We start from the raw sequence: 69,914 nt of genomic DNA, 5'->3' as shown, positions 1-69,914 counted from the left end.
ATCAGACACCGTGTGACATGTACTACACAGTATATTGTTTATTTAATTCTGTGCCCTTGTGGAAAAGGTTACGTGGGGAAAACGGATCGCACTCTGCGTGATAGGATGGCAGGACATAGATCCTCTATCCGAGCGGCAATCGAGACAGGGCACAGTGACCAGCCAGTGGCCCGTCACTTTGCCCTGAATCGACATAATCTTGCATCATTAAGATACATCATAATTGACCATATTGCCCCATTGAAACGAGGTGGGGATAGGTCCAAATTGCTTCTACAGCGTGAGGCCACCTGGATCCATAGATTGGGAACTTTGTCCCCAATGGGACTTAATGAACAACGTGGACTAGGGGCATTCTTGTGACAATTTGTTTATAATTGTTAGCTGTATTTAGCATATTACGATGTTTAGAATTGACCGATATCATTTGCATGAAAAACATCGGTTGAATTTTCTTGTGTGATATACATTTTCTAGCCTGTTATATAATGTTTGATATATTATGCTATTGTATCTAATCGAAATATTGTTAACCTTGTGGCCACCAGCACCATCATACAAACCTGCCTTTTGCTGGAGCGATTTTTTCTTCAATTTTTTTCTGATCTTTTTCTGATTTTTTCTTTTTTCTTTATTTATGATTAATATATTTTTTATTTTATATTTTTTTTCACTTTATTTATTTTGATTTAGGTATTTCACCTTCGGGTGTTTATTTATCTAATAGTTTACGGATGGTTTTTTGCATATGTGGGTTATCCACTGTGTTGTGAGGTTGCTGAGCAACAGGCTCCGATGTGTGTGACGTCACTAGGGGGCGCGCACTTCCGGTAGCGTCTGCGCCGGCAACTTTTCGCGGGTGTACTGGTGCTGGTGGTATATAAGGTAAGAGTGTGCTTTATGTTTTTATACCCTGATGACGAAATGAATAAAATTTCGAAACGTTGGTAACTACAGCTGAGTAACTGTACTTATTATCCGTGAGTGCCGCTGAAGTGGATCTATATATATATATATATATATATATATATATATATATATATATATATATATATATATATATATATATATATATATATATATATATATATATATATATATATATATATATATATATGGAGAGAATACCCTTTCAATGCGCTATAAGAAAAGTGCGGGCAGCAACTGAGTAGGTCCCCCCTGTTAGTGGGGGAAAAGGGGAAAATAGCAGAAAATGTACAAAGTGCGCCCTCCTAAAGTATATCCACCACCAATAGAACAAATAGTGACAATATGGTCACAATACAACAGATTTAATATATAAAATAGATAAAATACAATAATAAAACAATTTTTTTTTTGTGCATGTTGACCGTTATAGAAACCTTGACTCCATACAGATGAAAAATTTGTTTTATTATTGTATTTTATCTATTTTATATATTAAATCTGTTGTATTGTGACCATATTGTCACTATTTGTTCTATTGGTGGTGGATATACTTTAGGAGGGCGCACTTTGTACATTATATATATATATATGGGGCGCCAGTGTTTTTTTTTTCCTGTGAGGGACAAAAAGTTTTTCAGTGTAGGGGTTTGATGGTGTGGGTTGGCAATTTTAAGATCTTGTTTAGTGTGCCACAAGTAAAAAAGGTTGAAAATTACTGGTTTATATGGATTACTGTATGTTGTAAAGTATTACATGGAATTCGCTGTTTGATTTTTATTATAGTTGCACAGAATGTATTTACAAATCTTATAGAAAAAAATTCATATTATATTTGTTGATATGCTGTAAACACTACTCCAGATTCCATCTAACTGACATAATGAGAGGTAGAGCTGAAGCTGCATTAGGGGGATGTAGCATTGCAGATTTATTATTATTTACTGTATTACCAGTTATTTGTGCAGCACATACACATTCGCATTAGAGAGAATATTTGGCCATTTATATCAGTCCTTGCCCCAGGGAAGCTTACAAACTATGACCTTAGCTCCCACATCCTGAAGCCTGACCTTCGATCCCACATCCTAAACCCTGACCTTCGCTCCTACTTCCTAAACCCTGACCTTCGCTCCCACATCCTAAACCCTGACCTTCACTCCCACATCCTAAACCCTGACCTTTAATCCCACATCCTAAACCCTGACCTTTAATCCCACATCCTAAACCCTGACCTTCCCTCCCACATCCTAAACCCTGACCTTCACTCCCACATCCTAAACCCTGACCTTCCCTCCCACATCCTAAACCCTGACCTTCACTCCCACATCCTAAACCCTGACCTTCCCTCCCACATCCTAAACCCTGGCCTTCCCTCCCACAGCCTAAACCCTGACCTTCCCTCCCACATCCTAAACCCTGGCCTTCCCTCCCACATCCTAAACCCTGACCTTCCCTCCCACATCCTAAACCCTGACCTTCACTCCCACATCCTAAACCCTGACCTTCACTCCCACATCCTAAACCCTGACCTTCCCTCCCACATCCTAAACCCTGGCCTTCCCTCCCACATCCTAAACCCTGGCCTTACCTCCTACAGCCTAAACCCTGACCTTCCATCCCACATCCTAAACCCTGACCTTCCCTCCCACATCCTAAACCCTGACCTTCACTCCCACATCCTAAACCCTGACCTTCCCTCCCACATCCTAAACCCTGGCCTTCCCTCCCACAGCCTAAACCCTGATCTTCCCTTTAGCAGCCTAAATCCTGACCTTCCCTTCTGCAGCCTAAATCCTGACCTTCCATTACGCAGCCAAAGCCCTGACCTTCCCTTCCGCAGCCTAAATCCCGACCCTTCATCAAGCAGCCTAAACTCTGACCTTCGCAGTGGCTTGGGGGGGCCAACACCGCCGGGGTCTGCGTGGCACCCTGAAAGTGCCCGGAATACTGCTGCAGCAGGGAGAGTGAGAGGCGGCCTGACCGCATGCGTTATGCAGCTCATGCCACAAGGTAGCGCTCCCTTTGGATAAGGCTATACACAGCGCCTATTGGCTGCTTTGTATAGAGTGAGTGGGCAAGATGGGGGGGGGGGGCAGAGACTTTTTTTGGCTGGGGGGCGCAAAATTTCAAGTTACTCCACTGTCACAGGGACCAGGTTTGCACTTTGCTTTGATAACCTCCACAGTCCATATACAAAAGTTCTCTGTATATGGACTGCTCCAAATGTTCTCTCCTTGAAGTGGTCCATATATAGAACTTAGTCCTCTATGACCATTTCATAGATGTATTGTTTATAATTGGGAGGGAGGTCATGAAAAAGCACTTGAATTTTAATTTTCTTTACACTAATGAATTTATGGGCTGATTCAGACTCGCTCACAGCAGGACGAATTCGGCCCTGTATCCGATGGTCGGGGTTTGTGCAAGCACTTGTGCAGCCTTTTTTCTACTTTTGGATATTACTGTATCCAATTGCGGATTATTTTATAAAAGGATGCAGTGAAGGAAAATGGGATTAAAAACGATGTATGTTTTTGACTTGAAATGTACAGTATTGTAATTATGTAAAATGATAAAACTACAATCATTTTCCTTTTAGTAATTGGATTGACTTTATAGGAATACCCATAGATTTTAACATTTTTCAACAATAAAATATAAACTTAAAAAGTTTTATTGTTTATTGCACAAAGAAAGATCAAATAGTTAAAATAAGAATCTTTATTACGTTTAACAGTTTACTGCTCAATAGGGGTTGTCACGTGTGTGCTCAATGAGCTTAGTAAGGGCCAGCCAGGTCTCCTGAGCTGTTGGAATGATCTGATTGGCTGGCAAGGAGAACCCATAGCGTCCAGTGTCACGCAGCTCAAAGCCGAAAGAGTACTTGATACCCTGGTTGTACGTCCAATCAATGGTTCCACCACTCGCTTGGTCTGCAATGCAAAATGTGCAGTTGTTAATAGTAACCAAAGCCTACGCAGAGCATTTAATATTTTTTTGGAAAATATTTTTCACTATACATATCTGCAATGTATACTGTAGTTACAGAACAGTCTGATTACAATATAAAGTGCATAATACCATGACAAACAAATTTACTGTTTGCAGCAAGCTTACAGTATGCAGGCATTCTTACACCTTCCACTGTTTTTCAGTCCACAGCTGCAGCCATCATTATTAGCGCTGGCTGCAAAAGATCCATCAGAAATGATGGCAAGCAGTGTCGATAGCTCGCCGTCATAGCTCGCGGGTCAGTATTCAAGTTAACCCCCTTCACTCGCCGTTTCCACCTAACTCAGTGGTTCCCAAACTTTTTTGAATCACGGCACCCTAGATTATCAGGAATGTTTTCACGGAACCCCTAGGCCAGAAATTTCTTAATGAGAAATTTAGAATAAAATATTAAATTAAGTAAATATTGTAATTATATGTCATCCTTAGGGTCAGTTATTATGACTAGCATTCACAAGCACTGGTTTTGTCTGCTTCTTTGACCATAAATAACTTGAATTGGTCCTGGACCACCAAAACAGGGCACCCCTGCATGTGTCCCGAGGCACCCCACGGCACACAGTTTGGGAACCACTGACCTAACTGGTTCTTTTCAGCAAGGCGGAAATGGTGAGTGAATGCTATATGCAGCGAACCTTGCCGTTCCAGGGAATGAGGAATATAGAATAGGGCAAGCAGCCGGCGAGGGGGTTAGATGGTAAGAATGGCTTGTTTCAGTGACGTGCGGTGAGGTTCATGGTTGGTGAGGCTCATTTAAAAACACACTTATTTTACACAAACACACAGTACACACCTCTCTGTCACTTTACACAAATACACAGTTATACACTTCTGTCCCTTAACACAAATACACACAAGTATGTCCCTTAACACAAACCCACACAAACACCTGTGCCCCCACCCTCCACAAGTGCTAAACACACATTACGTTACAAAAAGGCACTGCTTACCCAAGAAGAACGACAGGCAGCAGTGACAGGAGCGTTCCTGGGACAGGCACCCTGAGACAGAGTGCCGGCGGGAGGCGGAAGAGGAACCCCAGATACTAAAGGGGAGCAGATAGCAGCGGGAGCTGGCAGCCCAGCCCGGCACCGCCGCTCCCCTCCCCGCCCACAGTACAAGTCAGAGAAATGCAGAGAAGCCCGCCGCCGCTTCTCCCCCCCCCCCCCCCCCCGCCCGCATTACAAGTCAGCGGAGGAGGAATGCAGAGGAGCCCAGCAGCCCAGCATGGTGCCGCCGCTTCTTCCCCCCCGCCCGCATTACAAGTCAGCAGAGGAGGAATGCAGAGGAGCCCGGCAGCCCAGCATGGCGCCGCCGCTTCTCCCCCCCCCCCCCCGCCCGCATTACAAGTCAGCGGAGGAGGAATGCAGAGGAAACGGCAAGCCAGCCAGGCACCACCGGTTCCCCCACACACACACACTCCCCGCCCACCCACATTACAGGTCAGCGGACGAGCCAGGGCTCCGCTGTATAAACAGTGTATAGGCGGCACCTATAGAAGTTCCTTGGTAGCAGTCAGGGACGTGTTTTCTGCCTATATGAAAGCACGCCCCTGTCACTGAGACAGCGCCACTGTGCCCAATCACATCTGTCTCAGTGACAGGGGTGTGCTGTCATATAGGCAGAATGCACGTCCCTGACACCGAGGCACCGATATAGGTGCCGCCTATACACCTTTTTTTCAATGAGCTTTTACAGCCCTGATCTAAGCCCTGCCCACTGCCCGCCCCTGACAGTCTAACTGACAGTCCATAACTGTAATATGGGCAGCGGGAGGCACCGCTCTTGGTGCCTCCTAAACTAATTAATAAAAAAACAAATAGAGTAAAAATTATTATAATAATACAAAGCATATACTTATGACACATAATATGTGTCATAAGTATTTTCTTTGTATTTTATTATTATTTTAATCATTAATGACAGGGGAGGCACTGCCTCCCCTGCCTCCCCTGACTGCACGTCCCTGGCTTGTTTTCAGTGATCCGAGCTGATAGTGTCCACTGCATCTTGTCTGCTCTATTACTGTGCTTTGCAATTTACTGACAGCTATACATTATATAATATGTATATATTTAATTGAACACTTGGCTTTCTTTTTGTTTTGTTTCTATGTTTTGCCTTGTTAGATCACAATATGACTTCCATGATGCAGTGTGACCGATGACATCATCACACATTGCTGAACACCACCAGTGCTACAGAGCCATGCACAGTCCAGTACGGAATTCAAGTTGTTAACTTCAAATTTAATGCATGCATTGTATTGAGTGTTATAGAATTTGGCTATCTCTATGTCCATATCTCTGATGTTTCAATTTATTCTATTGAGGACTTTCCTATAATATAGAGTGATGGAACTTGTGGGTTATGGGCCCAGGTGCATAAATATAATTGTTGCAACCCAAGTTCCCAATATGTAACATGGCAGAGTATGTCAGGGAAAAGAGTGGGTGACAGGGTAATACAGTGGGTGACAGGTACAAACACAATGTCCTGCGCAGTGCGGATAACAGGGGCATGTACCTTGGTGGAGGCAGGAACACATTGGCCCCTGCTCTGTCTTTGACAGGCCCCCCACCCCTTAGCTTTATTTAGTTTGGTACTCAGATAGACATACTCTGACAGGGCTAATTACACCGGGTGTGAGCTGCATTTAATTCACAGACAGAAATAAATCGGAAAACATTTAAAGCTATTTATTAATTAGAGGCAGTATGTGAGTGTCATCATTAGTGTTCATAGGGGGCAGGACTCTGCTATCAGTCCGGAACAAAAGATCAACCCTTCTTCTCTATGGTAAGGGCCAGGTCCCTCAGGCAGTGGGGGACACCCTGCTCTCTGCACTAGGCTATTCATCCAACATTGCTCAAAATGGTTTGTGGGAGGACCAGAGGATAACTCATTGCTGGTTTAGGCAGCAGTGGGTCCCTTAGTCCTCAGTGGTAATTATGCACTGGATAAATCAAATGACATTAGATTGTATGAACTAAAGATTATGAGAACGTAAAATACAATCTTCTCTTATGTCCCAAATTTCCATTCCCAATAACTCGAGAACCCCCCATTTACAAACTAGACTTATGCACAACTCATTTATATAACTTAATATGTTGCTCGCACGAGCAGGGCCCTCTTCCCTCATGTGCTTTTCTTTCTCTTACGTAAACCATCTTTGATGGCACCAAATCCTGCTGTTCTCTGCCACACGGATCCTTATTTCAGTGTCATCTCCCGATGCAGCTGTTTATGTATTTGTCCTGTATGGTAGTGAACTGTAAGTTACTGTTTCCTGTTTTGCTTATGTACTCTATAACTAGGTGCTGCGGTTCCCTTGTGGCAACATAAAATAAAGGTCAATAATAATACTCACAGATGGTGGTGTAGATATCTCCATATGTATATGCTGTGCCATACAGAGAACTCAATGCATTCACTGCTGTTCTTGCCAAAGTATTCTAAAAACAAATTAGGTCAAAACATTTTAAAGACAGGAAGTAAAATGGGAAATTAATAATAAGTTATGCCATGAAATATACTGTAGGACACGGGTGCCGGATGACCTGCCGACAGTCGGAATTCCGACGCTCAGTACTCGGACGTCGGAATCCTTATTGTCTAACTGCCCGACCGTCGGGATCCCGACTTACAGGGGCTATTCTCTCTCTTGGGGGTCCACAACCTAGAGTGAGAACAGAACCTGCAAGTGCAGAACCTGTGGCAGATACTGACCGCCGGAATCCCGACTGTAAGGCAGTTATACCACACCTGTATAGGACACAATATATAAAAATAAAATTTCACATAAACACTAATGTTCGGTTTTACTATATTTATGCTACTAAAAGATTGTATTGACTTCAGATGATGTAGGTAATGGTTGGTGACTGGTTCTATGTTGAATATCATGGAAAGCATCACCAAGGTGAGAGCAAGGACAGCAGAGATGGTGAATACTTATACCCTTTCACACCGCACCTCGGACCCGGGTTATTGCCAGGTTGCTGATGTGTCGACCAACCCGCAATTTGACCCAGGTTATGAGAAGGGTTAAAGCCGGGTCGCCCTATGTATAATGAGCGACCCGGTTTAACCTCTTGAGTGGTGTTTTTTTTTGGGGGGGGGGGCAGGATAAATCTACCAGGGCAGGTTTGTCTGCCAGGAAAGGGTGTCTGGCCCCATGGGTTGGAGGTGTGATATCACGGGTTGAGGGCATGGCCTTGTGGGGCGAACCACTGCTTTCATCACTGCGGGGGTCCGGGTGATGCAATCTCCCAGAGAGTGCATTGGTGGCAGTGCGGATTCAGTATTAAATCCGGCGGTCGGGATCCCAGCGGTCGGGATTCCAGCGTCGGGATTCTGAACGCCGGGATCCCGACCGCCGGGATTTACACTGCATCCCGGCAGTGCTGGTTCCTGCACAGTAACAGGAGATGGGTTCTGAACGTAATGTTCCAGTGCAGCTCCAGGAGTTGGCACTGTGGTGTCTCCCATTGGCGGGTGAGACCTGGGTGCGGCCCACACTGACACACACCCTAGTGATGTCACTGGTTAAGCTTGATTTTTGAAGCTTGAGTCACATGGAATGGCCTTAATCATTTATTTAGCAGTATAGTGATGCTACTCAAAATATTTGCAGAATTGTCTTATGAACACATAAATGTTTGCTTTTAAACTTGATTCTTATTATAAAAGCAACAATAAATAATTAAATACAATATACAAGGAACATACCAGTTCAGTTATAGTCGCGGATACGAGTAGTGGTATATCCATATGGGAAGAGGAGCATTTGGGAATAGCTGTGGATAGAAACGAAGCCTTTGATATTGCCATGGCTCTTCACATAGTCAACAATTGCCTTGACCTCCGCCTCGGAATTGGCAGCACGTCCTCTGTAGTTATCAGAGCAAGGATTTGAACTAGCTCCAGCACCTATAGACCAATTCATAATGCAACTGTCATTTTAATCCTAGTATTTCTGACATGAACGCTAGTTTAGAACCTTTGTTTATTTTAACATAAATATATTTTACCATATTACACTTTTTAATAGGTACTCTAGGGGGGGTTTCAGTTAGGTACTAGATCCACCACCTGCAGACCAATGCATAATGGAGATATACTGTAAACCCCCCCACCACCAATATTTTTTTTAAAAATGTGGGCTCATTAATTTTAGGTTTGTTTATTTTTCTGTGATGTTCTACTTACCCAAATCATGGCCAATGAATATTATGTTATATATATTAAAGACCTGGTCAACCTGTGGCTTTCCAAGTTTTGTAAAACTACAGTATGCATGCCAGCTTGCCCTGTCAGAGTTTTAGCATTCCCTAAAAGCAAAACTGTGACAGGGCATGCTGAGACTTCTGGTTTCACAACAGCTGAAAAAACACAGGCCAATTTATACAATCTGCAGATACTTGATTATACAACTATACAAATTTTTCAAAAACTATGACAAGTTAACTACTGTACACCCCTCCCCCCCCCCCCCCCCCCACACACGCAAAGAAAAAAAAAACATAGTTCCTCTGAAGCTAAATTTAAAATAGGGCATTGGCACAACCAAGAATGAATATCAACGACGTAGAGGATGGGATATTAAGCAAAGTGTCCTTCACAGATAATACTAAATTGAGCAGAGTGATTAAAATAGGCCAGGATATATTCATGCTACAGAGGGACCTAATCAAACTGTAGGAGTGGGCAGATAAATGGAAAATGCATTTCAACATTGACAAATGTAAGATTATGCATCTTGGGAGAAATCATCAGTGTGCTAGCTACAATCGTAATGGGGTAGAGTTAGGGGCATCAGAAATGGAAAAGGAACTAGGAGTGCAAATTGATTATAAACTTGAGAGCAGTACTCAATACCAAGCAGCAGCAAATAAGGCAAGTAGGATACTAGCGTGTATAAAAGGAGGTATTGAATCAAGGGATGGCACTGTTATTTAAGTAGGCCTCAGTTATTTGTTAGGCCTCATCTTGAGTTCGGAGGACAGTTCTGGGTTCCACACTACAAAAAAGAAATTATGGAACTAAAGAAGGGTCAGCAAAAGGCAATTTAGCTAATTAAAGGGATGGGGAACATATGTTACATAGACAGTTTAGCCAAACTAGGAATGTTTACACTTGAAAAAAAATATGATTAAGAGGATATGTGCTTAACAAGTATAAATGAATTAAAGGGCAATATAAGGAACTATCCAGCACTCTCTTTATCTTATGGTCAGTGACCAAGACTAGAGGGCATCCACTTAAACTAGACCAGGTTTTGTACCATTAAAAGGAAGGGGTTGTTTACGGTTAGGGCAGTAGAAGTATGGATATCACTTCCAGCTGACTTGGTGATTGCAGATACATTAAATACATTTAAGATCATATTGGGCAAGAACATGATGGACAATAATATTCAGGGCTAGTTATGGTCTAAAGGGGGGGGAATCAGAGGGTTAAATGAGGCCATATAACTCCCATTCTCTACTCTCTTCACTGGCTACCTTTACAATGGCAAATTGTTTTCAAGATTGGCTTACTCACTTTCAAGGCCCTTGTCACACCAGGGGGCTTAGTCGACGAGACTGAGACCTCTGGTGGGGACCTGGACCGGTACCTGAACCGGGAAGGTTGGAGAGGACCCTTGCGCATGGAGTGCGCGACAGTGCACCCAGAGCCAATAAGCAGTCAGAGGTAAAATACAACCTGAGTTTATTTGCAGATGGTTGTAATATAAACAGACAGTAAAGTATGCAGGAGAAATGACAGTTCATGCAGATTGCAATACTTTACAGATGTGATGATATGTGGGATCGATGGTGGAACATCGGATGTGAAGACTGTGGGTCCGGAATGACGGACGGAAGACTTGAGCTTGATTGTGGGTCCGGAATGACGGACGGAAGCTTGGTTTGGAGATCCGGAATATCGGACTATCGATGATGATGTGGGAACATCGGATTCGGGTATCGGATATGGAAGATGACTGTGGGTCCGGAATGACGGACGGGAGATGAGACTGTGGGTCCGGAATGACGGACGGAAGCAGGAGATCCGGAATATCGGACTAGCGATGAAACATCGATGGTGGATGATGCTGGAGCATCGGAAGGACCAGAGTCCCGGAGCTAGGCTTGGTCGCTGGGCTGAGAGGCAGGATCACAGGCGGTGGAATAACCTGCACTTCACAGGAGATGGAACAACCTGGAACACACTGCAGCATGGAAGACAACACCAGCAGAGAAATACACTTGCACGGAGACAAGGACAGCTGACCATACACTGGAGACAACTGAAGCACTAGCAATGGTTCTGAGAGCTCCCAGCATACTTATCCCCACTGGGTGGCCAGGATTGGCCGAGGAAGTATGACAGGGAGATCAGAACCAACAGGATTGGACAGCACAGACATGTGACTGGGAAGAACATGGCAGCCCCCATGTCTGCTATGGCGGGAAAGTGTGTTTGTGCACACCATGCTGGATACTGGGAGCAATGGCGGCGGACAGGTGGATTGCCGTGCACTGGGGACTGTCACTGGGGGACAGGAGGCCGGCAGAGATGACGTCTGGACCGCAAGCTGAACCTGCGGAGGCACTTAGCCGGTAAGAAAGTCTGTCTGACAGCTCGGAACGTGACAGCACCCCCCCTTTAAGGGTGGCCCCAGGACACCTTTTAGGCTTGCGGGGAAACTTGGAGTGGAACGCCCGGATGAGTCTGGGAGCATGGACATCGATGGCATTGGTCCATGATCGCTCTTCGGGGCCGTAGCCCTTCCAATCGATCAGATATTGCAGACGACCATATCGGATGCGAGAGTCCAAGATTTTACTGACCTCATATTCCACGCTGGGTGCAAACCTTAGGAGCCTTGGGGAGCTTGGAATGAAAGCGATTCAAAACCAGCGGCTTGAGCAGCGAAATGTGGAATGTAGCTGGCACTTTCAAATAGGGCGGCAACTTGAGCTTGTAAGCTACTGGATTGACGACTCGCTCAACTGGGAAAGGACCAATATATCGGGGAGCGAACTTCATCGATGGCACTCTCAATCGAAGATTCTTGGTTGACAACCAGACACGATCTCCTGGACGGAGGGCTGGCACAGCTCTGCGTTTCCTGTCGGCAAATTTTTTGTACCTGCTTGAAGCCTTCAGAAGTGAAGATCGAATGAGCTTCCAGGATTTGACGAATTGCCGGATGGTCGTGTCGACCGCTGGAACAGAGGACACAGGTTGCAGAGTGAAGTCAGGAACTCGAGGGTGAAACCCATAATTGGCAAGGAATGGAGTGACATTTGATGAAGAATGATATTGGTTATTATGGCAGAACTCTGCCCATGGAAGGAGTTGAGCCCAGTCATCTTGGGAAGAAGAGACATATGTGCGGAGAAATGCTTCAAGGTCCTGATTCACCCTCTCCGTTTGGCCATTGGTTTGAGGGTGGTAGGCTGTGGAAAACTTTAACTTGATTTGAAGCAGGGAGCACAGGCTTCGCCAGAACTTGGCTATGAGTTGGACTCCTCTATCGGAGATGATTTCAAGAGGCAGTCCATGAAGCTTGAATATCTCTTTGATGAAGAGCTGGGACAGCTTGGAAGCTGACGGAAGGCCGGTGAGGGGAACGAAGTGAGCCATCTTGGTGAACCGGTCAACAATCACACAGATGGTGGTGAACTTGTCAGACTCTGGAAGATCAGTTACAAAGTCCATAGAGATATGCGTCCAAGGACAATGTGGCACTGACAGTGGCATCAATTGCCCAGGAGGAGACTGACGACTGGTCTTGTGCTGAGCACATTTAGCACAAGAGGAGACAAAGTCCTGTACATCCTGTTTGAGGGACGGCCACCAGTAGGACCTGGTGATAAACTCGTAAGTTTTCTGAATGCCTGCATGGCCAGCGAATTTTGAAGAATGCGCCCAACAGAGCAACTTCTTTCTTAGAGCTGGCTTTACATATCTTTTTCCCTGTAGGTGGCGTGAGATTTGAAACTCTCGTTGCGGAGAAGGCCACTGGATCAATAATAAAATGTTGATGTGTGGACTTAGACTCACTTTCTTGCTCCCATGAGTGGGAAAGGGCATCAGCTTTTCGGTTTTGTGTCCCTGGACAGAACGACAGCTTGAAACGGAATCTGGAAAAGAAAAGTGTCCATCTGGCTTGACGGGGATTTAAACATTGAGCAGACTTGAGATACAGAAGATTCTTGTGGTCTGTGATAATTGTGATCTCATGAACAGCGCCCTCTAGAAGATATCTCCATTCTTCTAATGCCAACTTGATGGCGAGAAGCTCTTGGTCACCGATGGCATAGTTACGCTCTGCAGGCAGGAACTTACGGGAGTAGAACCCACAGGGATGAAGACGACCATCGGGCGCTTTCTGCGAGAGGACTGCCCTAACACCCACGGAGGAGGCATCAACCTCGAGAATAAAGGGCAAGGTGGTATCAGGTTGTCTTAAAACAGGAGCGGAAGTGAACCTCTGTTTCAACAGATGGAAGGCTTCGATGGCTTCTGCCGGCCACTTCGCTGGATTAGACCCCTTTTTTGTTAAGGCAGTGATGGGAGCCACAATAGACGAGAAATTACGAATGAATTTTCTGTAATAATTGGCAAAACCCAGGAAACGTTGAATACCTTTCAGCGAAGAGGGAATTGGCCAATCTTGGATGGCCTGCAGTTTTCCTGGATCCATTTGAAGACCAGAACCGGAGACAATGTACCCTAGGAAGGGTATAGACTTCACCTCGAAGACACACTTCTCCAGTTTACAGTAGAGATGATTAGCTCGCAGCCGGGACAGAACCTCTTTGACCCAATAACGATGTTCTGTGATGTTATTGGCGTAGATTAAAATGTCATCGAGATATACAACTACATGACGATACAGAATGTCCCGAAAAATCTCATTGACATAGTGCTGGAACACGGCTGGGTTATTGCTGAGCCCGAAGGGCATGACGAGGTACTCATAGTGGCCGTCTCTGGTATTAAACGCTGTCTTCCACTCGTCGCCCTCTCGTATGCGGATGAGATTGTATGCACCCCTCAGATCGAGTTTCGTAAAGATGGTTGCACCGCTGACACGGTCAAACAGCACGGTGATGAGGGGCAACGGATATCGGTTCTTTACTGTAATGTCATTGAGGCCGCGATAATCAATGCAGGGACGTAGGCCTCCATCCTTCTTCTTGACGAAGAAGAATCCTGCGCCAGCAGGAGAAGTCGAAGGACGGATGAATCCCTTTGCCAGATTTTCCTTGATGTAATTGGTCATGGCTTGAGTCTCTGGAAGAGAGAGAGGATAGGTTCTACCTCTGGGTGGTTCTTTGCCTGGGATAAGTTCGATAGGGCAATCCCATGGTCTGTGAGGAGGTAGGACATCAGCGCCAGACTTGCTGAATACATCTGAGTACTCTTGGTAGGGAAGAGGCGGAAGGTCTGCTGCATCGGCTGAAGAATGATGAGCTGGGAGTACCTTTTGGAGACAGGTACCGGAGCAGGAAGGATCCCAGGAAAGGATTTCCGATGTCTTCCAATCAAGACGAGGATTGTGAAGACGGAGCCAGGGTAAACCCAGAACCAGAGCATGAGTGGCTCGGGGTAAAACCAGGAAGGACAAAAGTTCAGTGTGCAGGACTCCCACTTTTACTGTAAGTGGCAAAGTTCTGCGGGAGACTGTCGCATCAGGAATCCTACTGCCATCCACAGCAGTAACCCCCACTTGCGGACCAGTTCTGCAGTAACGAAGTTGCCAGCGGCACCAGAATCAAGAAGTGCGGAGACAGTCTTGAAATGCTGACCAACTTGTAGGGAAACTGGAAGGACACAATCAGTTGCTGATGGAGAGGACTTAATTACTCCTAGCCTACCCTCTCCTTGACGGGCTAGGAGGAGGAGTTCTCCTTGACGCTTTGGGCATGCAGAAATTTGATGTGCAGGATCGGCACAATACAGGCAGAGCTGTGCCAACCGTCGACGTCGACGTTCTCCTGGAGACAAACGGAAACGGTTTATCTCCATCGGTTCTTCTTTGGAATGGACCGCAGGAGCAGTGGGTAAAGAAGGCGGAGGAGTTGGCACTTTAACTGGAGCGCTCTTGTGACGTTCTACAGCCCTTTCTCGGAAGCGTTGGTCTACTTTGATACACAATGAAATAAGGTCACTTAGACCTGAGGGTAAGTCTCTGGTAGCGAGTTCATCCTTAATATGATCGGATAGGCCATGCCAGAAAGCTGCGTATAAGGCCCCATCACACCAGGAGAGTTCAGACGCCAGAATCTGGAACTGGACCAGATATTGCCCGACGGAGCGGGATCCCTGTCTGAGACGGAGGAGTTCAGTGGAGGCAGATGCTGATCGCCCAGGCTCATCGAAGATACACCGGAATGTTGACACGAAGTCCTTGTAGTTGGACAGGATGGCATCAGATCTTTCCCATAAGGGAGACGCCCATTCTAACGCTGCTCCACACAGGAGGGAGATGATGTAGGCGATCTTGACCCTTTCAGTAGAGAAGTTGCTGGGTTGCAGCTCAAAGTGAATCTCACACTGATTAAGAAAACCTCGACAGGTCTTGGGGTTCCCATCATACTTGGTGGGGACAGACAGATGAAGGCGAGGTGCAGCAGCCATTACAGGAGGATGAACTGGACTTGGAAGTTCTCTGACAGGCTCAGGGTCACTGAGAGTGGTCTGTAGCTTATCCAGCCGGGAAGACAGATCTTGCAGACAATGAATCACTTGGCTCTGCGCAGCCTCTTGCTGATCCAAGCGAACAGCCAGTTGCTGTACAGGGCTGGGTGGAGAAGCTTGGTTTGCGGCTGGATCCATTTGGCTAGTGCTTACTGTCACACCAGGGGGCTTAGTCGACGAGACTGAGACCTCTGGTGGGGACCTGGACCGGTACCTGAACCGGGAAGGTTGGAGAGGACCCTTGCGCATGGAGTGCGCGACAGTGCACCCAGAGCCAATAAGCAGTCAGAGGTAAAATACAACCTGAGTTTATTTGCAGATGGTTGTAATATAAACAGACAGTAAAGTATGCAGGAGAAATGACAGTTCATGCAGATTGCAATACTTTACAGATGTGATGATATGTGGGATCGATGGTGGAACATCGGATGTGAAGACTGAGGGTCCGGAATGACGGACGGAAGACTTGAGCTTGACTGTGGGTCCGGAATGACGGACGGAAGCTTGGTTTGGAGATCCGGAATATCGGACTATCGATGATGATGTGGGAACATCGGATTCGGGTATCGGATATGGAAGATGACTGTGGGTCCGGAATGACGGACGGGAGATGAGACTGTGGGTCCGGAATGACGGACGGAAGCAGGAGATCCGGAATATCGGACTAGCGATGAAACATCGATGGTGGATGATGCTGGAGCATCGGAAGGACCAGAGTCCCGGAGCTAGGCTTGGTCGCTGGGCTGAGAGGCAGGATCACAGGCGGTGGAATAACCTGGACTTCACAGGAGATGGAACAACCTGGAACACACTGCAGCATGGAAGACAACACCAGCAGAGAAATACACTTGCACGGAGACAAGGACAGCTGACCATACACTGGACACAACTGAAGCACTAGCAATGGTTCTGAGAGCTCCCAGCATACTTATCCCCACTGGGTGGCCAGGATTGGCCGAGGAAGTATGACAGGGAGATCAGAACCAACAGGATTGGACAGCACAGACATGTGACTGGGAAGAACATGGCAGCCCCCATGTCTGCTATGGCGGGAAAGTGTGTTTGTGCACACCATGCTGGATACTGGGAGCAATGGCGGCGGACAGGTGGATTGCCGTGCACTGGGGACTGTCACTGGGGGACAGGAGGCCGGCAGAGATGACGTCTGGACCGCAAGCTGAACCTGCGGAGGCACTTAGCCGGTAAGAAAGTCTGTCTGACAGCTCGGATCGTGACAGCCCTACATGACCAGGACCCAAGGTACCTGCAGCAGTTTCTGATTCCTTACTGTCCTACTCGATTACTATGATCCGTTGAAGAAGGACTTCTAACAGTACCTAGAATCTCCCTGATTTCATCTGGTGGTCGAGCTTTCAATTTTGTTACTCCAACTCAATGGAACTTTCTTCCTCGCACAGTGTGAGAAGCCCCCACTGTAGAATCCTTTCAAATAGACTAAAGACGTACCTATTTACTCAAGCATTTTACTGATATCTACTGTTAAGCTTGTTTTATATTTTGAGCTGTAAAGACAATTTTAAAGCACTTTGGGATAAACGTGCTATATTATTATTATTATTATTATATTCAACAAACTAGTGAGGCCGATGATAGAATCAAAATGTAAAATCCTGGGGGAGGAGATCACATCTAGGATTTCATCCAATGAGTCTAGTTAAACAGGTTGAACTTGATGGACAAATGTCTTTGTTCAACCTTATCTACTATCTTACTATCCATAAAACCAGCTCTAATATTGTTACCTCCAAAGCCAGCATCCCAGTGTCTGTTGGGGTCAGTTCCGATGCAGGTGGATCCAGCATTGGGGGATCTGGTCTTACGCCACATTCGGTTCTGTAATGTATTATGTTGATTATATTGTGGCAGTGATTATATTCAACAACAAAATTCTTAGTTTAACTAGTCCTAAGAAAACAGCAAGTAAGCAAACGTATAAAATTCAACAAAATTTATATCATAAATACAAATATATACCGAGGTGTGGGTAAAAACATAGCCATCAGGGTTGGTCACAATTTCCAAGAGGATATCCAATTTGTTCAGGGTGGCAGTAAGAGAAGCGTCACGACCATAGTCTGTAACAATCTACATGTGACAAGATAAAACAAATACATTTCATTTAGTAAGGATGCTATACATTTGAGATGTTTCCTCTTTAAAAACGATTCTTTCTTACTTGACACTGATGTCAATGTAGATTATGTACATAGGGGGTTATTCTGTTTGGTATGGTGGGACCGTATACGATCGGATCGGGCTTTTTTTTCATCTGCGCCTGCGTATCTTTTGCAATGCGCATGTGCGGCGACCTCACACCGCTCACGGACGGGTCTCCCGTGCAAAAAAACCTGTCCGCAAGAGCACGGTCATTGTGGGCGGCATGTGGGCGTTTTTATGGAAGTGGCCGGAATAATGAGGAAAACTGGGCGTAAACATGGGCATACATGGGGGTGTGTACACAAAATGCACGGTGCCACAACCACCTCGATCGGCGAACGCACCGTGCATTTTGGCCCAAAAACAGATGGACGCCAAAGAGTGCTCCTGACCACCCCTAGAGATACCGCATGAGAGCGGACGCCTGGGTCTGCAAATTAACGCTGATTACTAGTCAAACACATACACCTGAATGTAATATGCAATGCTGCAGGCTATTAAGTGAAAACCATTATTTCACTACCTGCAAGCCACACACAGCCCTCAAACACATTGGAAGCTTATCTTTCTACACTTCTCAACATGTAAAGGTTGGTTTAATTTTTGGTAATATTCATTCTAATACCTGGTTATGTTTTTATTGGCGGACTTATGCTCACAGTGGGCGTACGGAAAACGCACGGTGTGACGGACCGTACGCACGTTTCACCGTACCAAACAGAATAACCCCCATAGAGTAATGAATGATCCCAAGTTTACTTAACTGTGAATTTCCTTTTAGTTTTTTTGTCCAACTATGTATTTATTAAAGTATTTATTTATTTAATCTTCCTTGAAATAAAAACATGTTTATATTTTTTTATTGTATTTATGTATAGCATTGGCCCAAGTAAGGCAAGATGTCACCAAGAAGAAAATATTAGCTTGGCTTAATAAGCTATACCTATTCATAAGTATACACTGGAATTGTAAATTGTGATGTGTACCTTTTTAGCAAACCAGACACCACTGGCCTGAGTCACCCACTCGCGGGAATGAATTCCGGTGTCAATCCAGAAAGCTGGGCGGTTGGCTCCAGTGCTGAACTAGAATACAAATATGGTCACAGGTAACATTAAAGAATACCTGAAAACTGTATTCTAGCAATTGAAATATTAGAATAGAAATCTATTGGATATGCACATATGGACACTTTCTGGAGCAACTAAGGCAATATATTCAGAAAAATTTATACAAGCAAAGCCGAAGGCTGAGAATATAGAAGGAAAGGGACCAGGGTATGTCAATATAGAGATGTATTTATCTTACCTTTAGAACATTCAATGGGCGACCTTCATAACTTCTGCCGATCTGGATTTTGCTCACAAGCCCAGGGTTCTCAGATACCAAAGTGTCAATAAAGTTGTTAATCTGTGAACATATAAGATATGAGCTATACACGGTTCTCATTAACTATACACCAGCAGTGACCTGCAGTCAGGGTAGGCAGGGATGGCAGAGCCTCATCTGTCAAATGCCAGTAAACTCCAGAGTTTGGACTATAAATCATTAGACTAATACATAGAGATATTTATAACTTATAAATATAATTTTATTATTCATATCATCGCTGCATATTTCCCAACTGTCCCGCTTTGGGGACAGTCCTATTTTCATGGGTCTATCCCAACGTCCCACCAGCAGATGCAGTGTTTTGCAGTGTTGGGGGAGGGGCAGTTGGGGGGATTGCATACTGCTGCTAAAACTAAAACATTGTCCCATTATCTAAACAATGAGGGGACAGTCTCTGGGTGCAGCCTAGCATCTCCTGGAGTGTGGTGCATATCTCACAAAACGAGGAATGCCACAACTTTCAGCATGCATATTGCCGCTTTTATGTTTGACAAGAGTTGGAAGCTATGGCTTTGTGTTATTCCAATAATTTGGCTCTAATACTGGCAAATGCATCCCCAGCCTGATTCTGGTTGACTTGGTAGCTGCAAAGAACCCCCTCCCCCTGCAACCATGCGGGCGCGTGTTATGAAGACTTATATTTGCGGGCGCTGTGACATCAGCCACTCCCCCCAGTAGACTTCGTCCCGCCCGCATTTGAATAGGAACACCCAGCATATTCTTGGGGATGCCCATGTCCCAGAGACACTACTGGCCCCAGTCCCCCCCCCCTCCTTTCCCGGTGCGAATGGGCCGACGACATTGTGTGTTGTTTCTGTGGAATGCAATTCTCTTAGGCTGGTATTAAATAAGCTAGAAGAAACATTGGGTGCGAAAATGGACATTTGTCCAACTTTTTTGGGTAGGCTATACAATTTGAATGCTCCCCCCCCCCCCCCCCAAAAAAAAATATTTGCCCGAACACACATACACAGGTTCTGTGAAACCTGTGTGGTTTCCTTAGAAACAACCCCCTTTTTGTCTGAAACAGGGATGATTTTGGGGATATTGCTTCACCTGCCAGAGGCAGGGTTGAAGAAAATCCTGATAAGACACAATTCGTGCCGGCTTATGAAAGCTAAATGAATAACGCACTGGCGACACAATAATGATCAATAATCTAGGCTACTTAAATACAGACCTCAGTTAGATGTTCTACTTTGAAAGCACCATTAGTTTAATTACCTCATCTAAAGTATGGTATGTGGCATAGTTAAAAGTGTCGGTGGAACGAGCATTTTCCATAGCACGACCAATTTTCATATCCCTCCTCTCTTCATCCAGCAAGGACTATTATGAGATAAGTAGATTGTACATATCAGTGATTATTAAAAGTGATGATAATTAGTAACATAAAACAATCCATACATTTCAGGCATAAATGTTAACGTACTGACACCTAATTGTATATTATGAATTGGGGGCAATGTTGTGTGACATCTTACCAAATTGTGTCAAGAATGTGTGGCATATTACAAAAATTTTTTAGCAACAGAATTGAAGGGTATCGCATCTGACTTTTGCAAAAGTTGGATCTGTTTTGTCGGAAATGGCTGTGCTTTGTCGAATTCACGGGCATTTTTCGACAATCTGCGGCCGTTTTCACCAATCCTCAGACATTCCAACACTTGACAGCTGGAACATTGAATACTGACTGTCGATGTGCTGTCGGACGGGATGAAACCGGCCCGAGATACCGACTGTCAGGATGATCCAACAGTCAGAATCCTGGATTGAATGCCCCATTAGTGTTTCATAAAAAAAGATTTTCTCAGCAAGTTTCTCATACCCAATGACTAGGTATTTAATTGTCTTAATATGGCACACAAAGGGTTCAGTACGATTTCCCAACATTCCAAATACTGATGGTAAAAATATCGGCAAGCATTGGCAGACAGTCAAAATACTGACATGTTCAAAATACCAACATTCATTATGCCCACACGGTCAAAATGCCAACATTTAAAATGTTGACATGTCAAAAATCGGCATTTGTTTTTTTTGTGGTCGGGTTTAGCCATGCATAGGTGGTAATTCAGACCTGATCACATGGCCTGGAATTTGCACAGTGGCAATTACTGATAAACTGTGCATGCATACAGCCTGCAATGAAAGCCTGCTACTTTTTTATCGCTGGCCATGCACAAGGTGATTGACAGGAGACCAGGGTCTGGGGGTGGTAACCGGCCATTTCATAGCAGTGCCAAGAAAAATGCTAGGCCTGCCAGTAAAAGAAATGCTAGGAGTGACAGGGAAAATGCAGGCATGCCCAAGCATTTAAGGGGAGGGTTCTTCTCCAGGCCGTATATGCCTGTTTTCATGGAAGCCACTGAGTAAGTCTCTATCTCTCTAAGCCTGCTATGAGTGGTGCCCAGTGTAAAAATCATTCCATGGTGAGCAGTTTATGAATGGTTTTGAACATATTCGCACAACTGCGATTAGATTTGCAGCTGTACACTTATATTTGCATAGCATCCAGATTAATTAGCAAGGTGGGATTTTCCTCTGGAGGGACAGCATCTACCTGAACACTGGACGCAGAGAATTCTTGGCCATGCGATCCAGTCTGAATTACCCCCATAGCGGCTAAACCAGACCAAACTAATGGGTACCCTATGAGTAGGGTAAGATTTATTGTGGATTTCAGCTTGCCATCACCAGGGGGTGCAAATTTAAATGCCATCACTGGCAGACTGATGCGCCCAAACTGAGCTACATTTGAATAGATGCATTGGACGCCATCTAATGGCTGCAAGCACAAAAACATTTCAATATGGTCCAATGCCTTACATACCACCAAGGATGCAAAATGGAAAGAATCTTCCGTACATGTAGATTTAAAAATAATTTTACAAGACAGTATAAACTGCATAAACAATCAGTGTCTAGCGTCGATTGAGAAATAGACTTTAGAATTCTTTATATAATCTACTAGTAAGCCGGCTCGAAGCAAATGCTTCCAAAGCTAGTAGATGTAGTTTTACTTGCTGCCAACAGATGGCAGTGTAAGCCCTCTTGAAGCAAATGCTTCCAAAGCTAGAAGATGTAGGTCACTTGCTGCCAATAGATGGCAATGTTTCGGAGACACACAGGCACTAGAAATATGTATTATAGATTTTTTGTAAATTCCATTCCCCTAAAATGAAAAAAGAAAAATGAAAACTAAACTATGACTTTAAATATGCCAGAGAGTATAATTCACCTGCAGATCATGGATCATGATGCTGTACTGGATGTTGTTGGACTCCAGATAGATTTTGACATCCTGAAGAGTGAAGAATGGCACTCGGATGTCAATGAATCTATTGGGTTTTGAGGGTTCCTGCCAGAAATCCAGCTGCAAAACATAAAACAAATGATAAGTCCACTAATTCTGAAGATATAACTGCAACATATGGGAACCCTACATCTTATAATTTCTTCTGCTATAAGTATTGACATAATAGGGTGACATTCTATGGGATGCGATTTTGCTTATTTTGCGGTAATTAGACCACAAAATGGCGATATCGCATTTTTCATAGAAATCGCAAATTTAATGTGATGCGCTAAGGGACTGAAATCGCATATTATGTGCGTTAAGGTATGCTGATAAAAATTGCGAGATTAATTCGCATTTTTATCGCATCCAGATGTTTTCGTATAGAAAAGTATACAAGTCGCTTATTTAATGCAATGCGCATTTGCACATCGCATTAATTAGGTGCCTAATTTTCGCACTTATTTCAGACCAGGGTCTGTTTGGCGAATTAGCCAGAACCCTGCACAGATCGCAATGTTCTGTGCAGGGTTCTGCTGTAAAAAATAAAGGGTTAAAATTATAAAAAAACGAGCGCGGGGTCCCCCGCTCGAGTATAACCAGCCCGGGGCTCACTGAGCCGGTGCTGGTGACATAAAATCAGGGTCCCCGACAAATAGGGGTCCCCTTGATTTCATGAAACAGCACCAGGCTCAAGGTCCGGCGCTGGTTCCCAAAATACGGGGGACAAAGTGACTAGGGGTCCCCCGTATTTTAAGAACCAGCACCGGACACAACCAGCCAGCAGGGTAATGCCACAGCCGGGGGAAACTTATTATATAAGCTCCCGCGGCCAAAGCATTAACCCCCTGGCTGGTCAGCATGGGCAGGGGTCCTGGGGAAGTGGGGACCCCCCCCAATGAAGGGGTCCCCCCCCTCCAGGACTTACCAGCCCATGCTGATAGTCCGGGGCTGTCCCCGATGCCCCTGGGCGGTGGGCATCGGGCTGATGGCTTGTGTAAAAAAAGAAGTCAAACTATTGTTTTATACTGGCGAACTATGAGTCCCAGCAAGCCTACCCCACATGCTGGGACTTGGAGAACCACAAGTCCCAGCATGCGGGGCATTAAAGGGCCCACTGGCACTTGTAGTTCAGCAGTACAAAAAATAGTTAACAAAATCACACTGACACACTGTAAAATAAAAGTTTAATACATACAAAACACACACACACTGATACTTACCTACCTTGAGCCCGTAGGTCGGTCCTCCGGGGCTCCAGGGCAGAAAAGTCCGGTTCCGGGGCCTTGGTCCTGGTTCCGGGGCTGGTCCTGGGGTTCCGGGGCTCCTGGGCTGCAGAATCCGGGGTCCGGGATCCGAGGTAGTCCCCAGGGGTACCTAAGGAAGCAAATCCAACTCACCTGGTCAGATGCGCTGAGATGTTACTTCCTCGTCGTCTGTATTCAGAATGATTTCTGGCCAATCAGGAGCCGACTTTCTCGGCTCCTGATTGGCCAAGAAATCATTCTGTGCAGAGACGCCGAGGAGGAAACATCTCAGCGCCTGTCAAAGTCCTGCGTGCCGGGTAGCAGATGGGACCAGCGCTGTCACCGGAGAGGATTCCGAGGTCGTCGCCGGGGACCAGGTGAGTTGGATTTGCTTCCTTAGGTACCCCTGGGGACTACCTCGGATCCCGGACCCCGGATTCTGCAGCCCAGGAGCCCCGGAACCCCAGGACCAGCCCCGGAACCAGGACCAAGGCCCCGCAACCGGACTTTTCTGCCCTGGAGCCCCGGAGGACGGACCCAGGATCCAGGGACCGACCTACGGGCTCAAGGTAGGTAAGTATCAGTGTGTGTGTGTTTTGTATGTATTAAACTTTTATTTTACAGTGTGTCAGTGTGATTTTGTTAACTATTTTTTGTACTGCTGAACTACAAGTGCCAGCGGGCCCTTTAATGCCCCGCATGCTGGGAATTGTGGTTCTCCAAGTCCCAGCATGCGGGGTAGGCTTGCTGGGACTCATAGTTCGCCAGTATAAAACAATAGTTTGACTTCTTTTTTTACACAAGCCATCAGCCCGATGCCCACCGCCCAGGGGCATCGGGGACAGCCCCGGACTATCAGCATGGGCTGGTAAGTCCTGGAGGGGGGGGATCCCTTCATTGGGGGGGTCCCCACTTCCCCAGGACCCCTGCCCATGCTGACCAGCCAGGGGGTTAATGCTTTGGCCGCGGGAGCTTATATAATAAGTTTCCCCCGGCTGTGGCATTACCCTGCTGGCTGGTTGTGTCCGGTGCTGGTTCTTAAAATACGGGGGACCCCTAGTCACTTTGTCCCCCGTATTTTGGGAACCAGCGCCGGACCTTGAGCCTGGTGCTGGTTTCATGAAATCAAGGGGACCCCTATTTGTCGGGGACCCTGATTTTATGTCACCAGCACCGGCTCAGTGAGCCCGGGGCTGGTTATACTCGGGCGGGGGACCCCGCGCTCGTTTTTTTTTTTACACTTTGCGCTGTCCTGCAAATGTGCGATTTTCAGACATGAAAATCGCACATTTTCAGGACTAAATAGAGCGCAACAACTTCGCCGCAAATCGCCCCTCTTCGCACTTTTCAGCCTCCAATGCGCATCACATTAAATATGCGCATTTTGACTGAAAAGTGCGATTTTTAAAAGTGCGATTTGCGGCGATGTGGTGCGCGAATAAAACATGCGCATTTAGCGCAAACCATAGAATCTCACCCAATAGTGTTTTTATTTTCTATTATTCTGCAAATTTATATTGTGTCTTAGTAAATTTACAATTATACAATTAAAATCAAAGGTTTATAAAAAAAAAATTGCTGTATAACAGTATTGTACCCTGTGTCAAGTTACCTGCAGGTCCTCAAAGTTTTCCAGTTCTCGCACCAAGTTCACCTGCTCCTCATTAGTCGGGAGAATTCGCAGGACCTGTTGTCTTTAGAAGCATTGAGGATTATTATACAGTAAATGACCAATTCGTAACAAGATCAGCTCTATGCAAAAAAATGTGTGAAGCTGAAAATTCTAGTAGAATTTTGTACTCAGTAATCACTATATTTAAGTATTTTTCTATTAATTTAAAAGTAAACAGAAAACTTTGACAATAAAGAGTTTGTACTTTTTAAAATAATCTTCACTTATATCTGCTTCCCCTTTTTCTGGCATGGTGATTGCAGTGACAAATTATTTTTACCATTTCCAAAATTTTGAAGACCTGACCTTTTCCTGGCATTTGAACCATGGGTTGGTTTCCAATTCCAGCCCATACACCCATTCAGACAAAAGAAGAAATTGTCAGGTCAAGCATTTGGACCTGGTTATTTGCCAAGTCAACCTGGGACTTTTTTCTGTATGAAAGAGTTAACTTTGGTTGCAATTCCCTAGACTTTGACCCAGGTCAAAACATAGGTCAAAATCCCAGAATTGTCAACCCAGGTTAACATTGTCTCATAGAAAAGCAATCAAGTTGATGCTGCAAATTACTAGGTCCATAAGAAAGACAACTGTTGTCTGATATGGGTATTACACACAAATCCTGTTCCACAACAAAGTAATCTGTACAGAAGGGGTATTCAACATGTGGCCCTTTAGCTACTCTGGAACTATACATCCCAGTATGCACTGCCACAAGTTTGCTCTTTAAGGGCATACTAGGATGTGTAGTTCCACAGCAGCTTAAGGGCCACAGGTTGAATACTTCTGCCATACAGCAATTGCATGGAAACTACTTGTACTCTAGTACTTACAATTCCTTTAACCCCTTGAGTGGTGGGTTTTGCTGGGGCAGGACAAACCTACCAGGGCAGGTTTGTCCTGCCCCAGCAAAACCCACCACAGAAAGCTGGAAGCCCCTACCCCTCGCCTCCGCGCCGGAGCTTCTGGGGGGAGGGTGTGTGTGCTCCAGAGGTGCTGTGCCAGTGGTGCACACCTGGACACCACTGGCGCACACCTACTCTATATTAGTGGTATGCCCGGAAATTTTCCGGGACAGCCCGCTGCGTCAGCGCAGCTGAGCGCGGAAAATTTCTGGGCATACCACTCAAGGGGTTAATTAATCAAGTTCTCTCTCTCTCCCTCTCTCTCATGTAAATATACCAAGCTTTAAGACTACCAGACATTGGGGCAGATGTATTAAGCTTTAACAAGAGATAAATGCAAGGGTGATAAGGAGAGATAAACATCCAGCCAATCAGCTCCTTACTGACTTTTTTCCAAACACAGCCTGTAACATGGCAGTTAGTAGGTGATTGGCTGGATGTTTATCTCTCCTTATCACCCTTGGATTTATCTCTTGTTAAAGCTTAATACATCTGCCCCATTATATTATGTTTCCTCAGATTGATTTATATGTGGTGACATAGCTTTGTACTCAGGGCCATCTTAACCTATGGGCTTGATGGGCAGCTGCCCAGGCCCCCCCACCCCTCAAATCTAGGGGCCTTTGAGCAAGGGCAGATTGGGCTGTGTTCATCTGCTTCCTGAGCTTCTTGGGAGGCAGCATTCTCTTCCTGCTACCTGCCTGCAGCCAGATAGTAAATGGCTGTCTTCATACCGATTGGTGAATGGTTGGTGCTATCCACCATTCAGAGTGCAACATTCTCTTCCTGCTCCCCAGCCTGCAGCCAAACAGTGAATGCTGGTTGCTGTATGGCTGGGGCTAATTTTTAATCAGCGTGCTGACAGCCATTTATTGTATGGAAGAAGTGGAGAGATGGTGCAGGACTGCAGGAGGGGCATGTTATGATTTGTTTTTAAAGAAATTCCGGTTAATGGGTGGGTAGGGGCCCCAGTGCATTGTTTTGCTCAGGGCCTACAATACTGTAAAGATGGCCCTGGCTAGGTCTAGATTCACAGTGGTCTGATATTAGAATATATCATTGGTATTAGTTATATGAATGGGAGGTAAAGCTAGGCATTAGCAGCATGAATGAGATTTACAGTAATGTCATCTTTGTCAATGTAGTCTAGTACGTGCTACAAGTACTAGCCTACATTGACAATCTCCTCACCGGGAAATGGCCAAAGAGAAGACGCAGGTGGGAGGCAGTGGAGGCGAGGTTGGGCTAAATGGGCCTTAAGTTCCACCCCTTCATTGGGAAATTGCTTCAAATGGGCCATATTTGCATAGGAGCAGGGCTTAGCATAGAATAATGTCATTAGGTACCACCCCCTCCACAAAACAGTCGACCCATTGAATTTTGATCCTATGGAGTTGCTAGAATGTTGGAGGTATGCTCACTCTTCTGGGAGACTACCTGAAAAATCAGATGTCTCCCACAGGAACCAGGAAAGTAGGCAATTATAGCATAGCAACACATCAGACAGTGTGTAGAGAGGAAGATGGGGTTGCCTTTTCATTAAGGATTTTTTTTGTGTTAAGTGTGTTGGCTCAATTTTCAGATGATGATGGTCACCTAGTAATAATAGCTTTATGGAGAATACTTTAATTCATTTATTCTGATGCTGTACTTACCCTGTGAAATTCTCCAGACTGGTGACAGCTGCCACCATGGCAAGCACTGCCAATACACCCTTCATTTTGGAATTGTTAGAATTGTTAGAGTCTTGAACATACAAGAGAGTGTATATATAGTGCTCTGTGTACAAAGAGTGCAGAATGCAACACAGTGATTGGGCAGTGCCTCGGGTACACCTGTCTTTCTTCTCATATACAGTATACCTGTATAACATGGCGAGAACATCACAGCTGCTAGCCGGTGTTACTATATTTAACGTTTGATCTTTATCAGCAGAAATCTTTCCTTACTATTGTAACTCCATGCAATACTGGTAGCAGTATTATGAAATATGATGATGCTGTAATTTCATGTGATTCAATGTAGCAAATTACCCCTTGTCCTAATCCCAGTGGCAATCCTTAAACAATTCACTTTAAATGCAATAAAATATAGATGGGTTTTTCAATCTTGATTCCGACTGTCGGAGCGTTTCCGAAAGTTATAAGGGGTTATTCTGGTTGATTCGCAAGGCTGCGAATTCGCAGCCTTGCAAATCCACCAAACCCCACCTGGCGAATGAACGCCCCCCGCTTCCCCTCGCAGCGCGGTTTTGCCTGCACAGGCTGCGAATGGATGTTTAGCATAAACATCCATTCGTATGCCTGCAGGTAACCTCCCACATCTTTCGATGGTCGGCGACCATCGAAAGATGTGGAAGGTACACGCATATATAAGAGACTTTTAAGTTACTTACATACTGTATGCATGCACGCTGGCACAGATACGCCCCCCACATGCCGTCATGGGTGCGTACACCCAGCGAACCGAAAGTTCACCATGGGTGCACGCACCATACGTCTGCACATGCGCTGAAACCCACCTGCGCATGCGCAGACGTGCAACATCGGTCCTGTGTGCGAATGCAGGCAGGACCGAACAAACTTGAATAACCCCCATAATATCGTCAGTTTCCGACGTCAATTTCGCAATTGTAATTCAATCTCCTGACTGTGAACAATCCATGAAACTGTCGAAGTGACCGTGCATTGTTGAAACCGTCGGCAGACAATCCATATTTAATTTTTTTAAAAGTCAAATCTGCATGCCTTCAATGCAGTTGGAAACAACCGCATTGAATAGATGTGTGCAGATATTTCCGACTGTTGGAAATTTTGACACACATTGAATACGCCCCATAGGGAATATCAATATTCACAATATGAGTGTGTTGGCAAATAAAATAAATTTCTGAAGCTCTATTTAATTACAGTTATAGTGTGATTTAGCACAGACTGTAATTCAAATAATATACCATAATAAAAATAAAGATAATCATATTGTAAATATTACGTATTGTGACATAGAGGGTTATTCTGCTTGGTACGGTGGGACCGTACGCGGTCGGTTCGGGGTTTTTTTTCAACTGCGCATGCTTAGCTTTTGCTATGCGCATGTGCGGCGACCTCACACCGCTCACGGACGGGTCTCTCCGTGCAAAAAAAACTGTCCGCAAGAGCACGGTCATTGTGGGCGGCATGGGAGCGTTTTTAGGGGAGCGGCCGGAATAATGAGGAAAACTGGGCGTAAACATGGGCGTACACGGGGCTGTGCACCAAAAATGTATGGTGCTACAACCGCCTCGATCGGCGAACACACCATGCATTTTGGCCCAAAAACAGGCGGACGCCAAAGATAGCTCCAGACCACCCCTAGAGATACAGCATGAGAGCAGACGCCTGGGTCTGCTAATTAACGCTGATTACTACACAATCATATACACCTGAATGTAATAAGCAATGCTGCAGTCTATTAAGTGAAAACCATGATTTCACTACCTGCAAGCCACACACAGCCCTCAAACACATTGGAAGCTTATCTTTCTACACTTCTCAAAATGTAAAGGTTGGTTTAATTTTAGGTAAGATTCATTCAAAGACCTGCTTACATATGTCAAGGTATGTAATTTATAACCATCTACACCCATTCAGAAAGTGTTTTGGTATACTTTTAAAAGCAGGACACTCAATTCACAGAAGTCGACATGTGTCAATTTTTCACTGTAGCACAAACATACCAGTTTTTTATATGGAAAAAGACATATAAACCACTTCTAAGAGCAACAATGATGTTTTTGGACTCAATTTCTACTTGCACTGTGGCGTATGCTCAGATATACGCAAGGTGTCGGTGTGAAAACGGACGAGACCCGTCCATATACGGTGGCGTACGCTCTGTTGTACGCCAGTTAACGGTGGCTAAGAGGAGATCCGTCCGTGCACGGGGGCGTACGCTCAAGTATACGCCACTCCCCATTGTCGGTGTTTGTGACCGTCCGTGTGCGGCTGTTCTGTGGGCGGACTTTCGCTCACCGTCTGTGTACGGGAAACGTACGGTGAAACGGACCGTACATACGTTTCACCGACTTAACCAGAATAAGGCCCAAAGTCAGTATTGTTTTACATGAAGGTAATGTTAAACAACAGGTTCAAGCTGTTAACCTGGTATGCTATCTACCTGCTATAAATAGAGAACCAGGCTTTATATCCATCCAGTGTATTGGATTCCTCTTCTCAGTATGTAAAGATAGAGGAATAGATTTGATTGATGGTGTCAAAAGGCAATAATGCTCATATTTACTAAATATCGAGTGTGATAACGATCGCATAGACTAGGTCAGGGGTCCTCAAACTATTTTGCTCTTGGACCCCATCAGACAATAAAAATAACTACGGGACCCCAGAAAGTTACTGCAGAAGATCACATAACATGTGTAGTCATCAGAGAGCACCTGCATGGCAGCATAAAATGATGGGAGGAGTCTAAAATAAACAATTCAACAGATTTTTGAATAGTTGCAACCCCATACTGAGAAGGTCGGGACCCACTTGGGTTTGGATACAGATAGAGTACTCAATTAAAATACGGGCTCTTTACAAGGTGAGAAAGAAGGGACTTGTACTCCCCTGTTATAGTGGTGGATCCTGATGTCCTTCTTCTCTCCTATTTCTCGATCACGGATGGTATATGAAATGATAAGAGAGAAAAGAGGGCAATTGTCCTCGTGTAATACTGTTTGGTTAAGGTGTCGGTTAGGGTATTCAATATTAATGCCCCCCAGTATCACAATGGATCTATTATTTCGGAGATTGTCCCCCTTTACAAAACACTCACAATGTGTCAAGAATATAAAAGCATATCACACTATAACCAGTGTAACCCAATGTAAATAGTGGAAGATGATATAGCGGGGTTAATTTCCCCCTAATCCATTTACTCACTCCGATAGGATTTATAATCGCCTGTCAGGTGGGTCTTTTATTCCGCCGTCTCCTCCTCCGTTCCCCCTGATTGGCTGGTAGGTAAACCAAGTCCTTCCTTTTGTGTGCTCAGTCTCTATCAGTGCTGTGCCTGGGTTTTTTTTTACACAGTTTTTCCAAACATCAGATGAACATCATTAGCACAAGCAGGTACAGAGCACAGTTAAACAATCCAGAGCAGACCTTTGAACACTGAGGTCCAGGTCCCCTAACAGTAGCCACCCTGGCCTATCACTTGGCTGACTAGTTTGTTTCACTTGTATTAAATAAAGACAGACACTGGGCCAGATTCTCTAAGCTTCAAAAGTGATAAAATGGAAAGTGATAAACAGCCAGCCAATCAGCTCCTACCTGCCATGTCACAGACTGTGTTTGAAACATGTCAGACAGGAGCTGATTGGCTGGCTGTTTATCACTTTCCATTTTATCACTTTTGAAGCTTAGAGAATCTGGCCCACTGTATGCTTGTTCCAAATAACCATGTTGTACAAGAACAGTTGTATCCAAGGAACCACACCCTCAACTCCAATGGCACCACTAGGTGTGGCCAATTATATAAGATTAACATTATGAAAAAATCTCCCTTTTTTAAAATATTCTTCAGGTATAGCATAACTATCAATGCTAACAATGTCCTCCATTAGATTTTTAACTATAAATCAAGTCTGTCAGGTGGACATAACTGACGTCCACTACAGGACTTAAGCCGGAGCTGATTTTCATTGGGCCGGAGTCCTTAGAAATGTAGTGGGTGATGATGATGGACTGCCATCTGGTAATGTTTGCATTGTCATCATATTCTGGTAGAATGACCTGTGGCATTTCAAATTCTTGATTTGCCATTGGCTACATTTAAATGTAGAATTGGCTTCTCAGCTAATAGCAAATACACACGATTTTGTATCTGTACAAATGACCTTCCACATCCACAAGATATGAGCATGGTGAAACCTTGTGCACACAGCTATCAAGTCTCCAGTAGCCTGTGCAATCCCCAGGAAGTGGCTTCATATGAATTGGCACACCAATACCAAATTCAGGCAAATCCTTATCAAATTTATCATACCCCAACTTAGAAACCTGCTTACTCCGCTGTAGCATTTTCTCGAATGCGTCAGAATAAGGCCCTTGGTCCCTTGTACAAAATGCCATTTTGTATGCTGATCTCTCCTCTAAATGACCAATAGGCACTCAGTGGTGTCTCTTCCTTTGAATCTCCCTTTGAATCTGGCCATCCAGTCAGTTCAATAGACTTCAAAATCTGCAGGCTCTTATCAGTCATGGGGCCCGATATTGACCTGCCTAGCTAGGAGTTTAACACCACCCTGCCGAACACATGCCTTTTGACCATGTTGACCTTTTTCATGTCGACATTTTGACTCTCAACCTTTTGACCCTTTCACCCTGTCAATCTTTTCACTGTTGACCTTTTCACCCTGTCAACCTTTTGACATGGTCGACCTTTTGACTGCTAACCTAGAGTCAATCTATAATTTTTCTGGATACCGCTCCGGAACTCCCACCCACAGGTACTGCTCTACTAAGAGTGTCACTGATATACATTTCAGGGCCTGACTTGTAATTTACACAGAGATGATAATGCTGTAATGTTAACATCATACTCTGAAGTCTTTAAGGGGCACAAAGAAGAGACTTTAAAGATTGGTCTCCACTGTAATCTAATCCCAAAAACAGGAACATGCAAACAATACGTAAACACTCCTTTTCACTTTGTGCATAATTCTGCTCAGTTGGAGTCAATGCCCTTGAAGTAAATGCAACTGGTTGTCCTTATTGCATCAGGTAACATCCCAGTCTTTGTATAGTGACTGGCTTGGTAACATCATAATATTTTAGGGGTGCCGGATGACTTACCGACAGTCGGGATTACGACAGTTGTTTCTCCAACATCTGAATGACGACTGTCAGGATCCTAACAGCCGGATTCCTGATTTACAGAGGCTATTTCACTGTCATAGAGGGGGAATAGAATAGCTGGCGAGCCACTGAGCTGCAGGAGGCTTCAATGCGCGTGCCCCCCTGTTGGGCTCCTGACAGTCAGGATTCCGGTGTCAGAGAAACAACCGTCGGAATCCCAACTGCCAGTCAATTATACCATACCTATATTTTAGCGCCAATATAATTGTGACCAAATACATTATTTCCTTCACTGCCTTATCATGCATTGGAAGTCAGTGCCATAATGTGTATCAGTCCAGAAGTCTGTGCAGTGGTTGACATACCTCCGAGAGATGAGTCATAAATTTGGCCAAATATGTCACATACCCAATGAAACGTTGCATGGACTTTACATCAGTGGGCATTGGCGTTTCCAAGACTGCTCTAACTTTTTCCAGTGTCAACTTTCAAACCTTCAGAAGACAGAATATGTCCATAAAAATCTACTATCCAGCATACAGCTTCAGTTTAGCATCACTTAACATTTATGGAAATTAATCCTATCTGGGGTACACTGGTTGGGGGTAGTTGAAAATAATATCGGCGGAAGAGGAAAAAAGTCTCCCAATGGCAGAAGAAATCACTGGTTGTCATGGAAATGATCCATGTTGCATCACTCCCGGTTCCGTCTTTAGCATCATTAGCATCTCCTCATGCTTTTGCCTGACCAGCAATTCAGTGGAAACTACCCACAGTCATCAGCGTTCATCTGCCCTGTGCTGACATGGGTGGAGGAAATAGCAGAATTAATCCTACAGGCATTAGCAGGAACCCCAGACACAGTACACAGCCAGTGGCCAGACAAAGAGGGACCAGATTTCTGAATGCACACTACTCCTTCACTATTCTTTAATATGACATGCATACTACTCACTTTCATTCCACTCATAAGCATAGGCATGCGCAGCCCACTTTATTAGTGGGTGCACACTTGTATGGGTGTGTCTATTGCTGCCTGCTGGGCGTGTCTATCACCACCTATTGGGCGTCAATGTAAACTAAAAAATATTAAATAGATCACATTGCACCTAGTACAAAGCGTATGCTGTTGTAGAATATCACGTGTTTTAAATTAGATGCGTTGTAACCTAGTTTAAAAAACAAGGAATACATTACCCCGTGTATGAGCACATTACAGCCATCAAGGAAATTATATAACTAGAAACATGCATATAACTTTAATGATCACATTTCTATGCATTATTAAAGCCCCATACACACTAGGCAATATTGGTCACAATATCGCTCAGAAAGGGCTTTCTGTACATTGCTAATGACCTCCCACGATGTTCGTGCTGCAGCTGAAAACTGTTTTCAGCTGCAGCATGACCATCGCTCCCGCCTGCCATCGCCTCCCCCCCTCGCATCTGGTATCTAGTGTGTGTGCACTTGACGATGCTGCCCCTTACCAATATCGGTGGCGGGGATCGGCAAATGTGAATCGGGCTTGGCTTTACAGTACCAACCAACAATGAAGCCTTTAATGCATCAAGCAATAGGCATCAAGCTCTCTCCCCTAACAGGCTGCCAGGAGCAGACATTAAGGGGTAGATATATTAAAATACATTTAACATTTTGTAGTTATCGAGTCCCACTTATCCTGCATAACGTGGCACACTTTTCCTCCTAATGTATTATCCCTCTGCAGCCGATAAGAAAAGTCATTATGTTCTCAGTCCACAGCACTTATCGGCACCTCTGCAAGGACTGCATATGTGTCTTTTAAAAAAACTCTCTCCCCCCAGCCGTCTCAGTGGGCATGCGTAAGATCTTGCTATTATTGATTGCTAGATCTTGAGCGCATTCTGGAGCTAGCAGCAGGGCTAGCATTGTCCCTTCAGTGGGAATAGGACAACACTAGCCCTGGGCTGGCGAAGCGGCCAGGGCGGCTTAAAGGGCGATGTAAGCCAAGGAGGCATGCCACTAGTAAATGGGGATTGAAGGAGACAGCCGTGCCGAGCATTAATCACGGGCTGTCCCTCGCACATATCTAGTGCCCTAGTAATATATTAAAAAAAATATTAAGCCCTCCAGATATCACCTATACATCTATCCCTCAGTGATTGCTGCAGCAGATCCTGACCACCACAGTAAAATCTGATTTATGACATGTACTGTATTTACTTTACTAATTTATTACTTTTTCCCCCACTTTTTTCTTACCAATTCAGCCTTCATTCCTCCTAGGAGGAACACTGGCTGTAGGTGGCTGGCTACCGCTCGATGTGAGTGGGAGCAGTTCACTTAGGTCAGGGTGCTGCATGCTGCTGACTAACTCCTCAGAGCTCCTCGTTGTGAGCGGCCAGCGGCGGGCGGCTTGGAGTGCGCTTGGTCACAGTGCGCGGTGATGTCTGTAGAAGAGGTGGGGGCTGGGCAATGTAGTCAGCAGCGTCGGTACGCTGCATTAACCTGAACCCGGCCACGACGGCCGGTTCTGTCCTTCGCTTCACGTGTGAGGCAGGTGAGGCAGGCAGTGCAGTCCTGACCGCTGCCGGCCAGTAACAGGCGCTGCTGCGGGAATTGGGGGATGGACATTTGGCTTGCAAACGTGAGGGGGGTGCCAATCATTAGGAGGTGCCTGTGCACCCCCGGCACCCCCCGTGCGCACGCCTATGCTCATAAGTACTGTGGATATTTCAAGAGGAGGTGGTACTTATAGTTCAAAAGCCTAATCAAGGGGTATAGGAGAGAAAAAAGGCTGGGAACCACTTTTCATGACTAAAACATTGCATGTTACGCCTGAGTCTAACTGACACCCTCAGATATGTAAACCGCTTCTGGCCTGCTGATCTTATAGCCCCCAATGCATTATGTTGTATAAACACCCTCAGTCACGCCTCCCAACATGTGAAAAATGCAAGTCAGCGCCCCTACCCCCATTGGCATGCAGCCTAGCACCCAGGAGGTGTGGCCTAGCACCTACAGATCTAGACATTCCTGTGACGCCACATCCAATTTTTCCATGATGTGGTGGCATGACCAGGAGCTCTGTAAGCTGTGGGCCATGCCCCCAGCCCCTCTGTCTAATTATAATTACTTTTCAACACTATTTTTGGCAAAAATAAATTATATACTAACTGTAAGGCTGACTGTTAATATATGCAATATGGGGACAAAGGAGCCCACCTCTGCAATGTGTTAGGAGTGAATTGATTGCATCAATGGTTAGTTACTCCCTTTTTCAGAACTCCTGTTCATGCACAGTCTACAAACTACACATTTGCAGTGGCCTCTGCCAGGGGTGGTTCAAGAAGTACACTCTCCCAGTAAACATTGCAAAATGTAGCCCTTAAACTACTACGTAGTTAGTGTAGTGTAGTATCCCCCCCCCCTTTTCTCACCTAGCCGGAGCTTACGTAGTTAGCGTAGTCAGTCAGGCGTCCCTGTCAGTATCAGCATCGTGTTCCCGCCCGTTCGCGGCCAGCCGGAACTTACGTAGTTAGCGTAGTCAGTCAGCATTACGCAGTTAGCGTAGTCAGTAGTCAGTGCTTATTAAATTGTGTAGGAACCATTGACCATTTTAAGCTGGCTGACATGACAGGTGTGAATGTGTTCCTGAAACACCCCCACTATCCACGCCAGCCCGAAGCATGGTGAGCGCAGCGAGCCCCATGAGGGGAGGCGTTATGCGTCCTCCTGAGCTTTTCATACCCCCACTATCCATGTCTGCACGGAGTCAATCTTATAAAGTGTGGCGAGCGCAGCGAGCCACCGAGCCCGAAGCATGCCGAGCGCAGCGAGCCCCACGAGGGGACGCGGAATACATGTAAAGTAATCTGCGTCCCCGCGGGGCTTGCTACACCAGTGGAGAGGGGATCATGCGGGCGCCGGCACTGTGTGAGAGGCGCTCACTAGGCTTGCCAGGGATGCAGGGGGCAGAGCTGCAGCTCCCAGGGACAGTACGGTGACTAGCTGCCTGACGGGGACACTAAGCTGACTATGCAGGGCTGCCACGGAGTCACTACGCTGAAAACGTAGCTTAGCCGGGTGCCGTGATAATACACAAGTACCAATAACACACTAATGTCCCTTTAGATGCCTTTATTGGGGTGGTCCCCACTCCTCCAGGGACCTCGTCCAGGGCTGACCAGCCAGGGTGTTCATGTGACCTTGCATAAAAAGTGTCCCCCAGCTGTGGCATTAGCCTCTGTCTTTCCAAAAGCCGATGCTCGTTTCTTCAATACGGGGGAACACCAGTTATTTTTTCCACAGTATTTGAGAATCCAGTACTGGCTCAAAGAGCCAGCCTGGTTATTCTCTGGGGTGGGGAGGAACTCACGTTTTTTTTTATTTCACCAAAAAAATCAGCCCCCGCACCCCCCTAACCCTGCCCATCTCCCTGAAGTGGAGACGGACAGGGTTTCCGTCCCCCGCCACCGAAAAACTGGGACACGTGTGCGTGTGAGACACTGGCCCAGTCAGATGGAATGCCTCTCCACGGCGATCGCTAGCGGGGGCATTCTGGCGATCCCCAGCACTGAATGAGAGGTGCTCCATCTGTATATCGCCCGCGGACCTGTCGTCTAGTGTGTATAGACCTTTAGACCTGTGAGTGCCGCCACATTGGGAACACGCTAGTCTGTTACCTTCTGTGTTTGTGCATGTGTGAGAAAGAGATGTAATTTCACTCTCTGCCAGCAGATGGCAGTGTTTCAGAGACTCGCTGGCACTAGATAGATAGATAGACATATATTATATTGCTATTTATCTAATTGATCATCTGTATCATCATCTATAGATAGTTTTAATCTATTGCTATTGTAATGATCCCATTGAGCTAAATGTGTGGTGAATCAACCCATTAGCCTAATAGTAAAGTGGGGAGCTTTGGAAAAAAAACATTTTGTTTATTATATCGGTAAAAAATAATAATACATACATACAGTGCAGCAACTTTAGGCATTTACTAGCAAATAGTCATGACAGCATCGCCTAAATATCCTGCACAATATAAGTCTTTGCAATCTAATAAACTGACATCATGTCTATGCATAGGTTGTTTCCCTGACTCATGCAACAACAAGGCTATAGGAATAAATGGAGGAAGTGCAAAAATTGTATTTGCCAGTCTGGTTTAAAAAAAAAAAAAGGAAAAATCGCAATGTGCTAGTTTCCCACACTTCAGGGCCTGTTGTTGGCCTACTCTGTGTTTATTATAGAACACTTTAGCCTTCTATAAAAATGAAGCAATGGTATTTTCACACAGGGGGGTCAGACACCACTCCTTCAGCCCTTCCTCGCTTGTCAGCACAACTCCCAATTGTCATCTGGCTCACCCCCACTGGCTAGCACAGTAACGCAACATTTCCAGGAGATATCCCAGATGCAGCCAGGAACTTGCAGGGGGTGCTGGGCATTGAAGTGCACAGGGCAGTACACTAATATCTGCTGTATACAACTTAGGCATACCTCCCAACATTTGAAATTATGAAATCAGGGCCTTAAAAGGGACCGGATGGGTGGACGTTAGGGCGGAGTGAAAAAATTTAAGTTGACTAGTGTGGAAAAGTTGTGACTTGACCTGAATAAGGAATGTGCAAAAGCATTTTGATCTGAGTCAACCTCTTCTGTTCTGGCAAGAGACCTAAAGTTTAGCTTTTTAGGTTTCACTTATATATGACAACTATATGTATTTTTATACTATGGTTAGATGCCGGGTTTTACACCCATCCAGTGAGGAGGAGGCATCAATCCCTCCCTCAAACACTCACCTTTGGGTATATAAACCCCCAACTACCATAATGTGATTACACCCTGAGGAAGAACATCATTGTCAGAAATACGTTGGTGTAATGAGGATGCTGGAGCCAGAGAGGACCAATATCCACTTTTCCATCTGATTGAACATTTCATCCCATACTCATCCCGGGTGAGGAGGATTGGAATGTTATATGTTGGTTCTACCTGGTAAAAGCTCCTGTTTTTACTATTTAATCCTGTTTTGGATTTTATATGTTCGTGGAAATGAATTTCTGGAAGAAAAACCTACTATTTTCTTTGGCATTCTGGTTCGGGGGAATCCCCGCTTCAAATAAACTGTTACGTGAACATAGGGACCATTACCCAGGTCAGTAACGCCAGTCATTGGCTTCTGGAGTGATAGATGACCATTGAATAGGAGGTTAAAAAACCAAACAAAACGCTATGTGTACATAGGGACCATCACTAAGGTCAGTGTGGTCCAGTGGGTTTCTACGTGAACCCTTAGAAAAAACGGTACTTGTTTCCTAGCACGGCGCCCATCGCATACCCTTGCATGCCTTAATTAGTGGTAGGCGATGGGACCTAATTTTCAGGTCCTAACAGCCACACTATACAATTTTAAAATTGCATTGCATGCCATCACAATGGCATGCGATGCGATTTCTAATTGTACAGACGAGGGGACGCGGAATACATGTGAAGTTATCCGTGTCCGCTCGCCACGCTTCTGGCTCAGTGGCTCGCTGCGCTCGCCACACTATATAAAGTCAACTCCCCGCCGACGTGGATAGTGGGGGTATGAAAAGGTCGGAGGACGCATACTGCTGCCGCTAGCCACGCTTCGGGTTGGCGTTAATAGTGGCGGTGGCGTTAACAATGAGGGTGCATATAACATAGTAATCACCCATCAGGGTGCATGTACAATTAAATTATTGCTTTGATCGCATCGATCGCATCGCATGCGATCTGGTCACATGCGATGCGATCGATGCGATCAAAACGATGTAATAAGATTAAAATCGTGGGCGCCGTGCTAGGAAAGAAGTGCCGAAAAAACTCTGTGGAGGTCCAGGAGGAACCTATTCACAAATGGACTTTCATTCAGTAGAATAGATTAGCGCTTGGTTATGCTGCTTTCAGACCGCATAACTGGTTTTGACCCTGTATTTGGAAACGTTTCCAAAAACGGGTCTGCCAGATAAAACCCCTTTCACACCGCAGCACTTAAACGGTATATTACCGTTTAAGTGCCGATTTTTTTACACTGGCAGACCCGTTTTTGGAAACTTTCCAAATACAGGGTCAAAGCCAGTGCAGCCTTCAGCCCTCCCCTCCGTGCAGCTCCCCCCCCCCCTCGCGTGTCGACCGAGAGCATGTCGACGCCCCCCGCGCATGTCGACGCCCCCCGCGCATGTCGACGCCCCCGCGCGTGTCGACGCCCCCCCACCCCACCCCGCGTGTCGGCGCCCCCCCCCCCCCCCCGTGTCGACTTACCCCGTGCCGGTACCTCCGTTGTGGACTGCAGCTCAGTATGCTCGGAAAGCACTTATGAAAAAAGTGTCTTCCAGAAAATGGCTGCCCCATAGGAAACCCTGTTTAAAAAAACTGTCTTCCGTATGGGGGGCAGCCATTTTCTGAAAGACACTTTTTTCATAAGTGCTTTCCGAGCATACTGAGCTGCAGTGCCGGGAACCACAACGGAGATACCGGCACGGGGTAAGTCGACAGGGGGGGGGGCGCCGACACGCGCGGGGGGTCGACACGCGGGGGGGCCGTCGACACGCGCGGGGGGGCGTCGACACGCGTGCGGGGGGTGTCGACACGCGCGGGGGGGGCTCCAGTGCTGTGAATACTTAATGAGCACTCATTAAGTATTCACTGTGCTGAATTTAGGACCCAGCTCATTGGCTGGGTCCTAAATACCGTTTCTGAGCCGATTTTTGCGCTAAAATACCGGTTCAGAAACGGGTAGGACCCTGCATTTTAACCGGTTAGAAAAAACGGCATTTTCTAACCGGTTAAGTGGGACTGGACCTTTCAGACCGCACACATTACCGTTTTAAAACGGTAAAAAAACGGCAATTTACCGTTTTAAAAGTGCGGTCTGAAAGGGGCATTACTGTCTTTTTTTGGACATTTGCATATTTCTGTGGAGGAGTAGTGCTCCTTTGATAGGAACTGGGAAGCAGATCTGAGGGCGCGTTCGAGTTGGGAATCCTTGTTTTTTTAAATAACTAAGAGATTGCAAGAGATTGATTCTGTACTTGAGTGTTATTTTGCATCAGATATATTACATGCAATTTTCAAACCTGTGATAAATTGCATGCAATTTATCTTACTGCTTACACTTGTACCATACAATTTATCTGATGGGGGGTGGCCTAAATAGTACTGATGAATTTGGCCGGTAATTCAGCCAAAAACTGGAAAAATACTCATTTCCAGGCATATTTGGTTAAACTGAGGAAGCCGCCGAGTTGTAACACAGGCGGAGAAACGCGTTTTTGGGGAGAGCCTCCATTACCTGGCCCCGCAGACTACTGAGTCTTCTACCAGCTGTTCTACAGACATCTATCTGAAGTCCGCCCACAGCAATTCATTCTGCCTATTGGAAATATCCGGAGAATCTCTGGTAATTAGTGGAGAGTCGGACCCATTTGATACCTACAGCCTAATTGGATTACAAATATGCGGGACTGGTAACTATTACATTGTCATTACCTCTAAGAGGAACTTTTCTCTTCAATCCAAAGCCTCATATAATTATATTCTACTACCATCAGCCAATATAATGCTATTTTAGATGATATGTTTTGTGTTGTTTGTCTTGTATTGTCCATTCATCGTGCACTTTGAAAACTGTATTCTATTATGAATTATATGTTTTTTAATAAATGTGATTGATTTATATTGAAATTGTGTGAATATTAATTTCCTGAGCAGGATAGCGCTTCTTAAAGTGATAGCGACAACCTTTTTGCTGTCACAACTTCTAGTATTTGGTTGAAGCCTGCACGGATCAGTCAGATCGATGCAGGCTTCTCTGTGTAATAAAAGTAAAAAATAACCAGCCCCGGGCTTATTGAGCCAGTCCTGGTTACAGAAATACAGGGGGGAAAGGGTAGTTTCAGGGGGTGGGTTGGCGGGAAGATTGCGCTGTGGACAATTTATGGGTCTTTTAAGCTGCAAAAGTGTGAGGTACACTACCAGTACCTTCTGTGGTAGTAAGCGGAGGGGGGGTTTTACACCTTGCGGTGTAACTCTGCGCTATGGAATCGGCGGTTCCAGATGCTTGCGAATGATCGACTAGTTTCGCCTGGTAACTGGCTTCCTCAGGATGACCGCCGATCACCCCTGCTGGCAGACACTATCACGCTCCAACCCCCACAGCGGCACTCACTTAAAGACTTTAATTACTCCTCACCACTCGACCAGAGGACCGTGGGGAATACCCATAAGGACATACCCCAGTGTGTTATCCCATTCCCCCACCTACCCAGTGTATGTGTATACCGGTACTAGCATTAACCTAAGCAGCAAACGTGACATCCAGCTGGGTGAAAATCTATATGCCATAGCTTTGCAACACTGTGACACATTCTTTTGACATTGTGATACTTTTAACTGTGATACAACTCCCACCAGTGTGATATATTTTTTAACTGTGACTAATACCCCTTTTACACCAAAAACCCTGGTCCGACCCTGGTCTTTGAACGCTGGAGTTTCCAGGGTCTGACCCTGCTTTATACTGCATTTACACAGCACTTCGACCTGGGTCGGACCAGGGTCTGCACCATTTACACTGGACCTGGGTCAGCCCTGCCTTGTCATTACAAATGGCCTGCAGCAGCAGCACCACATCACCCCCTGCACATCATCACCCCCCCCCCTGCAGCATCACATCAATCCCCCCCTGCACATCATCACCCCCCCTAGCAGCAGCAGCACCCCCCCCCCCCACCTGTACATTATCACCCCCCTGCAACATCAAATCACCCCCCCCCCCTGCACATCATCACCCCCCTGAAGCAGCATCAAATCACACACCCCCTGAAGCAGCATCACCCCCTGCACCTTATGACCCCCCTGCAGCATCAAATCACAGGCTGCTGAGGGGGGAGACGGAGGGGATGCTCCCCGCTGCTGTAACTCCCCCCTGCAGCCGCGGGGCCGGGAGTGGAGGCAGCGGGAATCAGCAGTGCAGGTGGGCAGGGGACATCATCACCTGTAGAATCATATCATCACCCCCCCAGCGCGGGGTCCAGCCTCCAGGCAGCGGGGTCCGGCAGTGCAGGCGGGGGATCCATTCAGCGTATACGAAGTTGCCGGCGGGGTCCCCCCAGTGTATGGGAACTAGTAGCGGCAGTTCCCAGCCGCCGCAGGGACGCTCGCTGGTTACTTCCCATACGCTGGAGGGACCCCGCCGGCAACTTCGTATACGCTGAATGGATCCCCCGCCTGTACTGCCGGACCCCGCTGCCTGGAGGCTGGACCCCGCGCTGGGGGGGTGATGATATGATTCTACAGGTGATGATGTCCCCTGCCCACCTGCACTGCTGATTCCCGCTGCCTCCACTCCCAGCCCCGCGGCTGCAGGGGGGAGTTACAGCAGCGGGGAGCATCCCCTCCATCTCCCCCCCTCAGCAGCCTGACAGTTCACCCCAGGCCCTTAGCAGCCGCAGACACCCCTCTCCTCCTGCAGCAGCTGGGGACAGCTTCCCCAGCGCTGCATGCCGTGCACGGACCCGCTGCGGGTGCCTGGACCCGCAGCGGGAACATTTACACCGGCCTCTACACGGGTCCTAACCGTGTTCTACCCAGGTCAGGACCTGGGTAGAGGACCCGTGTAAATGGACACGGCTTGACCCCATTTACACCGCCGAAGGTCCGGGTCTGACACGCCACTGACCCGGATTTTTCAGCGGTGTAAAAGGGGTATTAGTTTCCCCCCTTTTTTTAACATTGTGATATACTTTTTGAATACTGCAATATTTTTAAATGTGAAACAAGTATCCTAACTATAAATGTCAATCTGTTTCATTTGTTCATCTGCTATAAGTAAATAAACTACACATATTCCTTTTAAACACAAGTGCTTATCCTCGTTTTTAAAAAATAAAACGTAGGGGTAAAGGTGCAGTCGCAATATAATATATAAGGGTCCCCTGTATTTCAGAAACCAGCACCAGCTCAAACACCCAGCGGTGTCATGCCACAGCGGGGGGACACTTTTTACATAAGGTCCCCCAGCCAAAGCAGGATCACCCTGACTAGTCAGTCCAGGCTGGGTCCCTAGAGGAGTGGGGACCCCCCAATAAAGGGGTCCCCCCTCCAGGGGAACACCAGCCCGGGCTGAAGCCCGGGGCTGTCCCCGCCACCCCTGAGCTGTGGGTGGCGGGCTGATGTTGTTATAATAAAAAAAAACATTGGTGGACAGTGGAAGCAGCAGCTTCAGATTTTCTCCTGTCCGAGGGTGCTGCTGAGGCTCCACTGGGTGGGAGGAGGTAGCATGGACGAAGTGGAGGAGGTGTCCTCCGAGCTGCTGCCATTGCTGCCGCCGGAGGAAGGGGAGGATGCGTCCTCCCAGCTGCTGCTGCCGCCGCCGGAAGAGGGAGAAGAGGCAAGCCCTGTTGCGATGACTTGCAGGCAGGGGCTTGTGCTCCTGATGACCCGGCAACAGATTTCACCGGCGGAAGCTGCGACCAAGGAGGTGCGATGCAATGCGCACAGGAACGCGCATTGCATCGCACCTCCTGTCATGTACATGCAATCTGGGCATTGTACATGTGATTTCTTGCTGAAATCGCATGTAAATTGCTCAAATTGCCTGTATATCGCCCTAGTGTAAGGGTGCCTTTAGATTTGGGTGAGTTATTTTGTTTCTGTGCAGGGTAAATACTGGCTGCATTATTTTAACACTGCAATTTAGATTTTAGTTTCAACACACCCCACCCAAATTTAACTCTCTCTGGACATGTTACTGGGATCAGGGCTGAATAAGGGCCAAAAGGCAGAGATACAACAGTTCAAAGAAAAGCCTCATTACTTTTTCACTAGTAATGTCCTGCCAACCTTCTATATAACAGGACAATAGCACCTGTCCATCCTAGCATTGAATACACTCCCAGTGAAAACCCCATTGTAATACACCAGCTAATTGCAGCGAGCATGAAACGGAGAACTGGCCGGCATTCACTGTTCGCTTTCGGCGAACAGTGAACATTGAATAGAGTGATACCCCTTTCAGACAGAAAAATCCCAAAAACCCAGGTATTTCCCGGATACAAAAACCTGTGTACAACTAGGCAGCAAGGGGCTGACCCCCTTTCACACAGGAGCAAAAACCCGGGTATTTCCCGTGTCGACCCCTTTCACACAGAAGCCGGATTTTTCCTGCAAAACTCTGTGTGTCATAAGAAAAGGACAGTTTTAAAGGCACACAGAGATGAGATCATGAAAAGTGGGAGGTGTCTGGTCACTGCATTGCATTAAACATGGCTGACAAGTTGCAGAACCTGGAGGTCATGAGTGCTCTGTGTGTTTTGCTGCTTACAGCAAATCAGAGCATTATGCAGATGCTTACACTGTGCTACCTGGCACAGTGTTATGCCAGGAGGAGGAAGGCACAATTTTTGGTGGAGAGGGCTTCCACTCGACGCAGGTATTTGCACCGGAGGAGAGCCCTGATTTTGTCCAGTGTTACCTCTATCCTGAAGTCTACAAGTGCCTCAAACCGGTCGTTGTGGGCCAGAGACCGCAGGCATGGAGAAGCTTTCTGGGAGACTGTGGAAGCTTTTGCACCTGAGCAGTGGCTGGCACATTTCCGGATGTCACGAGCCACCTTCTACTACCTGCTGGAACTGGTCACCCCGGCACTTACAAGGGGATGCACCAATTATCGGAAAACCATTGAGCCATGCAGGAGACTGGGGATTGTGTTGTGGTGGTACGCAACACCAGGGGAATACCGTACCATCTCATGTCTGTTTGGTGTGGGCATTTCTACGGTGTGTGTTCTAGTGCGGGAAGTGACACAGGCATTGTTGGAGAGCCTTTACAAGCGTTTCATCTGCTTACCACAAGGCGACCGACTGGATGAGACCATAACAGGTTTTCTGCGAAGAGGCTATCCGCAGTGTGCTGGAGCCATCGATGGGACACACATACCCATTATTGCACCCCCAGATAACCCAGCAGATTACCATAACCGTAAAGGTTGGCACTCCATCATATTGCAGGCTGTGGTGGACCATAAGTATTGGTAAGTAGTACAGTATGCAGTATTTACATTAGTGATATGATTGGGCTGCACTGTATATTGTTAAACACAAATACATTTTCTGTTCAGTTTCACAGATGTCTACATTGGCTGGCCTGGTCGTGCTCATGACTCACGGGTACTTGCCAATTCGGACTTGTTCCAGATCGCAGAGGAGAAGAGAGGTGGCTGGTTGTTCCCTAGAGAGGTAACTTTGTCTATTTTTAAAAATGTGCTCTTTAACCACTACACTTGCCACCTATACAATTCTAATTTTTTTTTTTATACCGTTACAGTGGTCAAAGTTTGTATCCGGGGTGGAGATCCCAGTCCATATTATTGGAGATGCGGCATACCCTTTGAGGCGTTGGCTTATGAAGGGCTTCACGCAACATACCCCACTGTCTCCTGACCAAGTCCACTACACCCACACTCTGAGCTCGGCTCGAATGGTGGTGGAAAACGCCTTTGGAAGACTAAAGGGGCGATGGCGGTGTCTACTGAAGAGGAATGACATTGCCATTACCCTGGTTCCAGATGTGGTGGCAGCTTGCTGCATTCTGCACAATGTGTGTGAGCTACAGAAAGAGAACTTTTTACCTGAGTGGAATGTGGAGGACTATGACCTGGCTGATACCCCTGTCGAATCAGCAGGGTACGAGGGTGAGACAAGTTGTTCCACTGCTGAGGTTATCCGTAACACCCTCACTATTAACTTACAGAGTATGACACAGTAGATAGAAGGACACATTGGTTGGATGTTTGAAAGAACTTGTTTTATTTTTCACAAAATATGTTTTATGCTTGTTAGTTCACTTTAAATATAAAATGTTTTCAAATATATCTTTAGTGGTCATAAATACCCTTTCAACACTGAAACAACATTGAACTATTGCAACACGAGGTAGAATAAGTATTTAGCATAGGTCTTCTATCAGTGGTGGGTGAATAGGTTGTGCTGCCATCCAAGCCGGTATTGTATAGGGGAGACACACACCAGTTTGACTGTCCAGCAGCCACACATTTTCATCCGGCACTGTATATATAGATAAACACTTGTATTTGCAATTTTTGGTACCTGTAAGGCACAGGTCTTCCACCTGTGGCCCTTCAGATGTTGTGGAACTACATGTCCCCGCATGCCCTGAGTTTTTTGCCATCCTACTATAGGAAAAAATGTGGCAATGTATGGTGGGACATGTAGTTTCACAACATCTGGAGGGCCACAGGTTGAAGACCTGTGCTGTAGGGCAATTCGAAACACTCTGGCTCCTGCCGGCCAGTGAAAACCCGCACGGCCAGGAATCTGTGCCGCACACAGCAGTTTACAATGATGGGATCCGGCTGAAACCAGGCGGCCTGGGTGAATGGTCACATCTGTGCCCATTATTAACTCCGGTGTGCGGCACGGCTTCCTGGCCGTGCGGGGTTTCGCCATCCGACAGGAGTCGGAGTGTGTGAAATAGCCCTTATTACACCCCAAAAACAATATAAATATATAAATATAAGCCCCAAACAGGGAATTTTTTTATTGCCTTAAAGATAAAGAAGAAGGCATACTGTGTACACATTATAGATTATGTTCAGCCACATATCTAGAGTATACTCTATTTGTACACATTTAAATAAAAAAAAAGTTTGAGAACTTTGATTCAGCTCCAAACTGAAGAACCAAATGAGCTTTTTTGAGGCTCATAAACTAAAGAACCATAATACTGTACTGTGTACATCAAAATGGAACACAGCATTTAACGGGCCTTGTAAGTGCCACTTTTTAAGCAAGAAAAATTGAACGAGCCCAGAAAAAAGAGAAAAAGAACAACCATATAGCAACATTACTACAAATGCCTGTAGGCAGTGCTGATTACAGTGCTAACAGGAGTGTTATGATTACTGGCATTCACTGAATCATCAGCATAATTTTTCACATTGCCATATTGCCTACTATATCCTGTGCCATTGACAGTATCATGCACTGTCTCCTGTGGACTGGTATTGGCATGTGGCCTACTTGGCTGTGTGGCATGTGAAAAATTATTGCCCATGTTTTCAGTATAACTACGCCCTTGGCCCTGCACAGTAGTTTGGCTTGAATTTGAAGGCATAAATGTATGGCCTCTGTGTGGAGGATTACAATAATCACCCTCAGCGTACGGACTACACAGCTTGTAAGGGTGCGGATTCTGTAATGTAGACACCATATTGGTAAGGAAGGTCATCTGTGCATCTCGATTTTCACGCGCTATGCGTTCGTGCAGACCCACCAACTGTGTGAGAAAGGAATCTTGCAACTGTCTCTCGTTGTCAAAGAAGCGCTGCAGTCGGGCATCCTCTTGAGTTTGAAATTCAAGATCGGACTCTCGGAGATGATCTACCAGGATTCTTGACATTGAGCGCGTAGCAAGCTCCATCTTTGACGTTTTTTTCTTCCTTGCAGGTACATCAAATACTAAAAATAAAGGAAAAATCATTACAATCCAATAGCGGCATGCCAGTGTATATATAGATATATATATATAGAGAGAGAGAGACAGAGAGAGAGAGAGAGAGAGAGAGAGAGAGAGAGAGAGAGAGAGAGAGAGAGAGAGAGAGACAGACAGACAGACTACTACTGGTTCCCACAATACCCCTCTCCAGGGCACACCACACGTGTGCTGTAGTAGTGGGTGTGGGGTTGTTACCTGTGTTACAGTGGGACTACAGGTCCCAGCAAGCCTGCAACACATGCTGATACTTGGGAGAACCACAGGTACCAGCATGTGGGGCATTAAAGGCCTGCTGATACGTATAGCCCCCTGTACATCTATTAAAATAGATACACAAACAATACTTGAAAAACTTACTGTTGCGACGCAACGTTGGGGTCTCAGTCTGTGCAGGAGTGGGTGTCCCAGATGGAGTAATGGTGCTGGCTCCACTGTCCTCAACCTCAGCCTCTAATGGATCAATTGTGTCCTCCATGGCAGCAATAGGATCAGGGATGCTGTTGTCTATGGTGTCTTCCAACTCCATTATAGGTGGGCAAGATGGGCTGCATTCTGGAGTTATGCTCCGTGATGAAGCTGCACTGGATGATGATATGGCAACAGGGTTCACCAGGGCAGAATTGCCAAAGACCTCGTTACATTGGTCGAAGTAAACCCATTCCATCCTCCCAGCACCACTTTTCCTCCTGTTGTTGTCACAAACTTTGTTGTAGTACCTGCGCAGAGCTTTTAGTTTGTTGACCACCTGCTGCTGGGTACGCACAATGCCCCTTGAAGTGAGGACCTTGGCAATATTGGTGTAGACTACAGCGTCCTTCACTGTGCCAGTAATCTGTTTTCGGATTTCTTCCTCCCCTCTGACACTGAGCAGCTCACGGATCTCCTCATCTTTCCAGTGTGCCATGGCCATTTACTGCTGCGCTGCACGCCTCTGCCACGTGCGCTCAGCCAATCAGGGAACCTGTAAAGATCAGCCAATCACGCAGCGCCATGCTGCACAGCCAATCAGCATGATTTTTCAATAGTCGGGAGAAAAACACGGGTCGGACCCTTTCACACAGCCGCAAACACGTGTCTGACACGGGAAAAACCCAGGTAAATACCTGGGTCGAAGTCCCGGAACTTTAGACCCGTGTTGACCCTTTCAGACAGAAGAAAAACCCGTGTCGACACGGCAAGAGCAGGGAAATTACCGGGTCTTTTTTTCTGTCTGAAAGGGGTATGACTCAGATTTTCAGTGAAAAAGATTCACCGCAAGGAGTGAAAACAGCCCAATTTGTCGAAAAAAATGGTGAATCGGGAGGATTGAATACTGCCCATGCAGTAAAGCTGATTATATTTTTCGCAACCTTAATGTTGTGATAGTAATGCCAATCAAGTAGAAAAAATAACCCTGCATTGTTTTTGAAATCTATAAAAAAAAAATAAAAAAACATACTAGTGCGGTATGTTTTGTCTTATCAATTATACCCCTTTCACACAGAAAATGAAATACCCGGGTGAAGCAGTTCCACCCGGGAATTTCATTAAATACACGGGTCCTTTTTCTGTGTGAAAGGGCACACCCGTGTCATAAATCCCGTGTCTCCGACCCAGGAATTGACCAGGGTCGAGGACACGGGATTTATGACCCGTGTTGACCCTTTCACACAGAAGAATTACCCGTGTTATTCAGCAAATTACCAGGTAGAAATTTTCAACCCGATAATTTTGTTCTTCTGTGTGAAGGGGGGTCAGGCTGCTCCCGGCAAATTGACACGGCATTTGAAATGCCGTGTATTTGCCAGGATTTTCAGACTTTTCTGTCTGAAAGGGGTATAACAGTGTCTGGTTGTCAGATCTTGCTAAATCCACCCCAGTGAGGAGGTAATTGGATTTATGCTGCTCTGTTTGCAGTGCATATACAAGGATAGACAATCCTGTGTACATAAATAAGAAATAACTGTTGCAGTCTGTTATTGAAAAACAGTGAAGGCCCCCATACATTAGACCTGATTTCCCCTGCAGCTCCCTGGGAGGGGACACACGATTAGGCACTTGATGTGCCAAGTTTTGCATATGATACATCGCATATGTATCAAATGCAACTTCCGTGGAGCTGCAAGGTGGAGGGAGCAGGGGGGTGGGGGACATTGAGGTGGCGGGCAGGGGATGCTGCGAGGTGGCTGGCGGGGGAAGCTGCTAGTAGGTCAGAGGCAGTGGGCAGGGGATGCTGCGGGGGACAGTGACACAGAGGCGGCAGCAGGGCCGGCGCCACCACTAGGCAGCTTCAGGCATTTGCCTAGGGCGGCAGCCACTGGAGGGCGGTACTGAGCTGCAGCAGCGCTCCCTCCGAGGGAGAGCAGAAACTAAAGCAGCTGCCAAGTACCAGCAGGGAACAGGTGAGCTTACACCCGCATGCCCTGTCCTCCCCCCGTGGTGCCGGCAACCCCCCCCCCCATGCTGGTCAGCGGCAAAAAAAAGGGATTTAACCTGATTTTTCCCCCAAGTTTTTATTCTTGGTCACTTCAATTACAGTGCATCCTCTAAAAAAAAAAGCAAAAAAATAAAAGACCACGTTCAGGAGAAAACACATAATATTCACAATTCTGACCATGAAAATGGGTCAATTATCTGGGATTTTTTCTCCCGCCAAAGTCAGTCACTTTGCACTAGGACAAGCTCATACTGGGCGGGATTCTCTAAAATCCGCAGCCCAGTATCGCCGGCCACCGCATTTCTAATGACCGCATATTCTCTAAAATATGCGGTCATTAACGCAAGGGACAGCTCTTGCGGTAAGAGCTGTCCCTTGCGATGCGGCGCCGTTGCTGGACTTCCGGGTCTTTGACCCGGGAGTCCGTCTGCGCATGCGCAGACTGACGCGCCGGCCGCAGGGCATGCTGGGAGGGATCCGTCATGGATCCCTCACACACCGCTGCGGTAAGAAGCCCACAGGCTTCTGCAGGGAACCGCCAGCTTTTGCTGGCGATTCCCTCCGCAGCGGTGACACTGCGGAGGGACATTAGAGAATATAGAAATGCGGTAAAAACCCCGATAACAGGGTTTTTACCGCATTTCTGTAATAGAGAATCTCGCCCACTCTCTTTTACTATGGTTAGTACTCACCTCTACTGCATTGTGTCCACCGTCATTTGGGAAGGCGGTTTTGGGGTTTGGACTTTATAACCAGCAGCCTATTTATCTATCATATTGCGCAGAACCATTCTGCTCCAGTTGATCTTGTACACCCCATTGTGATCTCTTTTACTATGGTAAAGTATATTAATCTAAGACATCCTGACATAATTTTAACTAGATCGAAGCTTCTTCATAAGTTTCATTATTTTCACCTAAAAAGCAAAACTTTTGGTCTCTTGCCAGGACAATAGATGTTGACTCAGATCAAAACGCTTTTGCATGTTTCTCATTCAGGTCAAGTCACAACTTTTCCACACTAGCTGATTTTGAATATCTCAAGTTCAATTTTTTCACTCCACCCTAGTGGACGTGGCTTCGGGTAGAGGGGCGTAGCCTAACACCACAACCCACATTTTTATCATTCTGGGGGCGTGCCTAGTGCTCCCCTAGCATCTGGACCCCCTCCTCCCTTCAGGCACTCCCTCCCTCCTCTCTGCACTGGCATCTCTTCAGCGATCACCGCAGAGCTGTGGTGATCTCTGGCTCCCCCCAACTGCTCCTCCCCAGCCAATGGGACATTGGCACCCGCAGGAGGGACAGCGGGGCAGTCTCCAAAATAGCAGGACTGTCCCGCTGTAATTGGGACAGTTGGGAAGTATGGCTTAGGTGCAGTGGGATCCTCTCATGCAGATCTACTGAGGGGCAAGTCCATGTCTGCTGTATAGAGAGGAGAAGACAAGGCAAGATGCCGTTTATGTGCGGGTGCATGATAAGTTTGCGCCTCCCTGTGGATGACCACTATGTTCTAACAGGGTCATAACTAGGAGTGATGCCACACCATCGCTGCCCCATGGCCCTTGCTTGGGGCTACCTTTAGGTGCACCAGGCACTCACAATGCCATCTGTGCAGCTGCTCATTATATAATGAAGATGCTCCGTGCTTTACAGCACTTCCCAGTTGACATTGGCCTGCCCTCTCTGTGCAACTTTATGTGCTTAGGGAGTGAGACTGGCCTTTGGATCCTAGTGCCTGGCAGCTGCTCAGCTGCTGTGCAGTAACAGAGGCATCACAATGCAGCAATTGTTGTGGCTTGGAAGTCCCCCTGATAGAAGGGAGCCCAGGGCAGCAGGCCACCTAGCAGTTGCGTACGTTTTTCCCAGTTGCCTGGAGGCTAGATAAATATTGATGCCACTGCCACCCCTTCACATACGCACTCACACACACACACACACACACACACACATCACCTTACATAAATATATGCATGCATGTGTGTATGTATGTATGTATGCTTCTAGTGAAACAGGTCATGGATTGTAATACAGGGTGTGACACTCACTTGGCAAAATGATGTTTAAAATAAAGAAAGTGTGATGTCTATGGTCCTGCTAAGAGGGGGAGTCAGCCACAGAAGCAATATCAATGGCTTTCAATTACCTGATTTAAACTCGCAGAGGAGGAAAGGCAGTGGCGTAACTATAGCACCCCAGCGACTGCGGGGGGGGGCGCTATGCATGTGCGGGCGCCGGGGCTGCAGTGCTATAGTTACGTTACACTCCGCCGCCCGCCGCACCAACCCCCGCAAACCCCCCCATCCCCAGTCTTTACCTGTGTTCAGTATGCGCTGGTCCCGGCTCCCTTCTTCTGCTGAGGACCACCACAAAATGGCCGCCCCCATATAGCACACAGTTCTCTGAAACTGTCTGCTGTATGGGGGCGGACATTTTGTGGTGGTCCTCATAGCAGAAGAAGGGAGCCGGGACCAGCGCGTACTGAACCTAGGTAAGACTGCAGGGGTTGGTGCGGCGGGCGGTGGGCGGAGGGGCGGGTGAGTGGCTGGGCGCCCAAAATGTAGTTACGCCGCTGAGGAAAGGTGCCCCCTTGAGAGCAGGAGTCTGGTGCCAAATGACTCCATTGCTTTCCAGAGTTACACCTCTTCCCCCTAGTCCCCTTCTTAATCCAGCTGTAGTACTTATGTGATAATGCTATTACTATTGACATATGGTATGATGAGACAATAGGCGTAATTTAGAAACGTTCGCAGGACAAATGGGCAAAACCATGTGCACTGTAGGTGGGGCAAATGTAAAATGTGCAGAGAGAGTTAGATTTGGGTGGGGTGTGTTGAAACTGAAATCTAAATTGCAGTGTAAAAATAATGCAGCCAGTATCTACGCTGCACAGAAACAAAATAACTCACCCAAATCTAACTATCTCTATACCTGTTACATCTGCCACCCCACTGCAGTGCACATGGTTTTTCCTATTTTGAGAACAATGTCCGGCGATCAGGTCTGAATAAGGCCCAATATGTAAATAGGAAGTGATTTTAACTCTAAAGTAATATACTGCAACTTGGTGATATTGCTGGGAGAGAGACAGATGCTCATATGAGGCAAAAAAAAAATAGCTGTTTTACATTTATTTGTACAATAGTAAGATCATGTGGTGTCTATGATTTTATCTGAGGTACCTGTATGTCACTACACTTGTTGCATATACCCTACACTTGTGCTATTGCAATTAAACACACATGTACAGGTTCACTGTTTGCCCATTTTGACTCAAAGGATTTTGAGGTCAAAGAGACTGACCTCAAATAACAGCTGGGGCTTTCAAATGGCACTACAAGGTAGAGGTAAAACCTGACACAAACTACCAAACATAGGAGAAAACAAAGGATACTGTGAGTGTATTAAATGTAGCAAAGGTAGTGGTTCCCAAACTGTGGGGTGAATTTATGAAGCTTGGAGAAGTGTTATCTATCCCCATAAAGAACGTTATGAGCAAGGTGATAATGGTTCAGCCAATCAGCTCTTACCTGTCAATTTACATATTGTAGCTGATTGGCTGAACCATTATCACCTTGCTCATAACGTTCTTTATGGGGATAGATAACACTTCTCCAAGCTTCATAAATTCACCCCTGTGTGCCTAGGCACCCTGGGGTGGAGTGCCTCAGTTTGGGGGTCCACGACCAAAACAAATTATTTATGCTCAAAGTGATAGGCAAATTCAGTGCTGGTGGCTGCCAATCATAAAATGTATGGACAATTAGAACCACAGCTATGTTCCCCACCACATAACTGAACCTGAGGGTGATAGTTAAACACAATTTACTTTTTGGGAACCACTGAACTAAGGAATTATATGGTTCTATTAAAACAAAGGCCTATCAGTCATATACTTTCGTATAGGACACAGAATTCCATGGTGACATTTAAAAGCTATAATACTGTATATAATATTTTGCTGTAGGGAAAGTTTGTGACACTTTTATCAGTATAAAATACCTAAAATAAAAAAATAATAAAGGAGCCTTATTAAGGGTGTGTGTATGGGGAGGGGGGGGGGGGGGCTGATTGCTGGGCTGCTAATTTGCAGAACCCTGTGATCTTGTATTCACAGCCCAGCCAGAGTGACATCCTGCCCTGTGCAATCCTGCAAATTGCTTTGCAAGGCTTCGAAAACAATTGCAAATTTATAGCAGCAAATCCATACGCAATCCGCTCACCTTCGAATGATTTTGTGTAGCACAGGACTTACTCGGCCAGTGCGATAGGAACAGGCTGATTGGGGCCGGAGCTGACGTCACACGTCTTCCCTTCAAATGCCTGGGCACGCCTTCATTTTCTCCGACACTCCCAGAAAAAGGACGGTAACCACCCAAAAATGCCAGTTTCCTGTTTATCAAGTTGTGTAAGGCCAGCGATAAAATAGTAGTGGGATTTTAGAGCAAAATGTCCTCACTCATACATTTTCCTAGCCATACACTCATTCAATTGTCTCCTGACCTCGCAGCCGTGTGATCAGGTCTGAATAACCCCCTTATTTATAGCAATTTGACAATACATTATTTACTGTGTGATGCATTTAAAAAAATAAATCGTTTTTTTTTAGAAATAGTACAAATAAAGGCCAATGCTGCATACTACAATGACCACTTCTTTATTTTACTATCAAAGTTTTCCCGAACTCCACAGTATTTGCTTAACTGAAACTATAGATTTCAGTACGCGTGATCCCTGACATGCTCCATGATTGCCACGAGGGCCAGCCATGTCTCCTCTGCCGTGGGAATGATCTGCTCAGCAGGAAGGATGAAGCCGTACTTCCCAGTGTCTCTTAACTCAAAGGTATAGGAATATTTGATGCCATTATTATAGCCCCAGTCAGTCGTTGTACCATCTGCTTGATCTATAGAGAAAACGGTAAATAAGAATGTATGTAGATCTATGACACTTACATCACCTGTGTCAGTAAGAATATACAGAAGGTAATGTGCAGACATTCCATAAACACATACAGGTAAGAGTCCATATATTGCTACATTAAAACATACAGTGGGGCTCATGGAGGGTTGGAAATATAGATCTGTTCTATTTTCTCTTTTGTGTAAAATGAAATTTTTCATACTGTACATAAATACTAGGGATGCCAATCCCGGGCATTTTTTCAATGCCAGGATTTGGGATTGAAAAAAGCTCAATTCCAGGATTGGCTTCCCTATTTAAAAAAATGCGGGAGCTGGGTGGTGCAGCACAGGCAGGCAGGTGGTGCACAGGAGTGAGGTGGGCTGTTGGCCAGGAGGTGGTCAGCAATGGGGATGGAGCGGTACGGCCGGAAGTCAGTTCAGCCATGAATCATGGATCCGGGAGCAGCGGTGCAGCTGTTCGGCCTGCGCAGTGTGACTAGTGGTATCATGACGTGCCGGCGACGGGAGAAGCCAGGTAGCGTCTGAGTAGGTGGCCAGATGCTGCTCAGCATTAGACTGCGCATGCGTGCTCAAATCCCAAAATTCCAGGATTGGAACTTCAATATGCTGCGTGCTGAGTGATGTGTCAGGGCCAGTGTTTTCTAGTGAGAAAATGCCCCTAAATCGTTATGTGTGTAGTCCTCATTAGCCGTGCCGTATCGACGCATCCAGGGAAAGAACTGTAGGGCCAAAAGTACATTTCTAACTTAGATTTTTAAACAACCATGCAATGTGCAATTGTAAATTAACAATTTATCAGATGCGGAGAAATTAATCTTTAAAATGGTAACTCATTTATCAATTTTGGTTAAGTATGAAGGGAGAAAAAGGGATCGTCACCAAAACTCACCTTCTAGAAATAAATAATACATATGATTGGCTGTTCATTCATATTGCTCATATTAGGCTAGGCTATCTGGGCATATCTGTAAGTACTTTACAGCAGACACTTACAAATGATTTATTTAAATGACTAACTTACAGATGGTAGCTATGGTTGATCCATAAGTATACTTAGTTCCATACAAAGATGATAAAGCAGTTGTAGCTACTTTAGCCAGTTCATTCTGAAATCATAATAAAAAATGTTTTTCAGTTATTGTCAGATTATTATTATGATTATCTGAAAACGCAATTTTAATTTCCCCAATCCTAATTTTTATATTAGTCCTCACTGCATTATTCCTTTTGCTCTGTCTGTATTTATTTCACTGTGTAAGTATATTAGATGACAGCAATACAAATCAAAGTAACCTGATCATTCTTACCAGTTCCTCGTGGTCCGGTGCCAGATCATTAGTGTAGCCATACGGAAAGAGGAGCATCTGGGAGTAGCTGTGTATGGTAAGCAGAGCCTTCACATTACCGTGAGCCAAAATAAAGTCCACAACTGAGCTGATTTCAGGCTCAGAGTGAGGATATGCTCCGTGGTATGTTTCAGCACAAGGATTACTGCTGGATCCAGGACCTGCAACCACAAACAACATTGAGAAATATATATATATATATATGTAGGCCAAACCTCTAGAAAGAGACACACTTGCTACAAGGGCACAATATTGTATGCCATGACAGTAACTAAGGTGGCGCTGAATGTGCTCGATCTACACCATCTATGGAGTGGAGAACTGGCGCCTCCGCATCCATCTTAACCCGGCAGCCACCGCAGCACTGTCTGCTGTAATGTACCTTGTATATAGCTGTGCACATTACAGCGGCAGCCTACTGTCAGCAATCCTCATTGCAAGTAGAATTCTTCACTTTTTGCTACAGAAGGCAACAGAACTTTGTATCAAAGGGGCTAATGTGGGGGAAAATAAGCTAATGTGGGTTATGAAAAAATGAGCAAGTATTGTAAAAGCAAAAAATATTTTTTTTAGGAAATATAAGCAGATAATTAAGACAAAGAGATGTATCTTGTTAGACAGATGTAGACTGAGAAGGTAATCAGATGTGCAAAGGCACAGACTGAGGAGAAAATGTCCCGGTCAGTGCGCAAAAGGAGGCAAATCGTTCTTTAGGTATATAGTGAAAGAAGAAAAACACTGTTCACTGCACTCGCCCTCACTCACTACTCCCTACACCCACCCTCACTACTCCCTACACTCATTCTTACTCATTGCTCCCTACAAATACCTTCAATGTTCATTAACAAATTACACATTACACATAAATAAAAACCACTACAATGCAACTAGACCAGACTTGCAGGAACCCATGTATTATGCAGTGTTCAGCCGCATTCATTACAAAGAGCATACAGCTGCATGCATTACAAAGAACGTACATGCCTCATGCATTACACAGAGCATACAGCCACATGCATTTCATAGAGCACACAGTGGTATGCATTACATAGAGTGTACAGCCCCATGTATTACACAGAGAATACAGACACATTCTTTACACAAGCGCAAAAAGATGCTCCAGCCTTTGAGTCAAATGGTATCAGAAAAGTGTTAGAAAAGTCATGGGCATTTCTAGGCAGTGTGGGCCTATGGTAGGGAATACCGAAGGAAATCTTCACTGGGGCAAATATTATTTGTGTTGCAGAATGCATGTGCTTTCTAAATAATTCTTAATAAACTATTAATAAAAAGTCCAATAGTCTTTCTACCTCCAAAACCAGCATCCCAGTTCCTGTTGGGGTCCACACCAATGCATGAAGAACCCACATTAACAGACCTGGTTTTCCTCCACATGCGATTCTAAAAACAGTAATAGTTATATGCTTGTATCAAGACAACACAAATAATTCAACAGACACGCAACTAAAGCATCAATCCCACAAAGAGTATTATTTTTCTTTCAGTAGCAAATAATGGGACTTTTTTGTCTTATATGTTCTTCTTTAAATCAGTGACTCTTTTTCAAAATATCTGTGGAGGGAAAACAAGCATGGGTGCCAGAGACAATCAGCTGCTACACAGACTGAATTATAGTGTGCATTACAAAATGAATTAAATAAAATTTAGATTTCTTTGTGATCTTTGTTGATTGTTACATTGTTATTTGGTATGGTTTATTTTGATTAATGTCTTATTACAAGCTGAAGTAATTTAAAACATGTTATTAGTTATTAATTGATTACATATAATTTTTAATGAGCAGGAGTTTACTGAGTGCTCAGGACCACTTGTGTTGTCTTTCCATGCTAAGGCTGAAAAGGCTTATGTGGCCAAATGGGTAACGATTGCTAGTCACCTTGCCATACTCCAAGGGGCCTATTTATAATTCAATATTTGGGGCATATTCCTAAGCAAATCCATTTTGGGAGGATACATGCAAATATTAAGTATCTTCAAGATGTATCAAGTATGGTCAGCACAGATATCCCCATATCTGCCACGGCCCTTCCATTTCCAACAGTTTCTGCAGCCCTCATCAGTTTATAATGGCTACAAAGCAAGCAGATTTGCCCAGCTCTGGAATGCAAAGCATTCTGGAGATGACAATAGCCACTGTAGCCTATGAGCTAAATTCTGCTAAATTTGACAGGAGAGGGCCCCTGGCAATGGTCAGTACCTCCCAACATGACCCTCTCCAGGAGAGACACATTGCTCTGCTCCTGCACTTTCCTCTTAAATGAATGATTACCATCACCTGTGTTGAAACACCTTTCTTAGCAATTAACCTGTTCAACATAGGTGATGGCAATCATATATTATGAGGAAAGTCCAGGAGCAGAGCAATGTGTCCCTCCTGGAGAGGGTCATGTTGGGAGGTATGCATGCATGTAAGTAGCACTGTGGTATCCCAATAGAGGAGTGAAGTGACTGCTAATGCAATCACATCACTACACACATTGCAGGAGCCCTGTCCCTTCTTGTGTATCTTAATACATCCAGGCCCTTGTTTATTTTCAGGTAGCGGTATCTGTGCAGATATATCATAAAAAGGAGAGGAGCTGAATTAAGTTTTCACAGAGCTCATTTTATCACCTGTGTTTGACAGTCACATCCTTACCGTACTATGGGTGTATGCATAACCATCTGGGTTGGTCACAATTTCCAGAAAGATGTCCATTTTGTTCAGAATACTAGTAAGCGATGGATCAACCCCATAATTGCTTGCAATCTATAAATACAAGACCATAACAACAATATGGCTAACACAATATTCCTTATGAATACAAATGGACATGGAAATTAAAGTATATGAGATATGTAGCATTGAAATTATTAGCTCGTTGACTGTAACCTTTTTAGCAGTCCATATACCAGTGGCCTGGGTAATCCACTCTCGGGAATGAATTCCAGTGTCCATCCAGAAAGCTGGTTTGTTTCCCCCAGTACTGAACTACAATAGAAACAAAGTAGTCAGTAACATCCTGTACATTTGATTTGATATATTAACTGAACTGTTGGTGAGGTGAGCATTGAAAACATTTCCCATATATTCCCTGACATGTGACCATACAAAAATATCCATGCATATATAACATTTCATATCACATCAATAAGCACCATGAAAATATGGCTGTGAAATTACTAATTCGTTAAGTTTGAGGAGGCGCATGCGCCATGACAGCTTCATAATGTGCCTTAATTCCTACTATATGTATTAAGTATGATGTTCTGATTTATATAATAGCCAGCAGGAAATGTATGCAATACAAAATAAAGGGCCGGATCAGTGGCGTAAGTTCGTTCCAGTTGCCCGGAGGCAAAATATATATTGGTGCCCCCTCCCCAAACACACACACACACACCTTATAACCTTATATAACCTTATATAAAATATATATTTATTTTAATAAATATAGATAGAGACATAGAGAACACATATATATTTCAGAACTCAGCCACAGAAGCAATATTTTGGCTTTTAAATAACTGATTTAAATTTGCATGGGGAGGAGAGGTGCCCCCTTGGGAGCAAGAGCCCGGCGGCAGATGACTCCATTGCCTCCCAGAGTTCTGCCTCTGGGCCGGATACAGACAGACTGTAATCATAGCTGAGCGAACAGGTAAACTCCACCTTGCCGAATGCCCACCCCCCTGGTGGATGAATCCTCCCGCTAGCATGAGAGGGGATGTGCATGCGGACTCACACCCCTGCATGCAGCTGCACGGCTGAAAAATAATTCAATGCTCGCCGACCATCCAATGATTTTTCTGCCGCTCGTAATGAAAAGTCAGCCTGGACTGACTTCATTTACAAGCTGTCCTATGAATGCGAAGCGGTCGCTGACATCATGTGACGGAATGCCTGGTGTATGGTATAAGTAATGGGCATTACCATGTATGGTATAATATGTAATGGGCATTATGGTTTGTGGCCTAATGTTTAATAGGCATTATGGTGTCCGGCATAATATGTAATGGGCATCATAGTGTGTGGTAAAATGTGTAGAAGGCATTAATGGGCATTACGGTGTGTGGTAGAATGTGTAGAAGCTGTCAGTTCAGAAGTGAGACTGTCTGCACAGGGGGGAAAAATTAAATGGGACATCTTGCCACCAATATGCCCACCATCCCTCCCTGCTTCACACAACTACTAGTGCTTAAGGGGGTGGGGGGCCCCCAGAAATATCAATGTATGGGGCCCCAAGATTTCTGTTACCAGCCCGGCAAGCAGGCATTGCCGTGCCTGCGTGTGCAGGGGAACGCCCAGCATGTTTATGGGGACGCCCATAAAATGCTGGGCATATTCCTGCCTGCCCCTTCCCTCATCTAGCAAACGGCTGAAACCGTTCGCTCCCTAGGTTTGCGTAGGCGCAAACCCCGAACATTGAGGAAGGGGATGAATTCAACCTGTAATGTACAGGTCTGAATCATCCCCAAAGTGTCTAGCAGGAACCTTTACTATCACTGTGCATATATATAGAGAGAGCTTCCCGGCGGCAGGGACACATGCGATCCGTTGTGATGGATCGCATGCGTCCCTGCTTCCCGCCCGCCCCAGAACGGGTGGTCGGACGGCCAGCCAGTCCGACCACCTAGTCGGGTCCGATGCGCACGGTACCGCGCATCGGACCCGACTGCATGTCAGGGAGAGGCGATTTGGACCGATTTAACAGGCCGATTGGTCGCAATCGGCCGAAATCGGACCAAATCGCCTCGATGTATGGGGGCCTTAAGGCTAGGCACCCTATTACTGATAGGGATGTATTGGACAGGTCAGATGATATTCATGTCCTTGTGTCTTCACCTTTAATGCATATATTGGACGACCTTCATAGCTCTGACCAATATCAATTTTGCTGACCAGTTTTGGGTATTCCATCACCAAACTGTCAATCCAGCTGTAAATCTGAAAATAAATAAACAACCATTGTTATAATCTATGTATTTTATGTCTTTATAGTTGAAAGAGTTTTAACAGAATATGGCCCTTATTCTGGTTGACTTGCAAAGGGAAATTCCTTCTCAAATGAACAAAACCATGTGCACTGCTTGGTGGGGGGGGGGGGGGGGCAGATGTAACAGATGTGCAGAGAGAATTAGATTTGGGTGGGTTACTTTGTTTCTGTGCAGGGAAAATACACACAGCCGGTGAAGTATCTAACATCTGACTACTGTTTGCCGCATGAGACACAGGGATACCAAAGTGAATTTACTCTCTAACAGATTCCGCTGAAGACACATTGAACACTGTGCAATACGGGTGAGATCATAGTCTCTATATTATACCCAGTCTGGAATACGTAAAAAACATTTAAATATCAGGTTTACACCAGCAAATAAATATATACCTAGATACAATATATATTTCTTTGTCTGGACATTCTCTCGTCTGGTTACCTAATTGATGGTCCCATTTATCCATTAAGGATACAAAACTTTTAGCAGAGGACTTATCATTAGAAGAGTTGAGGAGGTACCCACCAGGTATAACATAGCTTTATTGGCGGACTGGTTATATTGATAACTTATATTGGTATTATACAATTTTTACAGTTATATGTTGGTATGTTTACTTATATGTAATACAATTATGTGTATACTTTTTATCTGAAGTGCTCTCTTTATGTGATTTTATTTTTACACAGCCATATAGATCTCACTTTGAAGTAAAACCCCAACCCAAATCTAATTCTCTCTGCACAATTTACATCAGCCCCACCTGCAGTGCACATGGTTTTGTCCATTCGAGAAGGAATTTGCCTTTGCGAATGAACCAGAATAAGAGCCTATGTGTACAAATGTATTTGTCCTGCATTCAGAAACTTTACATGTTTACAAATGTAAACAAAATGTGTTTTTATTTATGCTTGGCATTATAACCCTTCTGCATGGGGTTTTCAGGGCTAATCCCAACATATATAGTAATGCAGTATCGGATTTAGCACTATGCTACCAAGGTGGCTGCTTAGGGCGTTATGGGTCCCAGGGGCCCGCCTACAGGGCTGAATATTGGGGGACCGCAAACTTATGTCAGAATACTTGTCTGACTGAATACTACCAGCAGGCTGTCAGCGAGACCAGTGTCCAGCACAGTATTCAGCGGCAGATATATTAAGCCTGGTGAAGAGATAAAGTGGCGATAAAGCACAGGGGATAACACATAGGAGTTGATTGGCTGGTGCGCTATCAAAGTCCCCACTTATCTTCACTTTATCACATCTGCCCCTCAGTAAGTCATGAGCATGACTCATCGAAACATCACATGCATGGAGAGAGACTTAAGGCCCATATACACTGGACGACTTTGAGCTGAAAGTCGCTCAAAACAGCAGGTTTGAGCGTCTTTCTGCTCAAAGCCACCCAGTGTGTATGTCCCAGCCAGCGATGAGCGGTGAGTGCTGCTGCGCGCTCCTGCAACATCGCCGGGAAAGCCGTTATGGTTATACCAGCAGATGAGTGGCTTTCAGGACAACTTTGCATAGCTCTCCTGCATAGCTCTCCGCTATGCAACACCGCCCTCCCCCCTCCGTCGGCACTGGGCAGGGGGAAAGCCACTCAGTGTGTATGCACTGAGCGGCTTTCCCCGCAGCGATGAACGCTATCATCGCTGTCCATACACAGGCATAGTCGCCCAGTGTGTATGGACCTTTAGTAAGGGTGCCCCAAACTGGTGTCTTGCTTAGGACCCTATGAGGTCTAAAATAGTAGAAAAGGATTATATTGGTAAAAGGGTAACATACTGTATTGTAAATGCTTGGAAGAAAAGTTAAATACACATCTCTTAGTAATGTGCTGAAATTGTCAGTCTTCATGTGTGTTCACACATATACATATGCAAGATCTAAATCTATTTTCAGCAGTGACCTTCTGAATTGATAATAATAAGAAGAGCATTAACCTCATCCAGTGTGTGGTATGTGGAATAGCTGAAGCTGTTAATGTTTCTCTCACGTAACTGTGAAGCTTTCATTTCCTGCTGCTCCTGGTCCAGTAATTCCTAAGCAGAGAGAAAAAAGTGGATCAAAGTTAGGATTCCCATATACAGTATACCACCAAGGCAGTAAAGAGCCCAACCAGGCCCAGGTCCAGGTACTTAATTGAACAATATTAGATAACCATAGGGGTTATTCAGACCTAAATTAGCTGAATAGTTGCAAATCCATTTGCAAGCCACTTACTATCACATAAGCAGTCGGATCGGGGCCGGAGCTGATATCACAAACCTTTCCCTCAGACACCTGGGCACGCCTGTGTTTTCTCTGACACTCCCAGAAAATACCCGCTAACCACCCCCAAATGCCGCCTTCATGTCAATCACCTTATGTATGGCCAGTGATGAAAAAAGTAGCAGGATTTTATCGCAGGAAAGCCTCCCGCAAGCGCGCTACGATCCTTTTGCATGTGTCTATCATTAATCGTTCTGCAAATTCGGAATAACCCCCTATGTATGTTGAATGCAAGTGTATTGTATCTCCTTTTCTGCTATTACCTTTTAAAAGGTCCTTATAGTATAGCCACAAAATAAACGGGGCCTGAGCCAGAGATGAACGTTAATTTAATATTAATGCACATCTCCAATATTTTTAGATCTGCACATGAGCAAAAGCCGCACAGCGCATGTGCAGATCTGGGTGTGTAATGCCACTAGTAATGCCCCAAAAGCCACTGCCTGACGTATATGCTGCTGCCATATAGGGGTGGAGACAGATAGCGTTCCAAAAAACTGGATGTGCCAGCCCCGTTTTGTAAACATGCCAAAGCCAGTGACTGTGTACTCCCTTACAGCTTCACTGGCTCTGGCACCGTGATTTTACTGGGCATCCTGCGTAACCTCAGTGTTACTCAAATGTCCGGTGTTTATCACAGAAGCTGGTTTGGGCAACTTATTATTTTCAGCGTGTATGTATGAGATGCTAACGCATCTACCCTCAGGTGTTGTAATTAGCACAGGTTCCTGCATTGCAGACAAAATGTTAATACGGGCTCTGTTTGAAGGTAAGACCAAGATACAGTTATATAATGTGTTAGTATTAGAAATGTTGGGGACCCATCTAATGAAGTTCACCTGGACACGGTGGATGGGCCCACATATTTGCGCAAATGTGTGCTAAGAACTTCAACTACACTCCATGTAAGAGTTTATCAAAATGATTTTACTATCAGTGTTCTTAGCACCTAGAGTGTGCATCAGTATTGTTCTTTTTTCCTGTATGGTACTAGAAGCCTTGACTTAATAGCACTCATTATGTCTAATAATATGGTGTGCAGTCCAGTTCCCCCTCTTTCCCATGTATTAGATGCTGCAAGTGAACTGCACAGAGCAGAGACTGTTATGTAATGACATTTTTAAATGTATTTAAAAGAGTAATATATCATACATGTCACAATCACATATATACATCTGGTACCTGGACGTCTTCTATCATAATAGAATAGTTGATGTCGTTAGATTCCAAAAACACCTTCAAACTCTGCAACGAGGTGAATGGCACTCTCATGTCCACAGGCAGCTCAGGCCTTGTAGGACTGCGCCAGAAATCAATCTAAATAACAAGAGTTAAACACTGGCGTTAGTTTTTGTCAATGTCATTAAATTAAAGCATTACTTTGCATAACTATTTAGGTTCAGCAATGTATATACGCTTTTGGCTAATTACACTGTTTCACTGAAAAAAAAAAATATTTTAACTAGTTGGCCCGTGCAAAAGTTTTGCAGGGCAAAGGTCAATTTTTAACTTCAAAGTATAAAGGGAGAAAAGGGGATCATCACCAAAGCTCACCTTCTAGAAATAATATATATGATGATTCTGTTGCCAACCAGCCATCTGCCCAGTAATGGGCTTCACGCAGGGCTCATGCCTAGGGAAAGCACCTATTACGGGTGGCAGATGCTGGCAGTAGGCGGCAAGGCTGGGAGAAGGGGGGTGAGGGGGAGTGGTCATCATCTGGGCTGTGTAACGACTGAGGCTGCGTGCATGACAGTGTATACTCACTTGTCACGGACACGCAGGACGCAGCCAGTAAGTCTGCAGCGGAGCTGCTGCTGCAGAAGCTGGCTCTGCCCTGGGGATGGGGATGAGGATGGGCGAGACAGACGGAGGGTGGGAGGAGAGAGGCAGGGCTGATGCTGGCTGGCTGGGCATGAGGTGGAAGGTGATAACTCAGCTGCCAGTCAGCTTCTAACTGCCAAGTTACAGACTGGGTTTGAAAAATGACAGTTAGGAGCTAGATGTCTGCTGTGTTATCACCTTACACTTCACCAGGCTTAATACATCTTCCCCTAGTGTATTGAAATACGTTGGAACTGGCTTTGTGACTCCCAGGATTATCAGGCAATCAGCAGAATGCACAGGAGCCATAGCAGGGTACTCCAGACTCCTTTGCTAACACCACCTGCGTCTCCTCTGCAAACCTTCCGGCACAATCCTCCATCTTTTCATTTTATATACTTTTTGTATGTTTTTATGCCATTCATATAAGCTCTTTTTTACAAGTTATAATGTATGCATTGTCTTCTATAAGATCACTTCATTTCTTCATGGACACTCGGACCAGTTTATTTATTGTTACATTTCAATGTGCTGTTCACTAGAATGCGCCCAATACTGTACATACACTTTAATTGTTCTGTTTCATGGTCATTATTTTATTATTTGTAAAAACAAGATATAATGAATAAGGATTGCATTACTAAATTGTAACACACTATGCTTATATAGGCCTACAATACTGACCCTTTAAACCGGGACACTCATGAATTGCACAAGTCATGTGACTGGTTTAATTTATGCCTGCATTTCACCTGGCTTCACCTGTCAATAAAACGTGCGTAATTCAGTAGTGTCCTGTTTTAAAGGGATAGAATGTTAAGCCTATCCTTATGCCAGTTTACAATGGAGCAATTACAGAGCTCTGAGCTGCCATCTGCTGACCACAATCAGCAATACAGCAGATGTGCACATACCAGCATGCAGGAATACTAGCATGCCAGACAGTTCATCCTTTCTAGGAGGCAAGGGCATAACTACCATAGGTGCAGGGCCCACAGCTGACAGGGGCCTATGTTCCCCATAACAGTGTAGCCCCTTTCACATTGCAGTTTTAACCGATTTTTAACTGCTTTAAAATGGTACCAGCTGCAATATGAACCCTCCACAATCAATTTACCGGTTACAAAATACCGGTATTTTGAAACGTGTTAAAAGCAGGATCCTACACGTTTCTGAGCCTTTTTTCCTGCAGTCTAAACAGCTCAGAAACGGTATTTGCTACATATGATAACCACACATGATCCCCGACCACAAGCAGGAAAAAAACATTTAAAATGACATTGTATGGCTTTCTATGGGTGAAACGGGTTGAATCTGAAGGTACAAAAACGGTATTGAAACTGCAATATACCTTTACAACATGCAATATGAAAGGGGTTTAACTGGCTTTTGACCCGTTTTAAGACACATTTACAAAAACGGGTTGAAAGCAGGTTTTTGCACTGTGAAACCAGCTTATCTTGTGCTATATATATATAATTGTTACCATTGGATGATACATAGGGCCATTACAATCTTTTGCTATGGGGCCTAGACATATCTAGTTGTGCCCCTGCTAGGAAGGCCTTTGGATATCTGTTTACTATATAAAACCTTTGTACATCCCCTGAAATTATCCAAATGTCATTGTACCGTTATACCCTAATGCATCTCAATGGCGCCATTTTCCCTAATAAAACACTGTTTTCTGCACGTTACATGCAGATGCATCCTAGAGATAGTATTTTGAACTAGTAAAGTAATGTACTATCAAATGTCAATAGTCTTAATTCCAAAAATGGAATGAGGCTGTGAATTTAAGTATAAATTAGAGAGATGACAGCAGGTAAGGTAACATATACCTGTAAATGTTTCATGGCTTCCAACGATCTCAGTATATCCAGCTGTGCATTGTCTTTTGCCTGAACTCTGAGAACCTGATCTCTACAAAGAAAAACATGTTATGCAATCCAGTTTTCTTTAGTTAAGATTGATTCAGTATATGATAGAGTGAATAATACTGTATATGAATGGATAGATGGATATCTGGCATAAAAAACATACTTTGCTCAGATGGTAACTGAAGCTACTAAAGTCATAGCTTGTCCTTCAAACATGTACACAGAAATGTATATTCTACTTATTTTAGTCAGTTATATTCATGAAACAACTTTATTCATTCAATACAATCTACCTGTTAACTTAAAGAATACACTGCACCACGTGACCACCGCTGCACACATGCACTGTTGTCTGTTCTATACTCAGTCACTCAGCATCTCCGGCAACGCAGCAGTAGTATTGATGGTGATTGGTGAGGTCATGCAATAAAACTTTTCTTTTACATTTTTTCTATTTCGTAACAAATTTGGGCTGTGTTTTGAACCATCAAGGAAGGTGGAATGGTATTTTTCACTTTTTAGAGTACTGTTATCAATATATAATAACAGATTAAAATTATTATGAGCCTTGCCAAAGTTCCCACCCAAAAATTCAATATAGGGAGGAAAAACTGGAAAGTAGCCAAATTTCAAAACATTTGGTCCCTAAGGGCAATTTTTTCTCTGCACCTAGGAAGCTCAAATTTCATATACAGTACTCACTTTTGGGAACAAGAAGAATCGGAAAAACCCTGGGAAAAAGGAGTTGTATGGAAAAAACCATTTGAGACACCCTACTACAGTGGGAGATGTTTAGTTTGAACCCTTGACAATACAGATTTTACAGTTGCACCTAGTACAGATCTGCTTTGCGGGATTAAATTTGATTGGTACTAATGCACCCCAACATGTGACTAAGATACCAAGTTGATGCTGCATCCGAAGATACACACAAAATGACACAATGTCAGGGTAATGTTAGGCATAACAAGTCTAAATGTTTGAATCCAATAAATATCACCAAATTTTTCAGAATACATTGTTAATTTAATTATAGATATATTTCCATTGTTGTGTTGCTCAAACTGAAGGGGCTACAATTTTAAATATATACAATAAATTGTACTACGCTGTATACGAGTTACAAAACTATTTTCACAGATCCACACAACAACAAAAACTGCAATATGTTAAAGAGATCCAAGAAATTGGAAGATTGTACAGGTTGAGTATCCCGTATCCGAATATCCGTTATCCGAATTATTCCGAAAACCATACTTTCCAGAAAGTGGGAAAAAAAAATTGTTTAGCTAAAAACTCACTGGGGACATATGTAACAGCATCACTGGGGACATGATATGTAACTGGCACTATATATGTACAAGAAAATGATTGCTTGGCATTCAAATTCAATATCTGAGATAGTACACAAATTTTGTTTCATGTTTTGAAACCTTGTTTTTTTAACAAATAAAATATATTTGTGTGTATTTTATGTGGTAATAAAATATATTTGTGTTTATTTTATGCGTTTATACAGCATAAATGCAAGATACTTCAAAATACATCATTGAAA

The 69,914-nt window shown here is 45.1% G+C and overlaps 2 protein-coding genes and 1 pseudogene across 2 annotated transcripts; all 3 read right to left on the bottom strand.

Annotated features, from left to right (window-relative positions):
• Nucleotides 1-3,675: 3,675 nt before the first annotated feature.
• On the bottom strand, nucleotides 3,676-28,057 carry LOC146074803 (carboxypeptidase A1-like; annotated as a pseudogene).
• Nucleotides 28,058-47,680: 19,623 nt separating this feature from the next.
• LOC146072494 (uncharacterized) lies at nucleotides 47,681-49,915 on the bottom strand. Its single transcript, XM_083179721.1, has 2 exons — nucleotides 49,062-49,915; nucleotides 47,681-48,667 (listed from the first exon to the last, which is right to left on the bottom strand). The coding sequence occupies exons 1-2, from the start codon at nucleotides 49,612-49,614 to the stop codon at nucleotides 48,057-48,059; spliced, it is 1,164 nt and encodes a 387-aa protein (XP_083035847.1). The 5' UTR covers nucleotides 49,615-49,915; the 3' UTR covers nucleotides 47,681-48,056.
• Nucleotides 49,916-55,772: 5,857 nt separating this feature from the next.
• On the bottom strand, nucleotides 55,773-68,384 carry LOC146074802 (carboxypeptidase A1-like). The gene is made up of 10 exons (XM_083183316.1): nucleotides 68,321-68,384; nucleotides 65,838-65,972; nucleotides 64,328-64,426; nucleotides 62,234-62,335; nucleotides 60,281-60,379; nucleotides 60,047-60,157; nucleotides 58,698-58,788; nucleotides 57,349-57,548; nucleotides 57,063-57,147; nucleotides 55,773-56,022 (listed from the first exon to the last, which is right to left on the bottom strand). The coding sequence occupies exons 1-10, from the start codon at nucleotides 68,333-68,335 to the stop codon at nucleotides 55,835-55,837; spliced, it is 1,125 nt and encodes a 374-aa protein (XP_083039442.1). The 5' UTR covers nucleotides 68,336-68,384; the 3' UTR covers nucleotides 55,773-55,834.
• Nucleotides 68,385-69,914: the final 1,530 nt, after the last annotated feature.

Source organism: Crinia signifera, chromosome 4 (genome assembly GCF_055691185.1).
Source record: "Crinia signifera chromosome 4, ASM5569118v1, whole genome shotgun sequence".
Taxonomy (NCBI): Eukaryota; Metazoa; Chordata; class Amphibia; order Anura; family Myobatrachidae; genus Crinia; species Crinia signifera.
This window is presented reverse-complemented; position numbering and strand designations above follow the sequence as displayed.

Bases quoted from the DNA above. Each gene is read 5' to 3' on its own strand.
- LOC146072494 (XM_083179721.1), bottom strand. From the start codon at position 49,614: ATGGCCATGGCACACTGGAAAGATGAGGAGATCCGTGAGCTGCTCAGT. The intron at 48,668-49,061 runs GTAAGTTTTTCA...CTTTATTTTTAG, and splicing joins CCCAACGTTGCGTCGCAACA to TATTTGATGTACCTGCAAGG.
- LOC146074802 (XM_083183316.1), bottom strand. The intron at 60,158-60,280 runs GTTACAGTCAAC...TTGTATTTATAG, and splicing joins GTATATGGACTGCTAAAAAG to ATTGCAAGCAATTATGGGGT. The intron at 58,789-60,046 runs GTAAGGATGTGA...TACTGTTTTTAG, and splicing joins ATGCATACACCCATAGTACG to AATCGCATGTGGAGGAAAAC.